Raw genomic sequence first — 72,089 nt, 5'->3', positions numbered from 1 at the left:
CGGAGCCGATGGCCTCGGCAAATGGCAAATTATTTTATATGCGTGACAAATTATTTTGTGAAAAGCCATGTGAACATAGCACATCTATACTCACCTCTATACTTTCCATTCACCTCTATACTCATTTCCGTTCACTCTATACTTTCCATTAATCCCTTATGAATGCTGCTTATATTCCAGCTTCTCAGAAGCTCCAGATATTATCCACGCACAAATATGACTATTTACAATAAAAATTCTTCTGTGTTTACTCCAAATATGGATATTATTTATCTGAATGAAGTTTTTTATTGACTCAGGAGAAGCAGTGTTTTGTTCTGAGATGATAAAGAACTTTGAATACATCCCTGATCTAGAAAGACACTGTCTTATGAGTTCTATGCTTGATACCTATCCATAATATCAAGTATGCATATTTATGATATTTATTACATTTATTTTGAATTTTGCTTATGTAATCATAACCTGAGCTGTCAGCCTCATGCGGTATTCTTCTCTTTGTGTCTGTCACTGTGTTAATAAGGATTTGCATGCCACATTAGTCCCATGGATACAGATGAAATTCTATCACTTTCAAATTGTGTACTCAGAGATAACTTCACAATTTCATAACCTTTGTTTTGGTGTTACACCTGTAACTAAATGGACGTTAAAACTGATATACAAAGGAAATTGAAAACAAGGAGTGTCTTTATACTGACTTCAATAAGCTTTAAGTAAAGCTTTTTAAAACAATTTTGTTAATGAAGTGCAAGAACAATTAATAACCATCTCATTCTCTTAGCTATGTTGGCTAGAAACGATAAAAAAAATTAGATTCTATTTTTAAGAAGGCAAATTTTAATCAGATGTCTGAATGCATACATGAAAATAAATGCACTGTTTTTGAATAATCATAGCATTTAGCAAAATAGTAGTTTAAGGAAAGGTTGGACTTGGTGCTTAGGGACATGGTTTAGTGGGTGACATTGGTAGTATGGTGATGATCTTGGAGGTCTTTTCCAACCTTAATGATTCTATGATTATATGAAAATTGTACTTTAGGTTCCAATAAAACTTATCTCTTCAGAAGAGGAATGGAAGTCTTTAAGAACAAAAAAATAAAATAACATTACTACATATTTTCATAAGAAAAAAAAAAGGATAATGTCAGAATGTTATCCCACCTGATAAATATGTAATGCATAGGAATCACAGAATCATAGAACAGCTTGGGTTGGAAGGGACTTTAAAGATCATTTAGTTTCAGCTTCTCTGCCCCAGGCAAGGATGCCACCCACTATGTCAGGGTGCCAAGTCTTAACACTATATGCCCATGCAAAAAGTTGCTCCTCATTTATAAGTCTCTGTGAAGTACTCAAAGACTGCAATGAGGTCAGCTCAGAGCTTTCTCTTCTCCAGGCTCAGCATCCCCAGCTATCAGCCTGTCTTCATCAGATTGGTGCTCCAGCCCTTTGTTCATCTTCATGGCCCTTCTCTGTGCTTCTTGTGCTTCTAGACCTGGATGCAGTGGGACCTCATGCTGGCAGAACAGAGAGGGACAGTCACCTTCCTTGACCTGCTGGCCATGCCTCTTTTGATGCAGCCCAGAATGAAGTTAGCTTTCTGGGCTGCAAGCACACACTGCTGGCTTATGTTGAGCTTTTTGTCCACCAGAACTCACAAGTCCTTCTCTGCAGAGTTGCTTTCAATGATTTCTTCTCCCAGTCTGTACTTCTGTCTAGGAATGCCCCAACACATGAGCAGCACCTTGCACTTGGACTTGGTGAACCTCATTGTGTTCATGTGGGCCCACTTTTTAAGCTTGTCCAAGTCCTTTTGGATGGCATCCCTTCCTTCTAGTGTATCAATTAACACACAGTTTCGTATTGTCTGCAGACTTGCTGAGGGTGCACTCAATAGCACTGTCTATGTCACTGATAAAGATATTAAACAACACCAGTCTCAAGATGGACCCATGAGGGACACCATTCATCACTGGCCTCCACCTGCACATAGAGCCGTTGACTGAAACTCTCTGGCTGTGGCCATCCAGCCAGTTCCTTATCCACCAAACAGTCCACCCTTCAAATCCAGTTTAGATATAAAGATGTCCAGAATTTAGAGATAAGGATGTTACAGAAGTCCAGGTAGATGACATTGGTCAGTCTTCCCTTGTCAGCTGATTCATTTACCATTTACTCCATCATAGAAGGTCACTAGACTCATCATATGTGATGTACCCTTAGCAAACCTTAGCTAAATACTTGAAAATAATTCTAAAATACATATTTATTATGATGCACTCAAGGGAATCTTAAATAAATAAATTGACAGATTTTAAAAATTATTTTTATTTTTTATGACCACATAAAATGCTTTGGCATAATTCAACAAATTCTTAATTTGGATTTTATCAGACTTTGGATAAACATATACACTTTCTAAAAAGAAGTTAGCAGCATTTTTTTATATTTTTTTTTAACCTTAAGGTCAGGAGGAAAAAAAAACACAACCCTCTACAAACTGCTTTTAGTCTAAAAAATATTGTTGCTATGACTACTTGAGAAGCTTTAAGGCAATGTCCTTTTTATTTAAAGTATTTTTAGAACTTTAGTTACCCTAACAACAGGATGTACTTAAAACAGCAACTTCTAATAAGTTTGCTCTTGTTTGCAAAGAAAGTCTCTTGTCTTTTGTTTTCTTTTATAGTGAAGAATTTACCATCATTAAATGATGGAAAGCATGAAAGAAACAAAGTTTCAAAAAGCTCACATATCTCCCCTCAGCAGCTTTAGTACAAGCAACAGCAGGTAGCTTATGTTGATAATTTCAACAGATATTTACTATAAGCAGATCAGATTATCAAGATGGTAGAGCATGACATATGCTCTACCATCTTGATGCATCTACCATCTTTTTGGCTATTATATTGTATTGATTTTATTGTATTTCAATAGTATTATATATAATAAAAATACTATATATATATAATATTATATATATGTTATAATATATATATATAATAGCATTATATATATGTCTTTTAATATTTTTAAATAGCCTGTATTTCCTACGTGACTTGTGTTAATCATATGAAGAAATATATTGCTTATGCTTCATACCTTTAAGAAAAAATCATTCTATCTAATGTCTTCATAATGTGAATAGTATACAGTGCTAAAACAAGCATGCATCCCGGTTACCATCTAATGGCTGCCAGTAAACATCAATGCAAGACTATAACAAATGGATTAGTCATTCTTTTCTTCTAACATTTCCATTTTGCAGTGATATGCAGTACAAGCACTCCACAAAGCAAAAATGGTAGCTTTTATTTTGATAAATTTTGACTTTCTTTTTTTAAATTCCATTGGTTTCTTGATTTTTTTTTAGCATTTTCATGAAGTGCTGTGAATATTCTCCATTCAGTCTGAGAAAAAAAAAAAATTCTTTGTTCTGAATTTGCTACCTGCTTCTTTCAACTTACAACTCCTAACTGTAACAGTGAATGGCACTCCATGCTATTCTTGATTTTAAAAACCTTTGTCATGCTCATCTTCAGTTGTCTCTTCTAGGCTGAAGCATGTTGTTTTAGAAACTATATTTATGCTGAATGTACAAGCTGTTAGACAGATTTAAGACCGTGTAGTCTATCAACTCAAAAGAGTGATAGTCAATGGTTTGATGTCCAGCTGGTGGCTGATAGTGTGTGATATATTCATGATGTGTGATAGAGAACCTATGGAGTAAACATTGACCATGTTACCACATGTTACCAAAAGGTTGTAACAGGGATTACTGAGTAGTAGCCTAGTAAAAAAAAATAAATAAGGAAGAGTAGCAGTGGGGAACAACTATTCTTTGAGAGGGATGGAACTGAGATCCAGCAGGGCCAACCTTGCTTTATTCCACAGTACCCAAGCAAGGCATGCAGGGCAGTGTGATTCATTTTGCCAAAACTGTTAAAGGAAATCAATTGATTTACAAATTGAACTACCAGTTTGCTAAAGGCCTTGTATCCTGACCTGACCTTGGCTTGCCTCTGTCCCCATGGAGGTGTGCAACATGCAAAGCTGGGACTGGATCCAGCCTGCCCTGCTCCCTGGCTGGGGTGTTGGGTTTCCCTTGCTGTCAAGACCTTGTACACCATTCCACCACTTCCCTGGGCAACCTGTTCCAATGCCCGACTACTCTTTCTGAGAAGAAATTTCTCCTAATTTTCAACCTAAACCTCCCATGGCACAACTTGAAGCCATTCCCTCTAGTCCTATTACTAGTTATCTGCGAAAAAAGGCCAAACCCCAGCTCCCCACAGCTTTCTTTCAGGTAGTTGTAGAGAGCAATAAGGTCTCCCCTGAGCCTTCTCTTCTCCAGACTAAACAACCCCGGTTCCCTCAGGTGCTTCTCATAGGACTTGTTTTCCAGGTGCTTCACCAGCTTCGTAGCCCTTCTCTGGATGCATTCCAGGGCTTTGATGTCCTCCTTGTACTGAGGGCCCCAAAACTGAACACAGTACTTGAGGTGTGGCCTCACCGGAGCAGAATACAAGGGGATGACCACTCCCCGGTCCTGCTGGCTACACTATTCCTGATACAAGCCAGGATGCTGTTGGCCTTCTTGGCCACCTGGGCACACTCATATTCAGGTGAGCAGCAATGAGCACCCCCAGCTTTTGAGCCACTTTGCCCCAAGCATGTAGCGTTGCATAGGGTTGTTGTAGCAAAAGTGCAGGACCCAGGACTTAGTCATGTTGAACCTCATCCTATTGGCCTCTGCCCATCAACTCAACCTGTCCAGGTCCCTCTGCAGAGCCTTCCTACCCTCCAGTGCAGATTGACACTTCCCCCTACTTTGTTGTCATCTGTCACTTACTGAGGGTGCACTTAATTCTCATATCCAAATTATCAGTAAAGATACTAAAGAGGATAGGACCCAGCACTGATGCTTGGGTCACCAGCTGGATTTCACTCTGTTCACCACTACGCTCTGGGCCCAACTGTTAAGCCAATTTTTAACCCAGCAAAGAGTATACATGTCCAAGCCATGGGCTGCCAGCTTCTCCAGGAGGATACTCTGGGAGACCATGTCAAAGGCCTTGCTGAAGTCTAGGTAGACTAGGCTAGGAAGTCTAGGTCAACAGGCTTTCCCTCCTCCACCAGGCCAGTCACCTGGTGACACATAGAAGGAAATGAGGTTGGTCAGGCAAGACTTGCCTTTCATGAACCCATGTTAACTGGGCCTGATCCCCCAGTTGTTCTACAAATGCTGCATGATTTCCTGTTCCATCACCTTTACTGGCACAGATGTCAGGCTGACAGGCCTGTAGGCCTGTAGCTCCCTGGGTCATCCTTATGATCCTTCTTATAGATCCCAGGTTTCTAGGCAAGGAGGCTGAGTACTTTGAGGATAAGTGGTCTGGCTAGTAAAGACAGATGTAAAGAAGGCGTTAAGAACCTCAGCCTTTTCCTTATCCTCAGTAGTCACGTTCCTCTATGTCATATTTGATAGTTTACCTATGACAACGAACTGAACGTGTACTATACACAAGTGAATAACTGCATGTAGGAATTACTGACAGGTCATTTACACAATGCTAAGCAAAAAATTTGTGAGTCTAGTAGGACCCTGGATGGTAATGTAAAGAGGCTGTGATAAGATACCTTGAAGCTTCACAATTTGTTTTCTTAAAATTAAGTAACTAGAAAACCAATTTACCACTTGATCACAACCCCCTAACTTCTTAATTTCTCATGCAATTAACCAAACCAAGAGTTTTGACACATCAATAAGCACAGTATCGGTAGAATTTCCATGATCATAGTAACATAGCTGACCACAGAATATTTGTCAAATTTAATAAAACACATCATGATGAATAACCAAGTCATTAAAAAAAAAAAAAAGAATTATAAATTACTGTGTTTCTGTTTGTGGCAGGTGGAAAAGATGGGTTTACACAAGAAGAGGACCTTAGCAAAAGTCAGCTGCATTGCAGGTAGAAACCCATACTGAAATGTGTATTTTCATGGAAGGAAAGAAAAGAAAAACTAAGAGTAAACAGAAACAAGGATAGAGTTGTAGTGATTTGTAAGAAAAGATCATTGAGACATGAGAAATTTGGATACAAATATGCTTTCAACTTCACTGAAAATACTGGTATTCATAGTTATTGCATTCTTAAAAGGCTATTAGATGAGTTAAAGCAATGTTATATTAAAAGAAATAATGATAACTTGGAAAAATTACTTTTCCAAATGTAAGTGCAAAGTAGGGTGAATAAATTGGACAGTGAACAAAGTAACAGATACTAAAAGTGAAAATGTATATGTCCATGTCAATATTTTGAACTAAATTATACTATACTGAGGCCGTGTCCTTGTTAAATTAAGTACTTTCTGGGAATATTCTCAGGCAATGATCAACTGTAGTGGTAAACTGTCAGAATGTGCACGAGTTTGTCATGTGCCAATTAGTCATTTCCTAAATAATTACTGGATGCTGTTCAACACACAGGGTGATCCAGGAATTATGCTCAGCAGGCCATTTGAATGAAGCCATTCTGTTTTGGAAATTTTGAGAGTTTATTAGCATATGGCAAGATCCTTCCTTGTCAACTGACCTCAGTGATAGAAAACATTCACAAAATGTTTAATGTAAAGATAAATGTAGATAATGTAGATTATGTAGATAAGCTATAATGTTATTGTGGGTGCCACACACTTTACACAATAAAGAAGGCCTCCTAATACTGAGTAACTGCATATGAGAACATCTAAAATTTAGAGAAAGACTTAAGAACTACTGTGAATATTACACAGATGCACAATGTGCTAAAAAAGAATTTCAGTTTCATGGGTCCCAGTCTGTTCTCCATTATCTTTTTGACATGGAAGAAGAAAGACCTTAATACTAAGTAAAATAACAGATGGTTAAAGCATTGTTTTAAAGGGAGAGGAACTCCTAGACAGAGTTTCAACTAATGGCATGATTGGAAGCATTTTGAAAGAAAAGATGCCTTTTTAATGAAAATGAAAAAGTAATGTAGCATCAAAGGAAGGACTTCCCCCCCCTTTTTTTTTTTTTTTCTTGTTCCTATCAAAAAGAAATTTGCCAGAATAGCGGAGAATAACAGGTAGTGGAGAACTAGATGACAAAATGTGTTCAGATATTTTTCAGATACTTTTGACAAATTCCTCACACATAGCTATTAAGTTAAACTATCACTATGAAAGAGGCAAGTGTTGTCATAAGCCAAGAACTGACTAAAATAAAGCAAAACAGAACGTGAATCTAGTCTTAACGTGAAAAGGATGACTGTGGCTTAGAACAAATACTAACATTATGTATTGTGATACTCACTGATCTGGGAGAGGTGTAAGCACTGGTACTGGGAAAATAAACCATTTATAATTGTAATTGAGAAGAGGACTGAGAAACTCCAAATAGAGTTATATAATATAACTAATATAACCTAATAGAGATTAGTGAATAAGAGCCATAGAAGAAAATTAAAGCTGGTAGAGGAAAAGTAATGTAAAGGGCATTGTTTGAATAGTCATGCAGAGGATTTAGTTATGTGATCTCAGGATATGCATATTGGCATTAGATTGAACATATCAGGTCAACTGGCTAAGATAGTAGGAAAAAAAAAAACAACCACAAACAACAACAACAAAAAAAGAAACCAAAGATTAATAGGGTAAAAATGTGTGCTCATGTATGTTCAGTTTTGTCCCCTTAGTAAGCAGGTTACAGCTGAATTAGAGAGCATTCAGTATTAAGCGATAAGAATTATTAAAACTGAAAAAGCTTTTCATTTCAAGAAACTGAAAAGATTGTCAGTGTAGCCACCTGATGTACTTAGAATGAATAAAGAGGATTTACAGGAAAAATATATAGGCCAGAGGCTGGAATATCTGCTCCTTTTTCAATGTCCTTCACATTATCTTACTCATTATATTGACATTAGTAATGCACTTTCGCATTTGCCAGAAAAAGAGCATTGGCGAGAATTTTCTAAACACTCATGAATAAATTTTGTATCAGGTTTCACAAAATGCCCTTTTTTGGTCTGTAAAATGTAAGGAAGATATTAACTTGATTTTGAATATATTAATTTTATTTATTTACATATATAAATGAACAATATGCAGAAGAGGATCACAGAATCACAGAACGGCTGAGGTTGGAAGGGATCTCTGAAGATCACTTAGTCCAACCCCATGTGCTGAAGAGCACATTGTGCAGGATGGCATCCAGGCAGGTTTTAAATATCTCAAGAGAAGGAGACTCCATAGCCTCTCTGGGTAGCCTGTTCCAGTGCTCTGTCACCCTCACAGTAAAGAAATGCCCTCTCATACTCAGCCGGAACTTCTTATACTTCATTTTGTGCCCATTGCCTCTCATCCTGTCACTGGGCACAACTGAAAAGAGAATGGTTCCATCTTCTTGACACCCTCCCTTCAAATATTTATATCCATTGATGAGATCTCCCCTCTTTTCCAAGCTAACCAGGCCCAGATCTCTCAGCCTGTCCTTGTAGAATAGGTGCTTCAGTCCCCTAATCATCTTCATAGCCCTCCTCTGAACTCACTCCAGTAGTTCTATGTCCCTTTTGTACTGGGAAGTCCAGAACAGGACACAGTACTCCACATATGTCCTCATCAGGGCCGAGAAGAGGGAGAGGATTACCTGCCTTGGCCTGCTGGCAATACTCTTCTGAATGCACCCCAGGTTACCATTAGTCTTCTTGTCCACAACGGCACATTGCTGACTCATGTCAGCCTGCTGCCTACCAGGACTCCCAGGTCCCTCTCTGCAGAGCTGTTCTCCAGCAGGTCAGCCTCCAGTCTGTACTGGTGCTTGGGGTTATTCCTCCCTAGGTGAAGGACCCTTCACTTGCCCTTGTTAAACACTTTGATGTTCCTTTCCACCCAGCCCTCCAGCCTGTTGAGGTCCCTCTAAAAGATGGAAATATTTTATCTGAAAATCTAATTCTACATTGTTTCCTTGTAATGAATGTTGATTAAAAAGAAAGACAATCAGCAATGAAAATGCAAAAAAGTAATAAAAAGTTAGATTCATATGCAATTATTTTATATATGTATTCTATATTGAATTCTTGTAGATGTACTGGTGTATTTAATCTAATCATCTACATCTAAATACATATATATTTATATAAATGTGCTTCTATATAGGTCTGAATTTAAAGGTGAAACTCAGAAACCCAGTTATATAATTAAATGCAGTTTTAACAAAAAATAGTTTTCCTACATTTCTGTAAACATTTCTTTAATGACATAAGATTGCTCTATTTATTGGACGTAGTTTAGGTATTAATGTTTTTAATGATACCAAATCTAATCTTGTACCAAATTGCAGATGTATTAGATCTGTTTCCTTTGAGTAAAATATATATATATTTTTTTTTGTAAAAAATGAAATGTTTCCAACAAAGTCTACTTTTTGTAAACTCACCTATATTGCATTCTAATTCACCTTCAGACATATTTTATATCTTTCGTCATCTTGAGTCTACTTAGTCTGGTATTCTTCAGTATATTCACAGCTATTTCTTTCAGCTTATTTATTTATTTTTTCCACTGAGCTTGATGACATTTATATTTGTATTTGCTAAACCTGTGCACATCTGTGGAATTTTTCACCATTAAGTTGTGGCCCATATTTTGTTTTGATTTAAGCTGAAAGTCCATGATAAAGAACAATTCTGAGAACTAACTGATGGTTTTGCCCTTATTATCACCCAGCTTTACTGATGCAAAGTATTGTGTATAGCTGTTTGTTGTCAGCAAATATTCATTTCCACTCCATTCAAGTAGACTGATAAATTTTGCCATAATCTTTCTGTCATTATGTATCTCTATTACTGAAGTATACTTTTGGTGGAGCCCTTGTGATACTGACAGCTTTTACACTTATCTACACCTCCTACTATTAGTTGCTTATCATCATCATCATCAATCATCATCATCATCATCATCATCATCATCATCATCATCATCAATCATCATCATCATCAATCATCACCTTCCTATTCTAAATCAGAATTTAATTTCTTGCTGGTAGTATTTTCCCATTTATAAGTGTCATTTCTGTATTTACCATCTCATTCCCAGTTCCTATTCTGTGGTATTACTATTTTCTCTCTGTTGAGCATGAAACCATGCATTTCACAGAACTTACATTTGTGGATTGAATATGAACATGTTCTAGTTCACAATTCCCACCTTTCTGCAGGCTATCCTCATTTTATCTTCCTAACAGGTAGGAATCTTTAATCTATCTTTGTCTACTGTTGAATTTATTACTTTGCTTTTATCCAATATAGACAATCTGCCCTTGGCTAAGTGAATTCATGTTGGCCTTTCTCTTCCATGTTATTATTCTGTTTCACAAATTTTATTTATGTGAAAGGCCCCTTCCTCCCTAAACTTAAAGTTATTTTCTTGTTTTACATGACAGCTTGACACCTATTTTGTGTACCAGCAGTTTCAGGAGAGGCGATTTATTTACTTATGTTGTGAAACTAAGTATTTAATGAATCTTAATCTTTCATGCTTTCATATTTGCTATTACCCATTGTAATAATTATTGTTATATATACATATATGTATATATATATATATATATATATTTTTTTTTTTTTTTTTTGTGAGGGACTTTCAGACAAGTAAAGAAAATTATTCTTGCCCCAAACAACTTAGGATATATTGCTGCCTCCTTTATTCTGCCTAGTAAAATCCTTACAATTTAATATAACATAATATAATATAATAATATAATAATATAACACCTGATCTTAGTGAGGTCAGATAACATGTATCTGTATACAGACAAGAGGCATTTTTATTTTTTTTTTTAAATAAAAAAATAGAAACAAACAAAAAGATTTTTAAAAATAATAAGAAGAAAAGGAGAATAAGGAGACATAGTCATATGACCAAGTAATTAGTTTTCTAGATTATGAAAGATATATATAATTTACAGTCATCAGACATGTTAAAATACATTTTAGTTGGAACATTTCTGCGTATTGTCAGCAAAAAAGGAGGAGAAAGGAAATTAATGGAACAGAGGATAAGAGAAAATGATCAGAGTATTAAGACATAAGCTCTAGAGTCTATGAAAATATGAGAATGACTGATATTTTCGAAAAGAAAGTAGATCACATGGATTAGAGAAGGCTCTCCTGAGCTCAGGATTCTGTGAAGTCTGCTGTCTTGGCCTTTGAAATGGGAGGATTCTCAGGATTTGCACGAAAACATGCAGGTGTGTTGTTATAGATTGGCTAGGGGAGGTAATATTAAAATTGTGTAAAAATTGTTGGTAGATAAAAATTATGTTATCAAGCTTGCTGTGCATATTAGATATACACACACCAAGAAGAAATATGTAGTCAGTTCATAAGTATATCCCTTAGCACATATTCCCAAGAGAAAGGAGGATCTTTGGGAGATTCCTTTGTAGGAAAAAATGTTCTTCATGTTTTATTTCCAGCTGAGGAAAAAACAACAACAATAACAACAAAACAACAGAACAACAACAAAATACATCCCATGGTCACTATTTTAATATTCTCTGCAGGTACTGAGAAATATCAATAGTCACTTCAAAGAAATATTGTATGTATCATATTTTGTTTTCCAGTAGGCAAATAAAATGTCTGATCCCAGTAAGACCACCTTCATTGCTGCTCAACACTAGGGTAGCCTTCTCAAAATATGTCAGTAAAAAGATTTACGGATGTCTTGTGGTCCAATAAGCAGGCATTACATACAGAGATTCATTGCTATCCTGCAGGGCTGCAGAGTCACTAATGCCTTTGTGCTGATCAGTCATTTAGCACATTTAGTGCTGTATCTCATCTCAGAGTTATTGCAAGAGAGCAGGAGAACAGAAAGTGATATGCAGTAGAAATGATTTTACTCATGTAATAATTAAGGAAAAGGTTTACATGAAACTATATTGTCTCAAGGGTTCCAAAAAATAGTTCCAAAAGTATTCGTTGGGTTGCCAGCAGCTGTAAGCAGTGAGACAATTTGTATGTCTAGTAAAAGATTAATATAATGGTAAAATTATGTTGTTGTATTTTTTGGTACAATTTCCTTTTGAACATTCTACTACTGCTTCCACCTGTTAGTGACAATTTCAGAACATGATCCAAACATGATCTCTCTAAGATTTGTTTCCTGACTTTTAATGACAGATTTAAGACACACCACTATGTGTGTATGGTGTTGTTTTTCTAAATATACTTTATCTTGCTTCTGTCAATACTGAATTTCCCCCACTCTTTCATTTTCCAATTGTTTTTAATGATTATCTTGAATATTTTGGTAGCGGCATTTACGTATTTCTTTTGCATGATCATATCTTCACATCAGGGGTCATAGCACACATATATGTTGCTGATCTTACATAGGAAAACTAACTGCCTATTTCAATTCTTTGTTTCTTACCTTCAAAATATTTTAATTATTAAATGACCACATTTTTTTTTCCTATCAAAGACTTTGTTGAAGGACACAAAAGCTTGTGTCCAAGCTTTTTTTTTTTTTTTTTTTTTTTTTTCTTTTTTTTTTTTTTTTAAATCCATGTGCATAATTGCAGCATGATTACCTTCACCTGAATGTTCTATGATAATTTCAAAGAACTCTGGAAATTAGCAGTACTTCAGTATGCTTTACATATGTATGGAATGCAACTACATCATTAACGTTTTAGTTCAGACCAGTACGTAATTTTCAGGTCCATCTCCTAATTATTGCTAATTAGAATTATAGAAATATTAAGACGGGAAGGAAAGTGAAAGGCCTGTAGTCCAACATCGTGCTCAAAGCAAGGTTAGCCATGAGATTGGCACTTGATCCTGTCTGATCTTGAAAACTGTCAACAGTGGAGACTGCGTTGTGTTTTTGGCCAACTTCTTCCACTTCTTAAAAGTGAAAAAGTTTCCCTTACATTCAAGTATGGCCTCACTTGTTTCCATTGATGCCTATTGTCTCTAATCCTCCTATCATGCACCGTTGTGAAAACCCTGAATCAGTCTTCAGAATTTTCACAGAATGTCCCTTAGAGATGAGGTAAATGGCAGCCCTCCATGCACAGATCTATGCATTTGATCAGAGAAGGCAATTAGATTGGTCAGGTATGTTTTTGTCCCTGGTAGATCCGTACTGTTTCCAAGCACCTTTTCTTCTTCATGAGTCTTCCCTTGTAAAATGAGGCTTGGGCTCTGTAGTGGGTTTACATGGCAAGGTTTTGGTAGCAGGGAGCCATAGGGGTGGTTTCTGTGAGAAAGATCTAGAAGCTGCCCCATGTTTAGGAAGGGCCCCATTGCTTTCCAGATCCGAGCCAATAAGTGATGTTGTTTTACGCCTCTGTGAGAGCATATTTAAGACAGGGAAAAAACGCTGCGCCACACAGCAGCCGGGAGAGTCAAGGGAGTGAGAGAACAGCCTTGCACATGTCAAGGTCAGTGTAGAGGGAGGGGGAGAGGTGCTCCAGGCGCCGGAGCAGAAGTCCCCTGCGGCCTGTGGTGAGGACCATGGTGAAGCAGGATGTCCCCCTGCAGCCCATGGAGTACCACGGTGGAGCAGGGTTCCACGCTGCAGCCCGTGGAGGAGACCACGGTGGAGCAGGTGGCCCTGCACCGACGGAGGCTGCCGCCTGTGGAAGACCCCTGCCGGAGCAGATTCCGGGCCAGACCTGTAGCCCGTAGAGAGGAGCCCACGCAGGAGCAGGTGACCCGGCAGGAGCTGCTGCCCGTAGGGGAGCCAGGTTGGAGCAGTTTTCTCCTGAGGGATGGACCCCGTGGTACGGACCCATATCTGGAGCAGTTCTGGAAGAGCTGCTGCCTGTGGGAAGCCCACGCCGGATCAGTTCATCAAGGACTGCATCCCGTGGGTGGGACCCCACAGCACAGGGGACGAGAGTGACCGAGAAGGAGCGGCAGAGAAGAAGTGCTGTAGACTGACCATAACCCCCATTCCCCCGTTCCCCTGCGCCGCTTGGGGGGAGGAGGTGGAAGAGGGTGGATGGGGGGAAGGTGCTTTTGTTTTTTTTTGTTTCCTTTGTTTTCTCAGTTCTCTCGCTTGTTAGTTGTAGGCAATAAATCTTACTATCTTCTTATGCCGAGTCTGTTTTGCCCGTTACAATAATTATTGCGTGATTTTCTCGTCCTTATCTCAATCCTTGAGCCCTTTTCACATATTTTCTCCCCATTCCTCTTTGAGGAGGGGGAGTGAGAGAGCGGCTGTGGTGGAGCTCGGCTGCCCACTCGAGCGGAACCACGACAGGCTCCTAGTGCTGTTGGGATTTTATGAAGACCTGAAGACACCACTGTTCATCTTCCCTGAAGTGGTGGTGTCTGCTCACTTCTTCCTGTAGCTTCTTCACCAGATAACTCACTGTAGCAGCTGAAGCACACCTCCCACTGTAAGGACATTGCTGCCCACAGCCCCAGAAAGAAGCACAAGGCACCAGAATTTTTGCCCAGGACAAGGTATCTGTTGCTGTAGAGACAGCTGCTCCAGCCCACGTTGGAGACCATCATGTCATCATAGATCCATGGAATTATTAAGGTTGGAAAAGACCTTCAAGATCATCTGGTCCAACCATCACCCTACTACCAATATCACCCACTAAACCATCTCCAGCACCAGGTCCAGCCTTTCCTGAAACACCCCCAGGGACAGTGACTCCAACACTTCCTAGGGCAACCTGTTCCAATGCCCGACTACTCTTTCTGAGAAGTAATTTCTCCTAATTTCCAACCTAAACCTCCCATGGCACAACTCGAGGCCATTCCCTCTAGTCCTATCACTAGTTATCTGCGAGAAAAGGCCAAACCCCAGCTCCCCACAGCTTCCTTTCAGGTAGTTGTAGAGAGCAATAAGGTCTCCCCTGAGCCTCCTCCTCATCATCATCACTGAGCACATCATTACTTCAGCAGAGATTCATGGTCCATTTGTGCTCTGCTGTGACAACTGCTGGCAATGGATTATATGCCTCTAGAAGCTGTGCTCTGGTATCTGCTTTGATTCTTGCCTTGAATTATTGAAGAACATGAACTACATTCCTTTTGGATATACTAACCCATAAATTATACTCTAGCATAATCCGAATGCATTAATGATGCTAACGTGTTCTTTTCATGGGACCAGACTAGTGCTAGTCCAAAATAAAAAAGTCCAAACTACTTAAAATACTGATTCAGGTATGCAGGATGAATTGCTTACTCTACAAACCCAACTCTGTTGTGCTGTACAGCCTGCTAAAATAAATGTAGTGTATGTGCCTAGGCAATGTATCATTCATTACAGACTCCATAATTTGCCTGGCAGAGAAATCAAACTAAAGTATATGTGGTTCTCAAGATCAGCCTTATCTATCTATCTATATATATATAATATAGATAGATAGATATATATGTTTTAAATTGCAGTTTTATTGGTCACCTTCTGTCCTCCTAATACTAAGACTAATTTAAGCAATACGGTATATATCACTGTTATTATTTCAGCAGTTCTGTGTGTGAACACCTTTAAAGTTCCTGTACAAAAACTGTCTGGTCTTTCCAAAGTATTATTATTTGATTTGTTAATCTATTTTAAAATGTCTTCTACTAACTTATTGATTTTAGAAAATTCCTTAGAGTTATGAGTTGTAAAAAGCCTCTGTTATCACTGTATCATGTCTCCTCAGTGGTGGTCACTGAGATAAAGTATTATATTTCTGCAGTGGTATGATTTTGTCTTTTCTGAGAGTTCCTTCTACATTTTATCATCTGTCAACCTCATTGACTCTCTGGAAAGCAATCCTGTTGTCAATGTGTTTGAAAAGGTTTTACTATTTTTTTTTTTTTTTTTTTTTAATGTCCTTACTAAAGTGTTCTTCAAAGTCATTTTTTTGGCTCATCTATTTGTGATTTGTCACATAAAAGAAATTATGCTCCTTTCAATTCCTTTTATTTGGGTTGTCTCAGTTTTTTGAAATACATTTTTTTTTTTTATTTTGAGTCATTAAATATTGAAATATAGTGCATTGCATTTTTTTGTGGTCTTTTTTTTTGTTTCTCTGTCATTTTAGAGAGTTCTCTAGAAAAGTAGTGCATGCTTGCTTTTCATTCTAAACATTATAACTTGAAAAAATTGCTATGCTGCACATAAATTTTCTACCCTGTTAGTGGATCTATTTTCTTTTTTAAAAAGATTTTCCATTTTTATGCATTTTTACTTTACAAAGTTCTATTACTATAATGGACTTTCTGTTGGTTTTCGCCCTTCATTTGTGTAAAGGGCCAGTGTGGACATTTTGTGAACGCTGCTGTAAATTGTTTATTCATCATTTACATCAAGTGCCAGATGAAGGTCAGTGCTGAAACAGGAACAAATTCGGTTGTTTATCAGAGTACTTCCTCCAAGTGAGATCATTTACAGAATACAAACAATTTCCTCTCTGTGTTATCTCCTGTAAATGTAATATCCAGAAATTGCATAACCTCCATGTGGGTACTACTGCCACTACCATTTTTTGGTTTTTATTTTTTGTCTTTAGGTTTTTTCTAAATCTCATGTAAAATATCTCTGCTACCGTCATCATTCTACTATAATACTATTAACAGCTGTACTAGGAATATTCTCTTCCTATAGAGGGACTAAATTTAAATCCATAAATTTGTCAACATTTTAAAGGAGTTATTTTCTGTTAGTTTCTTTTATTAGGTCTTAACAATTTTGGTTCCACGTCATCTACAGTAATTGTCTTTTCCCTGATATATTATTTATTGAGATTTTCTTAGCTTCTGTGGAAAACCTACAGTTCCATAGTTTCTGTTCATTCAAAGTCTCCCTTTAAATCTAGTTATTTTTGGTATCTTTCATATTTTTACCTTTTCTTAGAAGTATTTACATATTCAGTCTTTTATTAAAATATTTTGAATTTTTGGACATTTTACTGAAGGTTGTTTTTAGTTCTGGCACCAGGAACTATATACACCAATAGTGTACACCTTCTATACTGATTTTCACAAATACATTACATTTCTTCATGAAATAAGAACAAATGAATATTTCAAAATGCTCATGTTGAATGTAAGGAATGAATACTTGACATAAAAGAGTAAATCTTCACTAATAATTATAGTCAATGAATAGCTAAACTATGGAATGAATCACTAAAAACATGCAATGTTCTAGACGAAAGTGCAGATCACTTCATGTTAATGCAAAGAATGTCTTCCTCTTTTCATTTTTTTTCTCCTCTCACTTTTGGAAAGCAATTAATTGAAATTGATCAAAATCTCTCTCTCTCTCTCTCTCTCTTTTTTTTTTTTTTTTTTTTTTTAAACCATTTTTTTTAAACAAATCTTTTATTTCACTTTTTACTTTATTTACCTGTAGGAATGTCAAGCTATTTTCTTTCATGAAGAAAAACAAAACAAAACAAGACAAACAAAAAAAGAAAAAAATAACACCTTGCTTTTATATTACTACTGTCATAAGTTGTCAACAATTAGATTATCATTGAGTTAATGAAACCTATGAATTTTAAAGAAAAAAAATTTGAAACTGATGTTGTTAAGAAATAAATTCTTTCATGCTATTACATGATAAAGATGGCTGATTTGTTGGGAATAGACCAGCTAATGCTTTTTAACAGGTTAAAAATTTTATTATAAAATACAGATAATCATTTAAAATTGTGTCTTTGACAGTTGTTTTCTGTGTTGTTCACAGAAACAGTTGTGTTCTGTTGTTCATCATTTTAGAATGTTTATAGATCTTAGAGAAGTGATTGTAAATTTTTCTTTTAATTCAACAATTCAACAGATATTTTTCATAGCACTAGTCCTTTCAACTTTTTATATACATATATATATTTAAAGGGTATGTTCTTGAGAGACAACTGAAAAGAAGCAGGCAATCTGATGAATCTCATGAGAAAAAAATATTGTCAGTGGCCTTTGAGCAGGAACTTAAGACTGCTTAAGAGTTTAGGTTTTCAAGAAATTGGCTTGAAATGGAGAGCCAAGACATCTCTTGGCTTGAAGAGAATTTGAATATGTAAGGGAAAAGGAACAATGATCAAGAGAACAGAGAAACTTTAAAAGAAGTGATATAGAAGGAACAACTGTAGAATAACAGCACAGAAAAGTCCAGTGAGATTAACTTTGGCAGCTCTAACGTACACATACATGTAAGACATAGAATCACAAATATTTAATAATTATTATTAATTATGAATATTTATATTTAAATATTTAAATATTAATATTAATATTTTAATAAAATATTTTACCCTCAAACCACACTACTTAGTAGCTGTAATAAAGTTTATTGTAAAGGTAGACAAAACTAATTAATATAATGGAATATATAAAAATATATATGGAATGGAATATATAAAAAAAGATTGATGTGGTCCATCTAAATAACCAAAACAATGTTTTAGGGAAAAAGTAAACTCATTGTTTGCTTCCTTTAAAATTCAGTCATACAAAGACCCAAGCAATATGTCCTGTATAGACCGGTACAAATTAAGAAATAAGAACCTGTATTCAACTTAAAGGACAGAAAAGAATAATTTTTTATTATTAATTAGACTTGGAATCAGGTGACATCATATGCCAAATCATAAAAGTAACAAGAGAGAAGACATGCTTTCTTCAAACACTGAAATATCACATCAGTAAGAATATTTTCTCATCTTACTACAGGCTGAGTTTCAATGGAAGCCCATGATATGCTCAGAGCTGTAAATATTTGTTCTGCATTTAAAATATTATTTCTATCTCCATCTGTTATAAATGTCATTTAATGGGAATGAATTCTTGAGAGAGGGGGTTTTATTGAGTACAGTGTGATTCAAAGAGTATCATGTTACACTGAATAAAACACAGTCAAAAGATGTAAATACGTATTTACATTTGTACACAGCTGTCTACTTTCCAAGTACTGCTGCAGTAACTCTTTAACAGTTAAATGACTATTAGGTCATTTGTCTGCATACTCTTTTATAAAAGATCTGCCATCATTTGGAATTAAGTGTAGTTAATTAAGAATTGCTATGTATTGACAAATATTCTTTCACTTATGTACTGTCCTGGAAAATAATACAATAATACATTAATTAACTGGATTGCTTTTTATTTTTTTTTCTTTTTTTTTCTTTTTTTTTCTCTTAGCCTTAAATAAAATATTTGTTCTCAACCTTTACTCAGCAAAGCACAAATCACTTCAAAGTGAACTGTGTATGTGTGTGTCTACTCATCTCCGTTATGCAGACACTGTCATTTGCAACTTACACATCACAGCCATTAATCATATATATGTAGATGGTGCATTAATACAAGGCTTCTACACATTTGTTTTTAGGGTATTTTTTTTTTCTTTTCCTTTTTCTTTCTTTCTTTATGGGTCAAGAAGGTGAAGTTGATACAACTTTATTGTGCTCTGGATATTATTTTCAGTATACGCTTCATTTATTGAAAAGATGCATTCTCACAAATGTAGCTGTTTATTTTTGTCTCTTAAATTTCCTTCTGCCTATTTTCAGTGGAATCAACACTATTGGAGAGAATCGAAGAAATAATAGACTTTTATTTGTGTTCCCTGAAACCAAAGAGGAAAATGGTGAGAGGAGGGAAAAGGCTACACTGAACTCAAACCTTTCCTTCCCTTTGCTTCCCTTCCCTTCCTTGCCCTGCCGTTCCCTTGCCCTTGCCCTTGCCCTTGCCCACCTTGCCTTTTTCTTGCCTTTCTGGAATTATTTGCAAACAAGGAATCTTTGGCCCTTCACCTGAAATTCATGAAGTGAAAATTTCAAGCTCATAAGAATATTTTAATGGGGTTGTGTGGGAAAGGAATTCACAGGTGACTTTGTGCTGTTTCACATGTCCCTGAATTAGAGATAATGAGGGAACAAGGGGTAGAAACAAAAACTTGAGCAAGGTCAAGGTAAAGTAACTTGGCTACAGTGTTAAAGATGAGCTTTGGGCAGTGGCCAATTTCTGGCTGGCTCGAGGCACATGTCTAAGGGTCTCTAATCAATTGTATGACAGATTCAGGCACGTGGACAGTGTGTGGGGCTACAGGGAAAGTATATGTAGTAGTGAAAAAGGGCAATAAACGTCTCCTGCTCAAGAGCCTTCAGGAGTCTGTGTCTTGCATCCCTTCAGGATTGCACATAAAAATACAACAAATAATTGAGTCCCAGACAAACAGTCATTTATTTTAAGGAGATATCTAGTATCTTGGGATATTGGAGTATATATAAGAACAGGCTTGAAGAGTTGAAGAATAATGTTATTTTGATTGCATAATACTTATCCTCTAGGAATACAAGAATGACCAATGTTTAAAGCTATTGGAATGAACTTCAAAGCAAAAGCTCCAGTTCTGAAAGGAAATAACTGTTTTTAAAAGAACTACACCAAAAAGAAAGTTATACTTAATGGAGTCAACATAATGTCATAGAAAAGATGTTTGAAATCAATACATGAGTGCAAAATTTTAGAAACCTAAGAGATTTAAAATAGTTCTGAATTCTGAAAGACTTAATGATTAAAGTTAATCAATCCTCTCAGGTGGCTGGTATGTTAGGACTAATTCCAATCTTCCTGAGGTATGTTGTGGTGAAATGAATATCTCACTGCAAATGCAGGTAGGACCTCATAAAATACCAAAATATAACTTACCAAAAGAGTGAATTTCAAAGACAGAATTTATCTTTTACTGTATAGCCACTAAAAAAACCAGGTCTATTGGATGTGAAGATATTTATTGTCATGAGCCACAAGCTAACCTTTAGTCTAACCTTTCTATTCTGTGGTTATTTGCCCATAATAAAATAAATAAAAATAAATAAATAAATAATAATAAAAAGCATTTCTAGTGAATGCTAATCTAAGCAAGAAGATCAAAGATGACTATTTGGCAGTCTTGCATGTTTAAACTTGAATCATTTTGTCGGGTATTCATACGAAAAAACGTGAAAAAAATGTCCACAGGAGAATAGGAACAAATGATAGATGCAATTCAGAAATGCTGGGAAATTCTTTCACTTGTCAAAATGAAGAACCAGCAGGATGAGACAGAACATAGCAAACTTCGTACTTGTAGCTCATACTACATAAAACCTAACGAAATTACTGTGAGACAGAAATTCGCAAATAATATTTCTACTCCTATCTGTCTTCAACAGTATTTTCCATATAAATATTACCTGTGAACATCATTTAGTTAAATGTTCATAATACATTTTTGAAGGCAGTAAATGTCATTAATCCTGCTGAGGCTCAGTTTTCACAAAGAACATAGACTCCAAAACTCAATTTGAAAAGTCAGGTCTCCTAGTTCATGTCTCCCTAGCTATCCTGATTTTAAAGCAGCAGTCTCAAGCCCATCTCAAGCTGACATCAGAAGCTGAGAATATTAATGTGTGTCCTCTTATCATGTCAGACTTTACCAGATGAAGACAGAAATTATTTTTTCCTCTGATAAGGGAGACTTAGGGAGAGCTGGATACTAATTTCATTTTGATTTGTACTTTCTCTTTTCAGTGGTCTAATTCAAACTGCTTTACTTAAGTGATTTCTGATAAAATATTATTGTTGGAGAATGCTCATTCAAACTTTTCTTTAACTGAAGTGCATATAACATTCTGTTTGTTTGTTTGTTTGTTTTATCTGCTGGTTTCAAATTAGAATTAACATACAATGGATTTTTGCCATCATTTTTTTCTGACCAAGAAAAAATGAAATATTTATGTGTGAATTTATATATTTATTTATTTATACCTAAATTTCATGACAATGTAAACTTTAGTCCAGTCCCACTGAAAATATTAATTTTGGCTTGAGATAATCTTTTAACAGTCAAAGTTCTTTATATACAAAACAAAATCTATTTTCATACTGCAGCTCGAAAGTTCTCATTTAAGTGGCATACCTGCATATGACAAGGGGCAAGTTAGATGAGGTCCCTTTATGGTCCCTTCCAACCCAAGACTTTCTATGATTCTATGATACATTTTAACAAAAGTTTAATACTGTCTCTCAGTTTTTGCATCACACTAGCTTTAGAGTAATTGACAATATTTGGGAATAGATTGGGAACAACAACAAAGAATAATCTGGGGGATTACTAATAATAATTAATAATCTGGTGGGAGAAATTATAGGGAAACAAACTGGAAAGAAACACTTCTGAGAAAATCTACTTTTTTTTTTTTTTTTTTTTTTTTTCCTGAAAATAAGGAGAGTTGAGTAAGCCTTCTGACCAAGATTATGAATTTTGATATCTGCAAGGATATCAAAAGCTTAACTGTTTCTTGTCACATGACCATCCCCATTTCTTTTGGTCACTTTTAGCAAATTTGATGCAGTGGAAAATAAACTGATGCTTGCCACTATCAGTTTAAAAATAAGACAAATATTTATTGTTTTAAAATATAGAAATAAAAATCAATTTGAACACAAAAATAAAAACATAAAAAAGTTAAAACACCCCCAAGATTCAGTAACCTTTCCTTATATTTCAATTTGAACAAGCAAAATCAATTAAAGATTTTTTAATAATTCACTGGGAAGATGGTTGTGCCTGTATCAAAAATGAATGTATATATGTGAACTTTTCTTTACAGTAAATATAATATTGTGGAAGAGATTTGAAGTACCATGACAAGAATTCCCATTCTCTTTACAGATTCACACAATTCTTCTTCTTTATTCCCCTCCCCTGCCTTCTCCTCCCCTCCCCTCCCCTCCTCTTCTTCTGAATAATGAGCTATCTGAGAAACAACTTTCTTTACATATAAATTCCTCAAAGCTGATCTTATTTTGTAGTAGTCATTACACCATTAAAATAAAACAAATATGGGAACAGGAAAGAAAAGTCTTATTTCTTTGTAGAAAGTCTTGTCTTAAGTTATCAGATTTATAAAATTGAATTTGTAGGCGCACTGCAAAGTTGCCTCACTTATAACATTGTCATAGTGACTAAGCACTAAGTGCAAGCAACCGTACAGTATCACCTCTTGTTTATCAACAAGGAAATGGTCAATTAATCCAAAACCAGATCAGTTATTTTATTGTCTCAGAAATATCTGGATTCAGCAGCTATTAGGTTAATTTTAATATAATGTACTCTGGAAGATATGCATCATTTTCCTTATTAGATTTTTACAGTTTATATTTAACTTATTTTTACTTGAAATATTGTGCTGTAGCAGCTACCCAATGTACAAGGCAGTCACCCAGGAGGATAGCTGTACCTAGACAGGCTATTGGCACGTGACTGCTTTTGTGAATTTTCTGGAGCACATTGTTCTCAGCTAAAGTTAGACCATATGCCTAAATGTCAGTTTTACCAGGGCCACAAGAGGAGAAATGGTAACACTTCTGGCATAAAGTTTGAGGGGTGAGAAATACAATAAGCAATACAATACAATACAGTAACAATACAGTAAGCAATACAATACAATACAGTAACAATACAGTAAGCAATACAAGATAACAAAGGCAGATACAAAAGTAGCTTGTCAATATCTTGGTAATTGACATATGCAGAGAGAATTTATTTTATATTAATGCTTTACACCATGATGGCTTTTGATGTCAAACTATGAGCATAAAGGTCACATGTAAATATATATATATATATATGAACATCTCCAAAAGCATGTTTTAGTCTCTTAAGCAAGAGAAGATATAGATGATCATTTTGCTGTCTTAAGAGTGAACTAATAGCACTGTGTAAATGTTGGGGGCAGTAAAAATTTGTCCTTATATTTGATTTCCAAACCCAGCATCAAAAAGTTCTGATCCCTTATTGACTGACCACATGACAAGCAGAAAGTAATGTTGATATCTAAACTGTAACTTGTTCCACATAGGTAATAGAGAATTGATCATTTCAATCTGAGGATTAAGTGTTTTCTGTAATAAAATTTCAACATATAAAAATATTTTTAATGTGTCCATTTTTTTTTCTATCTGCTTTAAGTTTATATGTTGATATTCCCCAGTAACATTTGTTTTAGAAAAATAATTAATAAACTGACCTTTTATGTATTTTTAGAGCCTTTTTCTTGCATTTCAACTAACTTTCCAAACTTGTTTTCCAAGTAACGTGGTGTTCTTAAGTTGCTTTTCTGACTGGAGGTGATTCTGCATCTAAGTGTCTCTCTCATTAGCTAAACTTTGTGATCACTATATTAGTATATTATATCACTATATTAGATCACTATATTAGTATATATTAGTATGATATAATATATCTATCGCAAATTAATTCATGTGCTCCAAAGCAATACTTTTTCTTTGTTTAGAGGCCTACCTTTAACTGCCAGAGTATCCTCCTGATACATAGGTCCTGAGTTTAAATCCAGAGATCATTGCCCTGATGAATATTCATGTATGAATATTCTGACACTACCCATTCTTGTCTTTAGATAACTACTTAGGCATAAATTAAAATGTTTAAATTCTTGAATACAACAGTTTAGCTGAAGAAATAAATTATTAGCACTCTGCTTCTGGGAAGAGCGGACACATTTCTGTAGAGTGTCGTAAAACCTCCATTTTAAAGGTATCGACAAAATTGAGATGCAATTCTGAAATAGCTTGCTTAACAGATAATTTTTTTTTTTTTTTAATTGAAATAACTCTCAACACCCAGAAAAAAAAAAAAAAAAGTTCTTATGTCCTTATAAATCTACTCTTTGTTTTATTCCTACAAGTTTTAAACTTGCTGACCAACACACATATTAGAAAAAAAAGTGATACTTGGAGGTTTTACTGTTTCTGCTTCATGAAAAAAAATAAATAGAAAAATGCTTCTGTCAAAACAGTAAAACAAATTTTGAGAGGAAATATTTTAAAATAACTATTTCTCAAATGTAGATGGGCTTGATTTTCTAAACAAAAGTGTTGATCCTGTCTAAAAATTACACAAGCATACCTTGCCCCTTCTCCCTCCCCCCAACAATACTTGCACGCATGTACACAAAAATGGTAGAGGGAAAAAAAGTTTTACTACATTAAATTAATAATGTATGCCTTTCACTTTCAAATAGTTTCTTCTTCCTGGTGCTTGTCTTCTTTAAATATTATTTAAAATGATAAACAAATATCAGTATGATCCACATGCACACTGATTAGAGGGATTTCAACTACTAACTCGTCATCTTAGTAATATTGTCATATACTTTGCCTACAAAATATATTGCTGTTAATTCGATATTTCTACTACTTTCAAACTTTAAATATCAGGTGCTAAATGCATCATTATAGCTAGTTATGGTGCTTTTAACTGGATGTCAAATGATCGAAAACAGCCTAGTGAGAAATGAATTCAAAGACATGCTTTATTGCCAAAGTAGAAGTGAATCATAAACTGTAAAGAAAAGGTATTTTAAAAATTTTCTTAGTGATGGTTTTTAGTGGCTTTTGCTGAATCCTAGTGCGTGTTTACTCATGTAGTCACTTGAGAACCTGGAGTGAACTGAAGAAAAGTGTTCAGAATTGATATATCTCCTGCAAACTCTGCTCCTGGGTAGAACAAATTCACCAGAGATGAGAAACCTCAGAGTTGATCATTGAGGGCAATTAAATGAATTACTGTGGAAGAACAGGAGATAACTCACGAGTGACATCTAATCTATTCTAATTTAATTGCACAAAAACTTAACATGGGTAATTTCAGAGTCTGTAGTGTATTGTGTGATGAGAGTATCACCCTTTTAAAAAAGATTTTCTGGGAACCTGCAGTCAGTTTAGTGTATTGTTATGGACATATAATATATTCTCCATTAGAAAAAAGTTTTTAGAGAAGCCCAACAGAGATAATTGTCATTGTGTCATCTCTGTATTTTGCATAAGGAGACAAAGGGTCCTTCTGACCCGTGGGCATAAATTGTAATTTATTTTCAAGAGTGCTCTTTGCCACAGATAAATCTGTTAACTTATGTCACTTTAAGAGGTTATGTCAGTAGCAGAGGGGAACATGATTTGTATTTTAATTCTTTTTCACTGAAGTATTATGTAGCAAGCCAAGGCTTGAAGAAAATAAAGTGGCAACAGTGTAAGATGGCATACAAGATGGACAGAATGAATGTCTCGACAGCTTTTTTACCTTGTAAGCCACCATATGGTTTGGTTTGTATATGTCTGCTTAGTTAAGTGATACATAAGGTACTAGTTAGTGTTTACAAGCCAGGTGCTTGGCCCAGATAGTGAATAACAGCAGGGAAAGAACATTTGTTGTCATATGCTTCTTTATTTTGCCTGCACTATTGGAAGTGGGTAAGTAGTCTATGACTTCTCTACTACTTATGTCCTTACATTATAAAAAGTCAGCATTTGTTTTGTTGTAGAGGAAGGAAAATATAATGCAGCTGTCACAGAAAGATTTTGTTCTCTCTTATGCTGCCCTTGTTCAGCATAAAACTACCTTTTTTCCTACCTTCATTCAATCTACTTCATTTTATATTATGCTTAAACACACTTTAATCCTGACTGACAAGAAATCTATAATTAATCTGTCTCAGGTGAATGTTATCACTGAGGGCTTGGTCACTTTCTTCTTTATGAATAAACCACTTAAGATGTTTGCCTTAATATCTTTTAAAATGTTATTCAGGATCATCTTATGTCTCCTCCAAATTGTTACATCCAGATAACATGTTCATCTCTCTGGATTATGAGTATGTTTTTCTGTGATCCTAACTAGAGAGCAAGAAATAGATTAACACACAAACACAGAGGACTTAAAATGAAGTGTTTTCCCTCACCCTGCACAAAATCTTGGTAACATTTTGTTGTGGTTTAACCCGGCCAGCAGCTAACACCACATAACTGTTCGCTCACCCTCCCCCCTCCCTCTCTGGAATGGGGGAGAGAAATGGGAAAGTGAAGCCCATGAGTTGAGATAAAGACAGTTTATTAAGACAGGAAAATAATAATGACAATAATAATAATAGCAATAATAATGATAACCAAAACGATGATAATAGTACTACTACTAATAATGTGTACAAACAAGTGATGCACAATGCAATTGCTCACCACCTGCTGACTGATGCCCAGTCTAACCCCGAGCCATCCGGCCTCCCTCCCCCGGCTAGCCACTCCTATATATTGCTTAGCATGACGTCAGATGGTATGGAATACCCCTTTGGCTAGTTTGGGTCACCTGTTCTAGGTCTGTCCCCTCCCAGCTCTTGCTGCACCCCCAGCCTGCCTGTTGGCAGGAGAGAGAAAGAAGCTGAGACATCCTTGGCGTAGTATAAGCACTGCTCTGTAACAATTAAAACATCGGGGTGTTATCACCACTCTTCTCATCCTAAACCAAAACATAGCATTCTACCAGCTACTAGGAAGAAAATTAACTCTGTCCTAACTGAAACCAGGACATCTATCCACTCCTTATTCCATACCATTTATGTCGTGATCAGGTTACACTCTTTCCCATACATTCTAATTAATCACCATTTTCATCTAGGGTATATAGTAGTCATGGTAGTGATGACATACAGTATTATATAGTAATTAACATGATACAATTCAATTCATGGGCTATTCTCACCCAGTATTAAATCCCCTTGAGGTACACATCAGACCTCTCCGTTCTTTTGCATTACCCACCAAGTGTATCCAGGTCCCCGAGCAAAAGCAATTCCACGAATGGGTTTGCCTTTTCCTGAGGCAGGAGTAGCCCAGACTGCTTTACCCAACATATTTCTTATGTGCACTACAGGAACTTTATCCCCTTCTACAGTACGTAACAGGTTTGATTGGGCAAGTCCAGCTCGGTTGGCAGATCCCCTAGTATTGACTAACCAGGTGGCCTTTGCCAAATGCGTATCCCAGTTTTTGAATGTCCCAGCGCCCATTGCTTTCAGTGTAGTCTTTAACAGTCCATTGTATCGTTCAACTTTCCTGGAGGCTAGTGCATGATAGGGGATGTGATACACTCACTCAATACCATGCTCTTTGGCCCAAGTGTCTATAAGGTTGTTTTGGAAATGAGTCCCGTTGTCTGACTCTATTCTTTCTGGGGTGCCATGTCGCCATAGGACTTGTTTTCAAGGCCCAGGATAGTGTTCCGGGCGGTGGCATGAGGCACAGAATATGTTTCCAGCCATCTGGTGGTTGCTTCCACCACTGTAAGTACATGGCACTTGCCGTTGTGAGTTTAAGGGAGTGTGATGTAATCAATCTGCCAGGCCTCTCCATATTTATATTTCAGCCATTGTCCTCCATACCAAAGAGGCTTTGACCATTTGGCTTGCTTGATTGCAGCACATGTTTCACAGTCATGAATAACCTGTGCTATAGTGTCCATGGTCAGGTCCACCACCCCTTGATCACGAGCCCATCTGTATGTTGCGTCTCTACCTTGATGGCCTGAGGTGTCATGGGTCCATCGGGCTATAAATAATTCACCTTTATGCTGCCAATCCAGGTCCACCTGAGCTACTTCAATCTTAGCAGCCTGATCCACCTGCTGGTTGTTTTGATGTTCTTCAGTAGCCCGATTCTTGGGCACATGAGCATCTACGTGGCATACCTTTACAGCCAGGTTCTCTACCCGAGCAGCAATATCTTGCCACAGTGCAGCAGCCCAGATGGGTTTGCCCCTGCACTGCCAGTTGTTTTGCTTCCATTGCTGTAACCATCCCCACAGGGCATTTGCTACCATCCATGAATCGGTGTAGAGATAGAGAACTGGCCACTTTTCTCTTTCAGCAATATCTAAAGCCAGCTGAATGGCCTTCACTTCTGCAAACTGACTCGATTCACCTTCTCCCTCAGCAGCTTCTGCAACTCGTCATGTAGGACTCCATACAGCAGCCTTCCATCTCTGATGCTTCCCCACAATACAACAGGACCCATCAGTGAACAGGGCATATTTCTTCTCATTCTCTGGTAAGTGGTTGTACAGTGGGGTTTCTTCAGCATGACCCACCTCCTCTGATGATGATATCCCAAAGTATTTGCCTTCTGGCCAGTCCATAATCACTTCCAAGATTCCTGGGTGACTGGGGTTTCCTATTCGAGCCCACTGAGTAATCAGTGCAACCCACTTGGTCCATGTAGCATCAGTTGCATGATGTGTAGAGGAGACCCTTCCTTTGAACTTCCAGCCTAGTACCGGCAGTCGGGGTGCTAGGAGGAGCTGTGCTTCAGTACCGACCACCTCCAAAGCAGATCGAACTCCTTCATATGCTGCCAATATCCCCTTTTCAGTTGGAGTGTAGCGGGCCTCAGATCCTCTGTATCCCTGACTCCAAAACCCCAGGGGTTGACCTCGAGTTTCCCCAGGTTCTTTCTGCCAGAGGCTCCAGGTGGGGCCTTTCTCCCCGGCTGCAGTGTAGAGCACCTTCTTTACATCTGGTCCTGTTCGAACTGGCCCAAGGGCTATTGCATGAACTATTTCCTGCTTGATTTGTTCAAAGGCTTGTCGTTGCTCAGGGCCCCATTCAAACTCATTCTTCTTACGGGTTACTTGGTAGAGCGGGTTTATAATCTGACTGTAATTTGGAATGTGCATTCTCCAAAACCCAACAACACCTAGGAAAGTTTGTGTTTCTTTTTTGCTAGTTGGTGGAGACATAGCTGTTATTTTGTTGATCACATCCATTGGGATTTGATGATGTCCATCTTGCCATTTTATTCCTAAAAACTGGATCTCTCATGCAGGTCCTTTGACTTTATTTTGTTTTATGGCAAAACCGGCTTTCAGAAGGATTTGGACTATTTTCTTCCCTTTCTCAAAAACTTCCTCTGCTGTGTCACCCCACACAATCATGTCATTGATGTACTGCAGGTGTTCAGGAGCTTCCCCCTGCTCCAGCGCAGACTGGATCAGTCCATGGCAAATGGTAGGGCTGTGTTTCCACCCGTGGGGCAGCTGATTCCAAGTATATTGGACTCCCCTCCAAGTGAAAGCAAACTGTGGCCTGCACTCTGCTGCTAGAGGAATGGAGAAAAATGCATTAGCGATATCAATTGTGGCGTACCACTTGGCTGCCTTTGATTCCAGTTCGTACTGGAGTTCCAGCATGTCCGGCACTGCAGCACTCAGTGGTGGCGTGACTTCGTTCAGGCCACGATAGTCCACTGTTAGTCTCCACTCACCATTAGACTTTCGCACTGGTCATATGGGACCATTGAAAGGTGAATGAGTCTGGCTGATCACTCCTTGGCTCTCCAATTGACAAATTAGCTTATGGATGGGAATCAGGGAGTCTCGGTTAGTGAGATATTGCCGCCGGTGCACAGTTGTGGTAGCGATTGGCACTTGCTGTTCTTCGACCCTCAGCAACCCCACAACAGAGGGGTCCTCTGAAAGACCAGGCAAGGTAGACAATTGTTTAATGCCCTCTGTCTCTAAGGCAGCTACACCAAAAGCCCACCAGAAGCCTTTTGGGTCCTTGAAATATCCTCCTCTAAGATAGTCTATGCCAAGGATACATGGAGCATCCGGGCCAGTCACAATGCGGTGCTTTTGCCACTCATTCCCAGTCAGACTCACTTCAGCCTCCAATACAGGTAACTGCTGAGATCCCCCTGTCACTCCATAAATACAGATGGGCTCTGGCCCTTTATAGCTCAATGGCATTACAGTACATTGTGCACCAGTGTCTACTAAAGCCTTATACTTCTGTGCGTCTGACGTGCCAGGCCATCAAATCCACACAGTCCAATAAACTTGATTGTCCCTTTCCTTCCCCTGGCTGGAGGCAGGGCCCCCCTAATTCTGGTCAGAATCTTCTTCATTTCTGTGTTTGAAGGACTGTCTGCTGGAAGTTGGAGCAGCAAACTTTTCAGAGAATCCCTTTTTCCCGATTGTTTTATTTTGCAACTCATGTGCTCGTGCCTCTAGGGTTGTGGTAGATTTTCCATCCCATTTTCTCATGTCCTCTCCATGGTCTTGTAAATAAAACCACAGGGTGGCATGGGGTGAGTACCCACCATATCGTCTTCCTTGTGCAGATGAACGCTTACCCCTGATAGCTGAGACACTGCTTTGTATAGGTGGGGAGGAAAATAATCTCTCTTCAAGTTGGTGAACCTTTTCAGAAAGTTTCTCCCAAGTGTTCTCTTTTAGTTGGTGGACACTGGTTTGTTCAGGTGAGGAGAAAGATAGATTCTCTTTGAGTTGGTGGAACTCTTCAGAAAGTTTCTCCACAGCTGAGACGCTGGCCTGTAAGGAAGATGAGAGACTTTCTTCGTACTGCCGAAGTTGTTTAGCCACTTCATCCACTGTGGGTTCCTCATCATCTTTCCAGGCCATTATTGCCAATGAACTGGCATATGATGACGGTGCACTCCATACAAACTTCTGCCACATGGGTCGTGTACACCTGACTTCATCTGGACCTGTGGATGTTTGTCTGAGGTCTGGGTCCTCATAAATCACTTCCCGTACAGCTAATTCCCTCAGGTACTGGATTCCCTTCTCCATAGTGATCCATTATGCCTGGTTGACAGGCAAGTTCTTCCTTGAAGGGATACCTTTCCCTCACAGCTGAGAGGAGATGCCTCCAGAGGCTGTGAGATTGTGCTCCATCTGCAATTGCGTTGTCAATGCCTGCGTTTCTAGCAAGGGATCCCAGCCGTCTGGCTTCCCTGCCCTCTAATTCCACACAATTGGCTCTGGTGTCCCAGCACCGGAGCAGCCAGGTGACAAGCTGCTCACCTATACAATGACCAAAATCTTTTCGCACATCTCATAACTCATGCTGGTATAGGTTTCGGGTAGTTACTGTTGATTTTTTGGCATCCTCATCTTCCTCCTCCTGGATCCCCGATGGCCCAGCACACTTGACTGTGAACTGTTAAAGGTATTCGCCACTCAGTATGGATATTCAATAAAGTAACTAATTTCATCACAAAACAAACATACAAGCAAAATCCTGACTAACCTGGTTAGTTTCTTCAGACAGAGAATCACCTCTTAGTGTTTGATCATGATGCACTGTCTGGAGTTAGTTGAGAAAATAATATGTTTTGCTTTACATTGTATCTGAGGATCTGGGAACTGGTGATTATCTTACCATGTTTGCTCATAGAGACCAGTATTATGGAGATCTGGAATATATAGATAGAATTAGGACCATGAGAACCTATTGACAATCTTACTTCAGCTATGCATAACGATTACTCATGCTACAAAACAGAGCTACCGAAGAATTGAACTGCATAGAATTTGATGCAAGATCAAGGCTGAAAGCCAAAAAAGTGACAAAGATAAACTATTAGTATTTTACCCAAATGATATGTGCACACTATTATTATTATTATTATTATTATCATTATCATCGTTATCATTATCATTATTAAATTATTATTTTGCCAATACATAGTCTGTTCTGAAAGTAGTATGACTCTTTTTTTTTTTTTTTTTTAAATTTATTCATGAGAATAGAACAAATGATTTGAATTTTTCAAAGTAGCACCCTTCTGCATCTACACACTGCTGCCAACAAGTTTCCAGTTTTCATACGCCTCTGGGAACACCTGGAGTGGAATGCTGTTTAGCTCCCTTGTCACGGCCTCTTGAAGCGCCTCTACCGATGCGTGATGCTTCCCCTTGAGCATTGATTTTATTCTTGGGAATAGAAAAAAGTCTGGTGGGGCCAAGTCGGGGCTGTAAGGGGGCTGAGGCAGTGTTGCCACCTTGTGCTGGGCAAGATACTCCACTACGCGGAATGCTGTGTGGCTTGGCACGTTGTCATGGTGCAGCCGCCAATTGTTGATGATGGCTGGGCAGACAAGAGCAATGTGTTTTCGCAGTCTTGTGAGGACTTCCACGTAAAAAACTGCATTAACTGTTTGTCCGGGTGGTACAAACTCTTTGTGGATGAATCCATGTCGATCAAAAAAGCAAATGAGCATGGACTTTTGCTTGGATTTGCTCATTCATGCTTTCTTGGGGCGTGGGAAAGCAGGGGTGTGCCATTCTGTGCTCTGCCTCTTACTCTCCGGGTCGTATTCAAACACCCACGTCTCGTCACTGGTCACTACATTGTCCAAAAAGTCGGGCTCCTCATTCACATGATGAAGAAGATCCTGGCAGATCGCTTTCCGGTTGGCCTTTTGCTCCTCTGACAACACTTGCGGCACAAACTTCGCGCACACTTTGCTCATGGCTAAATTTTCTTTCACCATCTCAAAAACTTGGGTTTGAGGAATGCTCAGGTCATCAGCAATCATTCTGATACTCATCCTGCGATCACACGGTTCAGTAAATTTTTCACTTGCGACACATTTTCGTTGGTCTTGCTGTTCGAAGGGCGTCCAGAGTGGTTGTCGTCTTCCACTCTTTCCCTACCTTCTTGGAACAGCTTGTGCCACTCAAAAACACCTGATCTACCCATGGCAGCATCACTGTAGGCCTCCTTAATCATGTCGTGATTCTCTTTGCCTGTTTTACCAAGCTTTACACAAAATTTGATCGCTTATTGCTGCTCCAGTAAACGCTCCATGATTCTCTGTGATGAGGTGTTTCGACAGGTGTTCACAGTAGAAGCGATCTGCTCTCTTCAACAGCCAACAGCTGACTGCTGATTTTTCCCAGCGTTCCCAATATCCCCCTCCACCGATCCTGTGCATGCAGACCGCCTCTCGCCCGCCCGTTCTCCCAGGATAAAGCCAGTCCTACTACTTTCAGAACAGACCATGTATGTAAGCAAAGTTTTAGTTGTCTTTTTCACAGCTTCAGAAACAATGAAAATCATGTATTAGTTATGGTAATATTAGAGGTATTGATACCTGACATTCTGAAAGAATCTGTTCCACTTGAGAATTTCAGAGTCACCTAGCCAAAAGTCACCTAGTGTCTAGTCACCTAGACAAAAGAGACAGCAGCAGAGAGAACCTGTTTTGATACTATCAGTCTCACTAGAACAGCACGGCCTCTGCTTAAGCTAGATAGATTAACCTCCCCATCAGATGCTGAGAAGCCTGTACCAGCTGCTGGACTGACAATGTGAAAACTGCAGCAAAGATTTTGACTAACCACCTTCTTACCTTTTAAATATTTAGTTTTAGGAAATAATAATAATAAAAAAGGATATTAAATAAGAATTCACAAATATTCTAAACTTTCTGTGAGCATGGTATTTCATCTTAAAAAGTGTAGCAGAACTTTTTTGTTTGTTTAAGTTGCTGAACTGAAAGATTTTCTATTTCGTTAGGTACTGAGGGAAATAATGATGTCTAAATCAAACTTATTTTAAAGGCATAATTAACAATAATTTTTTTTTCTTTTTTGTTAAAATTATTTTCCACCCAAAATAATTTTACAACTATGTGAAAGTGTTTTTTATTAATATTTTTATATATTTATGTTCTTTATTAAAGAAACCTATTTGCAAACTAACTAAAAAGTCACACAATGATTTCAAAATTACATCTGTATCTTTTTTTATTTTTTTTTTCTTTTTGAAATGTTACTATTACAGAATAGCTAAAATCACTTTGAGATTTTTTGTTTGTTGTTGCTGCTTTATTTCTATTTTTGTTTCCTGACAGAGAACTTCTCATAACTGAAAGCTGAATGTTTCAGGTATAACCTCAGCATGTCCAGAATATTTTTGTAACAGAAAAAAAAAATATATATATTTTTATTATAATCTGTACAGTAAATAATGAAATTTTCATCCTAAAATATTGTCACCCTCCTGTAAATGTTTTAAGTAAAAAGGAGCATTGCCTTTGTACTCACACAAAGAGGAATAAATAATTTTTTTTTTTACATTTTTTTAACTTCTAGATTATGTCTATGAGGTCCACAGAAAATATATATATATATACATACGCACACACACACACATATGAAAAAAAATAATAGCATTGAACAGGAAATAAAATCTCTGCAAATAAAAATGGGACATACACTGCAAAATAATTTTGTCAATTTATCTTCCAGTTCACTGAGACATGTATGAAATCAAGAATTTGATATATAAAGAAAGAAATAACTCAGACTTTCAGAATAGATTTTTATTATTTTGCTCAGTTAAGAGATTAACATTAAGAGATTCATGGTTAGCAAGGAAGTCCACATTATTGATTAGATTGGCCATCTATTGATTAGATTCACCTAATCCAAGTTCAGATTTTTGCTGTGTGATGGGTTTTAAAAGCAATATCTTCCTAAAAATACAGATAGGACATGAGTGGGATTTTTGAAAGCATCAATGTATTTAAGTGCCATTGAAATCAATAAATAATAGTAGTAAGATCCAAAAATGCACTTAGGCATCTTAGGCACTTAGTACAAGATAGTCATCTGAGACCCAGAGGGTGATTTAAAATAACAAGACATTTAGGTACTATGAGTCAGAAGGCATTTTAAGTTTGTACCTGTCTCATAGCAATGGAGGCTCAGATGATAGTTTAGTAGCTAGTGTATGCTCTTGGAGAATTTACCTCCTCCAAAAAAAATAAAGCCAGAGTCTGCTTTTTTTTTTTTTTTTTTTTTTTTTTTTTTCAGTTGATTCCTGCAATTGTAGAAAATGTGTATAAAAGCAATCTCCACCTCTTCTTCTTCCTGTCTTCTTAAACCAAAACAAACCAAACCAAAAGAAACCAAGACAAACCAAACCACCACCAATGAACAGACAGAAACTCAGTTCTCTCTGACCAAACAGGTTCTTCAGGCTTAGGCATCCTCAGACCTCAGTATTTGTTTCTATATGTGTATGGCTTTGCTCCACTGGATAGAGTTCCACTAGACCATTGCCAGCATTCAAAATCTTGCCACATATGATATCATGCTCTAGTAAATTTATTTGTCTTATTTAACATTTTTGTACACCAAAACATTTCTCAGAGGTTTATTTTTTCTGTATCTGGTCTCTTTTATGTGTTTATTGTGTTTATGGAACACAAAACAGTAATAATATTTCCTGATCTCTGTTGAGAGATTTCCTGATCTCTTTTTGAGGATGATAACATTAATGATTGTGAGATGATTTTATTTTTCTTTAAAATGAACAATATAAATATACATATAAACAATATAAATACTACATATAGATTTCCTAGAGTTGCATTTCAAGAAAGACAGTCTCTTTCCAAATAATTGCAGCACAGATAATCTCAGTCACTACAAGTATAACTGCTGAAGTGAGCAGTATTTTATAATTTTGTCATGAAACTTTCTGGACCATATCCACAATTGGGTTTACAATGCCCTTTCATGTATCGAGGGCAGACGAATAGCTGTTGGACTACAGACAATACTTTTCAAAGTGCAGACAAGGTCAAAACGAACAAATTGAAACAGAAGTATGTTCCTAACAAATGTCTCCTTCCAGAATAAATAAGGAAGGCCTAGTACCTCAGCATGGAAAAGCAAACTGGCAAAATTTCAACTTTTAGAAAAAAAAGAAAAATTCAGCCATTAAAACTAATTCCCATGGATACAATAAGAAGACTGTCCAAAAAACAATGTATGAAATATTTGAATTGGGAGAAAAATGCCACATTTTTAATAGCGTTTTAATATATAGCATATTTTTAACATTAGCTAAAATTCTAAAAAAAAAATAATAAAAAAAATCAAAGTTTGTTGATTACTTTGTAGCATTACGTAAAGTTCTGGTCACTCCATCTCTGGAAGTATATATATGTATATATATATTCAGTATATATTCTGGTAGAAGTGAAAATGATGATAAGATTTACAGAATATCTTCTAGAAAGTATGTCAGTTAGGATGGAGAAGAAAAAAATGAGGATGAATAGAATAGGGGATAAAGGATAGCATTATTTGTTGAGCAATAGCTAGTGGTAGCCTAAAGTATAAAGATTAAAATAAAAAATAAAAATAAAAACAAAACAAAACAAAAAGACATAATGCATTCTCATACACAGAACACATAGCCTATCTGTAAACTTTCCCCTGACTTCCTTTTTCTGTTTTCCTATTCTTTTACTTTTTCTATTCTTTTCACTATCCCTGTGATTTTCATAACTGCACGACTGACAAATAGGAAGCTTACTCCATGTCTCCTCCTTAAAAGATCCCTTATATCTTTGTCTTTGCAAGCAAATAAAGAATTGACAGGATTGGCTTTCCTTCAAAACAGTACAAATGAACTAGTTAGATATGTAAAATATACATTCTTATATAGTATTCCATTAAATTATTGTTGATAATTGTTTGTGTATATAAGTATGCTATACATGTACACTGCTTTATATGTATATGTATTAAAAATGTATAACACACATGGAATTGGTTTAAAAAGGTTGTGACAAAATACTCAAACATTGATGGCAACTAAAAGAAAAGGCTTGGTACTATTTCTGGCTTTGGAAAATGGTAACCTGATGATTACCAAAGGCTAGGACAGTATACTAGGGGAAATATCCTATACTGTCCTTATTCCTCCTTCTTTTTCTAAAAGTCATGGCTGCCGTCAAAACAGGAATATGGAATCTCAGATTCGTAGTTTGAAATAATACTGACCACATAATTTTATGACATTAAATTATATATTTTTAGGCATAATATCAGGCTGAGATGCAAACCCAAAAAAGTCTATTTTCTCTGGAACTTTTTCATTGTTTATCTAGTATGTCAGCAATGGTGTATATATATATATATTTATACATAGATGGATCTCCAGATCTCATTGAACATAACAGCTTCTGATGTCTCTGACTTAAATAGTATTTCTATAGTGGGTTTTAAGGTAATAACCTTTTTGTTTGTTTAAGAAACTAAAAAAACCCTAAGTTTTTCTAGTATATGGAAATCAAGAAAAAAATCAAAAGAACATAGACTTCTAGGTTACAATTTCAAAGGACAAGAGGAAAACAAACAAATAAAATGTATTGTGACTTGAGTTGTTCACTCTCTTTGAATGAAACCAGCCAAAGACTAAGTTATTGTACTTATATTTTAATGAAATTGAAGGAATAATAATGGATTCTGCTAAAATTCTCTGAGGAAACCAGGATTTAATTTGTTGAAAAAAATGAAATCTCAAATATAATATTCTGGTGTGCATAAAAAAGGAAAGAACACATTTATTATAAAATGAAAAAGATTTTAAGTCACTGCTTTTAAAGTAAAGTTGGAAACATCTGCTTCAGTTTAAAGCTATAATTTTCCATTAAAAAATGTGTGTGTGTATCTTTAATAAACCCTAGTTTCCTGTCTTTGAAATTCTCAACATGATGATTATAGAACCATAGAATATCCCAAGTTGGAAGGGACCCATAAGGATCATCAAGTTCAATTCCTGGCACCACACATGTCTACCCAAAAGTTTAGACCATATTTATTTATTAATTTATCAGAATAAATATATTTATTATCAGAAAAAAAAATATATATTTATCAGAAAAAAAAAATATCTGTGTTTCTTAACAAATACTCAATTCCCTGAAAGAGACGTAGGGATACCAAAACAAGTTCACATAAATAAGCAAATTTGCATAACTAAAATCACAAATATTTGTTCAGAAACTCCACAGAAAGAAATAACAGCTCACATTTGCTTAGCAAAGGAACATCATTCTGCATTATGCATAATTGTAGTTGGTCTGAAACATAGTGAAGAACTGATCTAAAAGCCAAGCATACGATTGATTGTTCAATGACAAAACAATCTTTCTCATCACAACAAATTTTCTCTTGATGTAGGCTGTGCTAATGGTGCAGAAAAAAAATAATCATGTCATGGGCAAGCCAAGGATTTGCTGATTTCTCATAAGCTCACTTATATCGTAAGACATAATTTGACATTAGATCTCAAGTCAATACTATATAGAAAAAAAAAAAAAAAGAGTATTTGAAACACATCTTCCTGTAGTGTATGGAGCATTAGAGCAACTACAAGCAAAATCAGAGTCAGCATAGCTCATCTTACTTTCTTCACTATGGGCAACCAGCTCACTTAAGTTTTAAGTCAGAGAACAACATCCTCCAAATTTAATTGTCACAAAGGTCTTTTGTTGGTATGCAGTAACTACTAGGTTATTCCAATTTTACCATATATATCCCATGGATACACAGCAGTTATTAGTTTAATTGAAAATGTAGGTATTATATTTATTGTCCTGTAAATGTAATTCGTGTATTTACAGACATGACATTGAGTGTGATACGCTAAAGTTTTAAGTAAGCCATTTTCATTTCAAAGCCAGCTGTTATGGTGCAAGTAAAGAACCCCATAAAAACTGCTAAAGCATTCTCAGAAGAGGAAGAAGGAATGAAAAGAGGTTTTGCAGAACATGGTTTTCCTTTCCAAAGGAAGTTCTGTTTCAGGAGCTAGTCTTCATAGCATCTCATTTCAGAGATAATATGTATTTCTCTGAGCTTTGAATTTGCATTTTGAATTTGGTCATAGCCTCAGTTTTATTGTCAAAGGTTAACAAACAAAACACTATGCCTTATAAATACTGCACACCCTTCATCTTCTAACATCTCTCTGTTTTTCTTCCTGAATTATAACACTATTTGTTTAAAAGAAATAAAATTCAGGACTGTAATATTGTCAAACTGACTCTACCTCACAGAGTATTTATACATTTTTTTCAAAATTTTATGACCATAGATTAATAAGAATTTGATTTTATTTAAGCTAAAAAATATAGTATTTCTCCATTGTTATATAAGTAAAAGTCACCTGTTAATTCTTCTCAAACTATAACTCTTTTTATTCTAAATACATTTATGGCTTTTATGTTCATGATATTAAATTTTTCAGTGTCAGATTACAAGTGGACATGATACAGTTGACAGATTTCATTCCAAAAACAAACCAAACTAAACCAAAACCAAACCAAACCAAAAAACATAAATAAACAAGAAACAAAGATGAATGATGGGGAAAGAAGTAAGGTAAATGAAAAGCTTGAGATTTTATTTTTAGTGAGCATTGCTCAAAAATTGTCATTACAAATTATTGATTTGTGGATAAAGTTGCAAATAATAGAGAACAATTAATTAATTATGCACTGATAGCCTCTTCTGAGTTGTGCTCAGCATCCCACTCTGATATGACTTCAGTGATTGTCAGTGTTTGTTACCCAGGTTTGCAGTTATACTGTAAACTGCAGTTATACTGCAGTTATACTGTTTGTTATACTGTAGTTTGTTACCCAGGTTTGCAGCCCCCTTAGTAGGTGGTCATTGCCAGAAGTACTGTATATATTATGTATGATTACATCTTTCAAGATCCACTGTGAAGTAGTTTCTAAGTCGCCAACATACATGAATAACACATGAATACTGTGTCTGTTTTTTTGTTTTATTTTTGTTTTTTTTTTTTTTGCATATTTTTTTAAGCAAAACTTCTTAGATTTTCTTATAAGAAGCCAATAGGATTTTGAGAAACCAATAGGGTTTTGAGAAAACAATCAAAATCTATTATTAGTCTTTTATAGTCTTAGTCTTTTTATTAGTCTATTACCAAGTCTTACTTATGATTTTTTTTCTGTTCTAGAATGTTGATTTCTCCTCCCACTCTCAAATAAATTACTCTTTGATCTGATAAATCTTCATCAAAACAGATGTCTGTTCTTGTGAAGACCTGTTTATCTTGATGAATTCTGATCACCTGTAATCACAGGACTAAAGTTTTTATTTTTATTTTTTTGAAAAAAGATCCCACCTCTCAGATCAAAGCAAGATGATGCTTCATTCCTTACTTGATAATATGATTTCGTCATTACTATTAAGAAGGTATGGGTTTTATACTGATCTGGCACTGCAAGGTCTCAGGATCAGTATTGGCTTCCCTTGCCTCCAGCTGAGTTAGCTTGTTTGCAATTGGCAAGTGGCTGGGTGACTAGTGCCTCACCTCTTTCAGCAGCAGGTCTCCACCTCCAAGAAAAAAAATTATGATGCTGATAACTTTGCTACAACCTTCCACTATTTCTCTGTGTGAGGAAAACTGGTGTTATCTACCTCAGGACCCAGAGACACAATGGAGAGGTAAACATAAAAGGGAAAGAGCAAATATTATCATGTCTTCTTATGGAACAATTTTAAGGATACTGTCATAATGATACTGAGGTTTTTCTGTACTAGTTTTGACTGCTAGTGCCGGCATTGTTGATTGTATTTTGATAAGACATTGTAGATTTTAGTTAGATTAGTAACATTTTTTTTTCCTCCTATTGTGCTTGGTGTGTTGCCAGAATTGTGAGTGTAAATGTATGCCTGTAGAGTGATCATTCTGAGAAATTAAGTAGTTGGCTTTCATGTCATAAAGATAATGTTAAATAAAGAAAAACTGTTTGTATTAGCTTTTAAAGAACTTGTATTTTGTTTAACTTATCATTTAAGACAGAAATATAGTTTGGATATAAAACACAGACCTTTTGGCTTTGCATCTCTGTTGGGATACTCACATTATCAACTTTAGATATGTTATTTTTTGTTTGTAAGTAAATAGCCTATTTTCCACAAATACTGAATGTGATTAATAAGAAAGGATAAATTCACTTCTCCTGAAAGAGTTAAACCAATTCCTTTCCTTTTTTTTTTTTTTTTTTCCCCTCATTGTGGTAGTGCTTCTTGCCTTGGTTAACCAGGATTACTATGCAGGAAGAATAAGCATCTAATTTAGGCAAAGAATTAAAAGAGCAGTTGTGAATAACCCCACCACTTTCTATTATGTCTGCCAGTGTATTAAAGGAAAAGCTAGACAGTCTTGTATAATAAGTAATGATTTTAAGTTTGTTCTTTTAGATGTGTAAGATTCTGAATTCTAAAATACAAGAATAAATTTGTTTCTTTAAGCAAAAGTGGTATTTACCAAATGTTACTTTTTGGTATCATTTCCTTCCTCCTCCCCCCCCCCCCCCCCCCCTTTTTTTCATTAAGGATTTGAATTTCAAAGGGCTACTCAAATGGGGCAAAAACTGAGTCACAATACTCCATGTTTTTCTTGTTTTCAGAAAGAAATTAAACTTTCAAAAGGAGATTTATATATCACTACTGTTTTGATGAAATGGTTAGCTATGCACCCATGTGTATGACTGCTGATCTCCTGAGATCTGTGACATCATATTGGATCAATGAGAAATGGAAAAAAAAATAATAAAATGATTTAAAATAATTTAATGCCATATAGCCTTATTTATTTTTTTTTCCCTGCAGATGAATCCCCTCAGAATGGCTTCTGACTAATTTATTTTCACCTTGGTCTCTCACACTTTCTCTGGCTAAAAAGGAAATGTAGCTATTGTCCAAAAAATATATCTATTCATTTATAATGATGCCAGAAATAAACCTGAGTAAATAATTCCGAAAATACAAGGAGGCAAGTCTACTTAATCTTGTATCATTTGGAATTGCAAACATAATCTTGGTATTCGTTAAACCATTCAAGATACTTTTCATGAATCTGTATGCTTGTGTTCCAAGATATATTTGCTCCTAATAAATAATTCAATAAAAGTAGTAGGAAAGAAAGAGGGAGCAATTAGAAATTTTGTTTATTTTTTTATACAAAAAAAAGTTGGAGGTCTTCCTGCAGAGTTTGATTTTAATTGATACCTTATTAATTTGCAGAAAATTAAACTACTGTCTTGTGGTATGTTTTCCTTTTGAGCAAACAAAGTCTGATACAAATCATGGATGTAACAAATGCAGCGCCTTTTTTCCCCAATTGTCTAGTTTTTCAAATGTGAATATAAATACAGATGTTGAAAACAACACGAGTAACTATGAGGAAGATTAAAAATGTTATGGCGGAAATGTAACTTAAAAATCCAATGGAAGAAATGAAGCTTCTGTAAACTGGACTGTCTTCATGACACAATTTATATTATTTACGAAAAGAAAACAAGAAAAAATGTTATGGACTCAGGAATTTAGTAGAAATTCAATTCAATTAAATACATGCAGCATATTTTCCTTTTAATCACTTCTACAGAATGTTGCAATGAGCTCACTTCCTGGACAGTTGCCATAGAAGAACTTTAGTTAGGGCTTCTCCTTTTTCTTTGCTCTGGTAGACGACTGTTCTCAGATTAATTTTTTTTTGTATGTTTAGTGTACTATTGTAAAAGGATAAAGCAACTCTGGAGTCAAATGAAACCACTGTGGAAATAAAAAGGGTCAGACTGCAATCCTAAAGCTTATATGAGGTTCTACTTCATGAAGAAAGAATTGCATTTAATGTTGAGTTTACTGAAACCTACCTTATTTGGGACACTTTGGAGCATCAAAACAAACTTTGCTATTAAGAAAAATAAATATGCCATATTTTCATTATGATGTAGTGAAGAAAAAATAGAAGATCTAGAGCCATTCACATAATCCTTTAATAAATCAGTCAAAGTTTTTTAACAGTCAGTCAAAGGATTTTTTTTTTTTTTTTTTTTTTTTGTAGCCTAAATGGTTTGTGACATAGTGTAGTGGGTTTACGTGGCAAGGTTTTGGTAGCAGGGGGCCATAGGGGTGGTTTCTGTGAGAAAGATCTAGAAGCTGCCCCATGTTTGGGAAGGGCCCCATTGTTTTCCAGAGCTGAGCCAATAAGCGATGTTGTTTTGCACCTCTGTGAGAGCATATTTAAGACAGGGAAAAAAACGCTGCGCCACACAGCAGCTGGGAGAGTGAGAAACAGCCTTGCAGGTGCCAAGGTCAGTGTAGAAGGAGGGGGAGAGGTGCTCCAGGCGCCGGAGCAGAAGTCCCCTGCGGCCTGTGGTGAGGACCATGGTGAAGCAGGATGTCCCCCTGCAGCCCATGGAGTGCCATGGTGGAGCAGGGTTCCACGCTGCAGCCCGTGGAGGAGACCACGGTGGAGCAGGTGGTCCTGCACCGACGGAGGCTGCCGCCTGTGGAAGACCCCTGCCGGAGCAGATTCCGGGCCAGACCTGTAGCCCGTGGAGAGGAGACCACGCAGGAGCAGGTGACCTGGCAGGAGCTGCTGCCCGTAGGGGAGCCAGGTTGGAGCAGTTTTCTCCTGAGGGATGGACCCCGTGGTACGGACCCATATCTGGAGCAGTTCTGGAAGAGCTGCTGCCTGTGGGAAGCCCACGCCGGATCAGTTCATCAAGGACTGCATCCCGTGGGTGGGACCCCACAGCACAGGGGACGAGAGTGACCGAGAAGGAGCGGCAGAGAAGAAGTGCTGTAGACTGACCATAACCCCCATTCCCCCGTTCCCCTGCGCCGCTTGGGGGGAGGAGGTGGAAGAGGGTGGATGGGGGGTAGGTGCTTTTGGTTTCTTTCCTTTGTTTCTCACTTCTCTAGCTTGTTAGTAATGAGCAATAATTACTATCTTCTTATGCCGAGTCTGTTTTGCCCATTACAATAATTATTGTGTGATTTTCTTGTCCTTATCTCAACCCTTGAGCTCTTTTCACATATTTTCTCCCCATTCCTCTTTGAGGAGGGGGAGTGAGAGAGCGGCTGTGGTGGAGCTTGGCTGCCCACTCGAGCGGAACCACGACACATAGGATTCTGTGCAAAGAGTTTTAATCTTAGTTTTATCTTCTAGAAATTACTGGTCTATCATATCTCGATTTCCATTTGAATAAAGAGATTCATAGAACAGACACGACAGGCTGAGAAAGTTTTTATTTTTTAATAAAGTTAGAAATTTTGTAAAATTTCTACAGCTACATGAATACCTCAGCTACATGAATAGAATGGATTCTGCATTAATCAAGATTGCATGCAAATGAATGATGATAATGATTTACAACAGGGCTAGTGGGACCTTTATTATTTGGAATTACAGTTAAATACTTATGTTTTTAGGAAGGAAAAAAAATGTTAACAGTATAGTTCTAGATAATAACAATTTTTACTGCTGGTGAATAGTTTCAGAGTTCCAGTATTATTGTCTGACTCAGCACAGGAAGAGGATAAATTATGTCATACACATATGAAGGACAGTGATGTCTTTCCATGAAAGGACAAAATGACATCAGTGTACAGATTTTAGTCAGTATCTAATTTCCTCTAATCAATTTGAGTTGGGGGATGAAATTATTGCAGAAGAAGGAATGTAACATTCCTAACTGACAAAGGGAAAGGGATATTAATGCAGCTTTATAGCTGCATTAATTTATATGTGTGAATAATTTCACTGGATGTTTTTGTCAGTCTTCCTTACAGAAATAAGTCTTCTGGCAACACATTCATAGGAGATGTTATCTGTGCAGAGAAGGAAATCAAAGTGTTACATAGGAAGAATGTGATTATCCTAAATACCTGAATAGAAAGAAATATATTAGTAACAAGTGTAGTGCTAAGTATATATGGAGTAATCATAAGCATTAACAGTCACAAACATTCAGAAACTATGAATCATGCCTTGGAAAAAGTCTTATGGAACTGACTTAAATGTATTATTTACAATAATAATAATAAAAAAGATCTTTATTGAGTATTTGAGTGTTGAATTTCATCGTCCAGTGTAGTTCTACAACCTTAATGGGTGACACAGTACTCTAAAAGGGAGAGAAAATGAGTTTGCCACCATATGTCAAGTTATTGGATTCCTGCTCTGTGTGTGTGTGGATGGCAGTATTATTGCTTTGTGACTTATGGCTGATAAAAAGAAAAACAAGTCAAGGCAGCAAATTGTAGGACTTAAATATAGATGAAAGTTTCAGATTCCCATTTAATCATTTACAAGAAAACATTACTTTTTGTTTTGTTCCTTTTCTTGAGTTTATTATAGTATTTGTTTTGGTAGGAGAGAGGTTATCTTACCCTCCTGTTATTTCATGTGGAACACAAGTTTTAAATGTTTTCCTTTCCCTTGGTCATGATGATTTGGATGGCCTTACATCTCTGTGGAATCTAGCCAAAGACAAATGATGAAGCTGTCCTTATTTATTTATTTATTTATTTATTTATTTATTTATTTATTTATTTATTTATTCTGTTTCTTTTGATTCTTATGATTTTAGTTTGTTTCACCTGCACTAGATCTAGAGAAATACCAACACTCTAGGAGCAAACTTGTTAGTGTTAGGTCAGAGGTTGGACTCGATGATCTAGAGGTCTCTTCCAACCTAGAAATTCTGTGATTCTGTGATCACAAATTCACTGAAAAAGCATTAAAACCTCTATAAAAGGCTGCTTCATCTGAATTCCTGCCAATATAGTCCACTCACAGAATCATAAACCCACAGAATCATGAACAAATATATAAATCTAGACTTTATTATTATTATTATTTTAATACAGGATTCAATTTAGCCATTTTGTCTTTAACAATGTTTCATCTGTATGACTGTGTATTGTTTACTTATGCTCCCTGATTCACTAATAACATAGCAGCATCAGATTCTAGTTTGCTATGCTTCCTAGTCATCCCAGTACCCTTCCTGTGTGTGTCCCCCCCCCCCCAAATCATTGAGGAGACTGTTATGTATCTGATGTATCCTGATGTATCTTCCCCAACTGTTTTATTTATTTATTTATTGCTGTCATGACACAGTGAATTCTCTCTAAGTTGGTTGAACAGAAAGTTTCTCTAAAGTATTCTCTTTCAGTTGGTGAAACTCTTGAGAAAGTTTTTCCACAGCCAAGATGCAGGCCTCTAGGGAAGACGAGAGACTTTCTTCGTACTGTTGTTTAGCCAGTTCATCCACCATGGGTTCCTCATGGTCATTCCAGGTTGTTATTGGCAATTAGTTGGCATATAATGATGGTGCACTCCATACAAACTTCTGCCACATGGGTCGTGTACACTTGACTTCATCTGGATCTTTGAATAGCTGGTCATGGTCTAGGTCCTCATGAATCACCTTTCATACAGCTAATTCCTTCAGGTACTGGATTCCCTTCTCCATGGTGATCCATTATGCCTGGTTGACATACAAGATCTTCCTTGAAGATACCTTTCCTTCACACCTGACAGGAGATGCCTCCAGAGGGTGAAGATTTGTGCTCTATTTCCAATTGCTTTGTCAATGCCTGCATTCCTAGTAAGGGAACCCATCCACTTGGCTTCCCTGCCCTCTAATTCTAGACTGTTGGATCCGGTGTCCCTGCACTGGAGCAGCCAGGTGACAAGGTGCTCGCTTGGACAATGACTGAAATCCTTTTGCATATTTTGTAGCTCAGGCTGGGATAGGCCTCGGGTAGTTATTGATGCTTTTATGATATCTTCCTCTTCATCTTCCCATTTGTGTGATAGCCCAGCCACTGTGGAGTAGCCTGTCTTGTCATCTTCTTCCTCCCTAGTCTGAGTAGGAGTTCTTCTCTGTTCTAAACAACTTGACATCCATTGCTTCATATTGGTTACAGGAGCAACTTGCACTGCTACAGTCTGTTTCCCTGACGCAGCCGCAGTGCCCGTCACAGGGATTGGAACAGCCACAGTGCTAGTCATAGGGGTTGGAGTGGCAGCTGGGGTTGCAGTGGCTGCTGGGCCTGTTGTAGGGTTTGGAGTAGCTGCAGGGTTTGTCACTAGGATTATAGTGGCATCAATTGCAGCTTGATAGGCATAGGGCAAACCCCAGCACATTGCAGTGGTTTGTGTATCTGTTTGGAATTGCCAGAGTGATTACACCCCTTTTTCAAGCATTCTACCAGTTTTTTAGGATTTTGCAATTGTTCAGGGGTGAATTTCCAAAGCACTGGAGGTGCCCCCTGCTCTAGATGCCTGCCCATATCCTCCCACACTCCCTGCTACTCACAACTATCCTGCCTCAGGACAGATTTCTGGATGGCATTCCCAAGTAGTTTTTTAACCTTAAACAAAATTTGGAGTGCATTCAGAAGACATAACAATAACATGCTGGTCTGAACATCCCAAGGATATTCAAAATCATAAATAGCTATCCTAACTAGCCTGGAGGAAAAGATTGGGGTGAAGGAAAAAGGGAGAGTGAACAAATAGGAAAAAATATCTCCCCCTGTCCTCTCCATAGGTTGGTCCCTGAAGAAAAAAGGTAATAAGTGTAATTGTTAATAGTTTCTGAGATATGGTTTCCAAAGTATAGAGTTGATGGCAGTGCTGAGTACATATACCAGGTTAGTCTCATGACTAGCAATTTTGTCATATCATAATCCAGTGTTACACAGTAAAAAAAAATAATAATCTTAAACCAGATCCTGGAAAGGATAAACAGCATGACAGGGAACACATACATGTACAGTAAGTAACGCTATATAACTCAATTTGGAAAACAGGCACAGCAGACCTGAGATCCAAGCAGTCAGCATTGTGAGTAGCAACATTTAAGCAGGTCTAATACCAATTTTGTTTTAACACTCTGTGGTCAGATCTGTCATTATCTCAACCCTTTGAGCTGCATGTTGGGCTTCAGAAAGACTGTTGTGATTTAATACATCTGGCAGCTAAACACCACACAGCTGTTCACTCACCCTCTCCCCTCCCTTTCTGGGATGGGGGAGAGAATTAGAAAGAAATGAAAGATTGTGGGGTGAGATAAAAACAGTTTATTAGGACAGAAAAGAATGGAAGATAGTAATAATAATAATGATAATGGTATTACTAATAATGATGAGTATAAACAAGTGATGCACAATGCAATTGCTCACCACCCACTGAACAATGATGCCCAGCCTATCCCTGTGCAGCCACTCCCCCCACCCCAGACAGCCCTCCCATATTAATTGTTCAGCAGGACGTCAGATGGTATAGAATACCTCTTTGGTCAGTTTGGGTCAACTGTCCTGGGTCTGTCCCCTCCCAGCTCCTGCTGCACCCCCAGCCTGCCTGCTTGCAGGACAGTGTGAGAAAATGAAAAGTCCTTGGCTTAGTGTAAGCACTTCTCTGCAACAATAAAACTTCAGCATATTATCAACATTATTCTCATCCTAAATCCCAAACACAATACCACACCAGCTACTAGGAGGAAAATTAACTCTATCCTATCTGAAACCAGGACACACAGTCATCCAAGAGTTAGGGAATGTTTAGAGCCCTTCATATGTGTGTACATATATGTGTCTTTGCCAATGTCTCTGAATCCTTCACATTGTCTGCATATTGGTCTAGGATCTTAATTGAACTAACTGGCTTTCCAGAAAGGGAAATTTAGGCTTGTGTTGTTTCCCACTTGGCACCTGCAGCTGTTTGAGGCGTGGACACAAAGGACTTGAAATAAGGAACTCTGAATTTAAAGGCAGTGCAATAAGTGTTTACTCAGTTCCTACAATAGAGTTATTCCTGCAACATTTATTTATTTATTAATTTATTAATTTATTTTAACTTCTGTCTTTTAAGAGTTTTTTTCTAAGGAAAAGGAGACAAACTTATTTTCTTTGTATTAATGCACCTTTCATTTCACTTATAGAATAAGTGGTTTGTCTAGGTGTAAACACAGGATTTATAGGTATGCCATAAGATTACATAAGACTGTGTCTGTGCAGATTCTATATTTATTACATGCTACAACTCTCTCTACAGAGGAATCAACGTTTACTTTGTGATCTTAATTACTTCAGTCTTCCATATATTTATATATATTTAAAATCAGTCTTCTGATTACATGATTGAATTTCAAAGTCTATAGCTACGATAAACAGTAGCACGTTGTAAGAATGTGTGATTATTATTTTTTCATTAACTTATATTTACAAAGCTAAATATTTCTGATCTCCAAAATAATTTTATCAGAGCTTTCTTATACAACTTTAGTTCTTTGTTATAGAACATGAAAAAAAAAAACACACAACCTTTAAAGCAGTGAAGTGATATGGAAGCCCATTGTTGATTACTTTAGAGTTCTGTATGTGTCTTTTATAAACTTTTGATAGAGAACAACATTCCATGCTGTTCTCTAAATAATTACATTTGGTCTTACAGGTGTTTTTTTTTTTTTTTTTTTTTTTTTTTCCCCTTCACACAGCTAATTTCATAGCAATAAAAGTCACTGTTTTGAGCTCTGATAGTAAAATGATGGTAGTTATGCTGGAATTTTATTTATTTGTTCAATATTTCTGAGGGTATCTAATAATATGATTTTTTTTTTTTTTTTTTGGCATATGCATCTTTATCCACATATACTGATATCTTAATGTCATTATGTCATACAGATTTTTAAAATAATTATCTTTTTAAGAACATTCTTGGCACAATATATTTTATGAAATAATTTTCTAAAAGTGAAACCAAAACGACAGTCATAATGGTCTAGATCACAAATTGCTGTGTTAAGATTTTCCACTTAAGTAAATTACCTAACTGCATATAATTTTATATGTAATTGTCATTGTTAAAACACAGAATTGCGTTGGTTCCAACAATACATAAGTTCAACGTACCCACCTACCTCATAGTTTTGTTTGCTGTAATTAGAATGGATTCCACATTTAGGATTATGTCAAAACTGGGAGATTTGAACTGTGGTGAAGCACTGTGACAGCAATAGCAGCTCAACATTTTACTATAATGTTTCCCAATAAAGAAATAAGCAAAGAAAACTCATAGGGAAGTTACTATTTTAGCCATGCTTCACAAGTCTAACACAGATACAGAAAAAATGCTTGGAGTCCATGAAAGCTCTTTTGATTGATCAAATCAGTTATTTAATGCTGACTTTCTGATGAGTATTAACCATAGAAATTTTGAATGTATGAATATTGTACCTTACAGACATTTTAAAACTGGCTATTTAGCTTTTTTTTTTCCCTCCCAATCATTTTATTCATAAACAGGCCTTTGTGTAGTGTTCAAAAGCATATGTGAGTTGTTTGAATTTTTCTATATAATTTCACATGAAATTAAAAAGAGGAAAAAAATTGTGTTGGAAAAAAACACAACTGTTATATTCATGCACTCAAAAAGACAATAAAAAGCACCTAAACATAGATTTGTAGTATAAATTGTAAAAGTTAACTCTAGTTTTATATCCTGTCAGCTTAAAAAATATGGAAGTAAATGGCCCATCCCAAAGCTAGTACCAGGTGGTTAAGATTCACATGTTGACAGAGTAGCACCAGGAAGAATGTAAAATATATACTTTTAAGTTAGGCTGGGCAAAGAAGCGAACAAGACAGTCCCATGGGAGGTGAAACAGATACTGCAACCAGCTCCATCAAGCAGCTCTAAGAAGTCAAGAGATAAACAGGTGGTCAGAAGTCACAGCAGATTTACCTTTTTCACCAGGTTAGTTCATGACAAACATCCTTATAATAGATTTTTTTTTTTGGTGGTTTGCAAAATGGTTAGGTTTCTCAGATAGGATTTTTATTTCATTTTATTTTATTCTGTATCCAAATGATTTGGACCCACATGTTTTACTTGTTAGGTGAGACGTGGTATGCTTGTAATATCGGATTTCGTCTGTTTTTTTCTCATTTTATACTGTTCATCCTATTATGTTTTGTGCAACACATTCAAATATGCTTTAAGCATGGAATTAGAATCAAGGCATTCCCCCCTCAACACACCCAAATGAAAATAATTTAATTACCAAGAGATAGACTGATACTAATCCCTTCCACCTCCCCCCTCCCCCCCCCCCTTTTTTCTTCCATGGTCTGGTTTAATGAAGTGCCTTTGGATAAAAGCCCATCTGAAAGAAATTCTTCCTCTCTAGATATATCATGTTGCTTTTCATTTCCTTTGCTTCTGTGAATGGACTTCAAAAAAAAGTTTTACAATTAGGTAAAAAGTAAATGTCTTGCTTGGTCACTGTTTTACCTTTCCAAAAAATTTTATTAGAGAAATAAAAGAAGTTATGAGATTATTTTCTCTGAAATATTCATCAGTTAAATCATGATACCTGTTACCGAGACAATCTTCCGGATAATGCATGAGCCTCTTTAAAGAGTAATATACACAGTCAGTGTAGTATAAAAAATATAAGTTCTTGCGTTTTAGCATTGTTTTGTTTAGAGGAATTTGGAAATATTCTACTGATGGGCAAAAAATTAAACAAAATCTCCATCATTACTTTAACCCATGCCTAGGAAATTGCAATATTTCACAGGATAAGATAAAGTTAAAAGCTCTGCTGCAAGATCACTTTCACATTTTCTTTACTTAACTGAATATCTATATATTTATTTTTAAATCTTGATATTTAGAAGCATACTGAAAATAATCCTCTGTGTTACATCTTAGGGAAAGAGCTGTAACTTGCTAAAGGTCTGACCTGTGTGCCAAACTCTTCATGACCTCTTTAAATTTACTTTGACTATTTTTAGGAAAAAGGAATAAGGAAAAAATCTGTTTCAGTTTCTTTCAACCTCCAGTAATGAGGACTAATATTGCTCTTAAGGTGTCATAAACAGTCTATATTGTTTTAAACATAAATATTGTCTTAAGGTATCACCACATAAGCTTAGTGATTTGTGGACAGGTAGCTGGACAGTTTTGTGAACTTTTAAATTTCTTTGCTTTACATTGATGTTGTTCTTTGTGTTCAAAATGTATCAGTCTTGTGTTAACTCACAGACTGGTGCTAAAAAGTTAGCAAGTATATTATTGTTGATATGGAATGTTGTATTTCAGTGCATATTTTCAGGGCTTAGGAAGAATGAGGATCACTGGCATTCCCAGAGATGAGAAAAAGGGGGAGGAATGGAACTATCCTATTCTTCTGGAAGTTTTTCTACTACTAATATCACTAGCTAATATCACTAGAGTTTAAGAAACTGATAAAGATGGTGGATTGGGACAAGGATTTTGAGTTATTTGTATTTGGAGCAAAGCTGGCCTGGAGCATGTGTGAATAAGGGGCCAAAGGCAGTCCCAAATAAAAGAATTAGATCCACAATCCAAATCAAGCCAGTTACATGGGCTGTGCTGCATAAACGGCATGTTAGAGCTTGCTGTGCTGGGACTATTTAGAAGTTGAGGGTGTGTTAAGGACAGTTTTAAACTGTAAAACTGAACAAATTCATCAATAAATTCATCAATAGCAATACACCTCTTGGTGTTTCCATCTTTCTTGTTCATGTTTGATATATTTATGCTCTTTGTTCCCCTCTCAAAAACAGGGCCTTATTATCAGCTTCTGATACTGTTTTTCTTGATTTTGTTTTTGCCAGTCATCTTCATTTATTAGTCAGAACATACTTTTGCAGTACCTTGCATTTCTCCCATTCTTTGTTTTCTAGCTTTCTGCTACTTGGATGCCTTCTGTGTGAAAAACTTGTCCTTTTGGTAATGATATTGCTCTCGTTCCTCTGTAAAATGCTAATTTATGTGTGTAACAGCACTTTGCATTGTATACAAAAGAATAAAATATTTTAGCTATATCCATGTATCAGTGTATCTGTTTTGTCTTGGTTTTGAGTTCAGAAACATAGTTGCTCCTGTTTAATAAAATTACATACCTGCATAGTTAATTATAAATTACATTTAAAAAAAGAGGTGAGATACTGAGGTAGTATTCTTGAATTAGAAATACAAATTACAACAGATATAGCTTAGTTAGAAATTATGGCACATTTATATTTGCCAAATGTTAGTTACTGGTTAGCTAGTATGATAGGTAATATTTGGAGTAATGGAGTAAACAGAGATAAACAATGATCACTTGCTGCAGTTAAAGTGTCACTATTTGCTGTAGTGGTAATTTGTCTTGTGACATCAGAGAGCTGGCTACATGTAAATGTTTAGTTTTGTTTTTCTAAATATTTTATAAAACTTATACTTGAAGGAATTTTATTCCTTCTTTTATTTGCTGTTGCATTTTTTTATTCATAAAAATATGTTTTAACAGATTTGTTTACACTTATTTGATGAGACCCTATCCATTTGAAAAGATTTAAACTAAGCAAGGGCATTTCAACAAAATATTAAAAAATATTTCTTTGTCTTTTCAGTGGTTATTGTGAAGTTACTTCCGTAGTTTGCAGCTTTAAATGGTGATATCTGCATTCCTTAACTCACATAATTCATAATGAAAATGGATGGATGAATTAGTGATAAGTTGCCTAACAATGTAATACATGTACAGTAACTAGTCAGAAAAAAAAAATAAATCTATTGTTCACTTGCATTTAAGACTACGAGACCTTTATAAAAAAACAAAAACAAAAACAAAAACTGAGCTTCATTTACTTTGAAGTCATATTGAATGGGCTGAGAATACACTGCCTAGCTTGATTAATGCCCTGTGTCATGAAATATGATGAGAAAACATCTATAGTATGTAGAACCTATATGACCTTGACAGTCCTCACTGCAAATAGTTATTAAAAATTGTGTTAAAAATCACACTGAATGCTCCTCAGTGGAATACACTGGTATTATCTTAATTCATTGCCAAAACTAATTTATAAGTAATAGAATATTACAAACAATTTCCAGATGATGGTTAAGTGTATTCTTCTGTGTGTGTTTTAATGAATATTTGGGGAAAAAAAATGCAATACATTGGATTCTGAAAAGTGTTATTAAAATTATTATTAAAAATAGTTAAAAAATTATTATTAACTAAACAATTTAACTAAAGGGGAAAAAAAGGAAAAAACCAACCAAACAAAACAAATAAAGGCTATGTGGAACTGCAGAGGAAAGAAATTACTCTCTACTTCCCACAAATGAGCGATGCTTGACCACGTCTTTGAAGCAGGGCCTCAACTCATGTAGCCGGTGTTTGGGAGGAGGACCAACATTTTCACAAGAGCCCACCCCTCTCCTCTTCTTCCTGTTTCCACCTTTTATTGCTGAGTGTGACATCATATGGTATGGAATATCCCTTTGGTTGGTTTAGGTCAGCTGCCCTGGTGATGTTTCTTTTCTCACTTTTTTGCTCACCCCCTAGGAGGGTTAGAGTCCCGATGCTGTGCCAGCACTGCTCAGCAGCAGATCCAACACTGGTGTGATACCACTGCTGTTCTAGCTACAACTGCAGAGCACAGCACTGTATGGGCTGCTGCAGGGAAAGTTAACATCCCAGCCAGACCCAGTACGATTACCTTTTGCAGGACTGGGTCCTACTACAAGTAATTATGCACATAGAAATGAGTACAGAAGAAAAAATTAAATTCATGAACTTTCTAAGCACCTCTGCTTAGAAATATTATGGCTTGTGTGTAAAAACTACTGAACCAATCAGATTTAAAGAAGGAATGCTAGTACTTTTAATATATTTATAGCAAAATACCCGATATACTATGAGAACAAGTAACTGTAGAACATATTTGCAGTAGATGCCCAATGTTAAAATTTTAGGTTTCACTGGTAACAGATTCAAGATTTACCTGTTAGAAATATTTCAAAATATAAATACCAAAAGCAAGTACAGCAGCTGGAAAATAAAATATATGCATTTCAAGCATTTACCTTAGTTTCAGAACACCAAATGTTTCAAAAAGATAATTTATTTCTTTCCTTTTTTTTTTTTTTTTTTTTTTTTTTTTTTTTTTTTTTTTAATCTTTAATTTGTATTAATGACATACTTGGAAAAAAATAGTCAGTGTTACAATAATATAGGAAGTTTATATTGACAGGATTTTGTGTAGCCAAATATAAGCTCCAGAATAATTTGTATTGCTTAAAAGAGATCTTTTTAATAATGTGCTGGTTCAAAACAAAAATATACTTGTTGTGGCTTAATCCAAGAGGCAGCTAAACACCATACAGCTGTTCACTCACACCCCCAAGATAGTTTGGAGGAGAAACTTGAAAAGAAAAGGCAAGAACTTGAAGGTTGAGAAAAGGATAAAAGGACTTTTTTTTTTTTTTTTTTTTTTAATAAGAAGGGGGTAAAGTGGGGGGGAAGGAGGAGCGAGGAACAGATGGATGACAGCAACAACAAAAAGATCACTACTAACTGACTGATGCCCTGCCAGTTCCAGAGCTATGTTTCCTCTGCCACCCCCCCAGTTTTATTGTTCAGCATGATGTCATACAGTTAAGAATACCTCTTTGGCCATTTTGTGTCAGCTGTCCTGGCTGTGTCCCCTCCCAGCTCTTTGTGCAGCATGAGAAGCTGAGAAGTCCTTGTCTCCATGTAAGCACTGCTCTGCAACAAGTGGTTGGTATGTTATCAGCAGTATTCTTTTTCTAAGTCCAAAACACAGCACCATACCTGCTGCTAAGAAGAAAATCAGCACCATCCCAGCTGAAAACAGGACACTGAATCACATAGCCTGATACAAATTTTGGCAAAGGTTTAAATGACAGAGTCTATGGAAGTCCTGTATGATTTTGTATGTATCATCTTTCTATGGGCAGAATGCAAAGTGAGGACAAGAAGTTTATGAATGTTTTTATATGAGTCAAGTCAACCAATTTTTTTCATTGCAGAAGCAAAGATACTTGTGAAAGACAGAACACTAGCATAGTAACATAAAACCTACACACACACACCTTTCTTCTTTTACTTGCTGCATATAAACTGATGATCCTAAATATTCAGATATTTCAATGATGTAAACCACAGAAGAAAAGGATTACATTTAAAATAGTTTCCTGTTTTTCAGCTGAAAGAATAGATAAGATAGTTCTGGTGTTTCTCTCATGCTTATCATAACAAAACTCAATCAGTGTTATCAATCAGTGCTGGAAAACATTGGCATTGTGAATGACCAGAAGAAATGTGATACGCTTTTTAATGGTTCTGTTGCAAGTATTTTGCATCCATATTTTCAAATTGCTTAGTATCAAAGTATTAAGAACTTAGTTTTACAAAGGCTAATTCAGAGTTATTTTCTTATTCTTTATGAAAATAGGTATAATATATAGTACTGCAGTCCTTCAGAGTCCTTCAACATAATCCTGTGTGGTTTGAGAAACCGTTGTTGCTAAGGACAAAAGCAAAGAAAACGGAGTAGCTCACCCTTTTCTGGGTCTCTTGTTGCTAGTTCTCCCATCTCTTTTTGCATCAGGATCTCATTTTCCTCAGGTTTATCATTCATCTGTATCTGTAGAAGCCTTCTTTTGGCCTTTCATCTCTCTTCCTCATTTCCAAGTCCTGCTGAGCTTTGGCTTTCTTTATTGTATTCCTGAATACTTGGGTAATGTTTCTATATTCACTGCACTCACTGAACACTTTCTCTAAAAGTACTGATGCCTCTGCCTGTTCCTCCTGTTCCTCACTTAATCATCAATTAGCATTAATCTTTTCTTTTTGCATGCTATTACCTTGGTTAAAAATAAAAACCAAGAAGATTATGGTAACATGTAAAATATCTTAAATCCATGCTGTATTTGCAGTTTTATACTTCTCAAAACAAAAAGAAGTATCTCTTTGCCACTTTTTTTTTTTTTTTTTCCCCAGAATATGACTTTCTTCATGCTTAGTTCTATACTGAAAATTAGATTTAATTGATGACAATGTTGTTTAATACTCCTCTGTGAGAGTTTGATTTATTTTTTTCTTCTTTTTAATTTGATAAGCAATATAAATATAAATAAATTTCTTAAAATAAAGAATGGGTAATAATTTTCAGGGATGATTCAAAACAAGTGAGAACTAGTTATTTGAAAGAAACAGTAGGTATGCTCTCTGACAACCAAATTTATCCCAAATCCTTTTACAGAATTATGTCTATCTTCCTTTCTAGCTCTACATCTATTTGTTTCTCCTTGATACAGCTGTTCTTTTTTTCATATCCATTAGTTTTGGCTGTGTTTTCTGTCAGTTCCCTAGCTCCTAACATTCTTTTTCTTTCACTTACAGGTGCAATTCTGCAGTCTTACACATACCTGTAGTATATGTGTATCTATCACCAGATGAATAGCTTCTGTAAAGATGAAGAATCCCTTTCACAGAAAGAATCACTGTTTTCTATCACAAGAACATGAGAGGAGCCAAGAATTTGGATCAGAAATTTCTTCTTGCATCATCTTTCATTGCAATGACTATTGGGGTAACAGGATTCAGAAAAGAATGTTTTGCTAGAGTGCTGATCAAAGTATTTGCACATTACTGTCTCTGAGAGAATGCGGACCGGGCTTTTGAAACAGTATTAAGTGTTGGAAAAGTTGGTTACACTAGCACAAATAAAGTTTAATAATACTGCAATTGAATTTGTGCAAGCACAATTTAAAAGGTTAGCTTTCTTTCATACATAGAACTGAATTCTGAATGCATTTATATATTATTTTTTAAACAAAACACCTTGACCTTGAAACTCAGCCATTTACTTACCTTCAGGATAAAAAACAAACAAACAACAAGAACAAAATGTTATTTTTGTTCCTAGTATAACAGACTTTGACTCAGTTGTCTTTTGCATTAACTTTCAAGTGTAATCAGTCATTTCAACCCAACACATCGGCTTTAGTTATAATAATTTATTCTCCTAACAGTAAACACTGATCTTTGTGCCCATATCCATGTTGAAAAGATATTGTAACTGAAATAAAAATTGTGGGTGATAATACTCCTCTTATAAAAGCAATTTTTGAATAAGCAGCATGTTTTAAAAGTACTATCATCTATTTCAGGTCTCTCTTTAATCTTTATAAATCACTCATCTGGATTAAAAATATGTTCTACCTAAGCACATCTGACTGTAAGTCTTCTTTTTTCTCACTTAAAATTCTTCCAGACTAAATTTTCGATGTAGCTAGTCAACTTTAAAAATCTTCTGCCTTAATTTCAGTCATTCATTTCCCTTATTCATGTTCTTTTTCTCTTCCATCTGAAAATATGCATAATAGATTAAGGCAAGATACGCAGATTCAAGGATTAAGCCTTCTGCAGAAAGGGAACCTTGGTCTAAGTATTAAAAAAGTATTACAAAAAAAATATTTCCCTTCAGAGATCTTTGATATTCAATTGCAATGTATGAGGATAGCAAAAGTTTTTCAAGAGAACATGAAGTTGAGAGGACCTTTAAGCATTTGTTCTCTAGATTGCCTTTCAAAAATGTTTGTCTAGAGCTTCACTATTAGATGTTGCAGTCCTCTGGAAAGAGGAGAGAGCTAGTTTCTTTTCTTAGACAGTATTTTCCTGTCACTACATTTGGCTATTTATGTCAGTAGCAATGGATTGAGGCTAAGTGTGTAATGGTCACTTAGAAGTGTTCTTATATTTTATCTTTCTTTTTTCCTTGTATCTGAACAATCTGAGTCAAAAATACATGTATTAGCTAGTTGATAAACAGGAATCTGCTGAATCTATTGGCTATTATCTTCAGTTCTTTGTTTAGATATTTCCACATAATTGGAACTAATGTGACATTAATCTGATGGCACCAGCTGTGTTTTATATTTCATTAACATTCACAATTTAGAAATCTGTTAAGTCTTTTGTTATGCTTTCTCTCCTTTGAGACATTGAAGGAAAACAAGATTCTTTTAATGATTTCAAGTAAAGCCATTTCCATGTCCTAGCATTTTCAGGTCACTGAAAGGAATACTTTCTCTTTTTAATCTGGTCTAGCCAATTTTTATCTCATTCTTACCTGATTTTACCATATGGCAATGTATCATTACCCATTCTAAAGTTTATATCTTCTACACTTTCCTCAAGAAGTTTATTATCATTATTATTTTCTTTTTAGTGCTATGTAGAATTGTATTTATCTGAAAGATTTTGTTCTTTTTGTTCTTTTATTCTTTTTTTTTTTTTTTTGATTATTTGTTTTGGAAACACAAATATATTATGTGACTTTTTATTTAAGATAGATTGAAAAATGCTACTGAAATATTTAATATAAACCTTTATTAAAAAAAGAAAAACAAAACAATAACAAAACAGAAAATGATTTTAGAAAGAAAAAGATCTTTTTCGGAAACTATAAATTCTATTTGAGGAAGATGAACTGCAAGAACATTCTGAGTAATACTCTTCCCAATATATCAGAAAGCATTCAAAAATTGTTGCTGTCTCTAACCAAGCCATCTGGTAAAATTCTCTGATGATGATTACAGTTTCTAACTATGGGGAAAATACAGTCATATTATTAATTTTGCTGATGATTTTTAATGAAAGGTTTAGGGATGTAAAACTCTTTTAGCTCTGTAAAACATTTGTGCTACCAAGAATGTAAGAATACCACATAAATTTTTATTTCATATAGCAAAGATAAGTTAAATAGTAAGAAAATACATTATGTTTTTCTGCACTTCAGGAATTAGGAATTCAAAGCTTTCAAAGCTGCTCAATGTGTTTTTCTTACTTTTTTTTTTTTTTTTTTTTTTTTTAATGTTAGTGATATTGTCAATATCTGCAGGATTATTATTATTATTATTTTTTTAAGTAAATAACCATATTCTTTCACTTGTTCTTTTTCCAGTGCATGCTGGGATGCCAAAATGTGTGAAATCAAGACATGATGTATCCGTTTATTGTCACATTGTCCCAGATGAAATGAAGGCCAGGCACTTCTAATAACTTCTGAAGAGAAAATATATTTTTGTATAAGTGAGTAAATGACAATATTATTGTTATTATTTAATTTGAAAGCTTTCCACTGAACATCTGTAATGTTTCCTCCTTGTGAAGCCACAATTTAATTGGCAGTGTGTGTGTGTTGGGGGGGGGGCGGGGAAGGGGAGTCTGGGACAGAGATGGGTAAAGCCTATTTAGGGGCAAACCTACAAAATATCTGCTTTGTTATTTTCTTTGAATTCAGAATTCTTATTACTTTATTACAATTTTAGTATTTCTTTTTATCAGCAGCCATTTATGCCCTATTTGTTACGGCAAGAACTGCCAGTAAGCCCAAGAATGTTGAAGGAGGAGAACAGGACTGGAGTTCAACTGTCTGGACTTATGTTTTAAAATATATCCAGGATGTCTTTTTAGAACCAACTACAAATAGAATGTACAAAAATAATAAAAATAAATAAATAAATAAGAGAGATCTTTTTGATTTCTTTTAGCCCTCATAGAATCTGTAGGAATATGCTGATTTTTTAAATTAGCCTTATTGATAGTAAGTCAGAAAAGCACTGATTGCTGTATTACTTCTTAAGCATCTCAATGCTTACTGCTAAATATAGGTTTTAAATATAAAAATATATCCTTTCATCATGTTTTAATCCACAGGGTGTACAAGACCCACTAAAAATATTCATGAGATATCCTTGATAGGAAATACTTGTATGTATTTCAATGCTGATTAAGAAATTATTATAGTATTTACTAAGTATCTTAATACAAACAGTTATTAAAAATCCAAGAAAATAAACAGAGATGGACATTTTTGTAATTTAATCACAAAGAACATGAAACATGGTGGTTAAGAGTAGCTTTTGCTCTTTAGGTATGTTTCCTCCAATCTTCTGCCATTCAAGGTTCCTTTCACTGGGTAAAGTTGAATTTACGGTTATAAAATTTTGTTCCCAGACTGTGACATATCGAGGCTTCCTTGGATACAAATATGCTAGCAGCACATGTATTTGTAGAATAGTATTCTTATAATATATTGACCTAATAAATGAATAAATAAGTTTAAAACTTAAAAGCATACAGAATGTATTCTAGTCACAAATACAAATTAATTCTGATGTCGTGCATGTTATAATACACACAGTCATTCAGGATTATAGGGACCAATAGACCAACTACATTCTGAGGGTGTGAACTGTGAGAAATCAATCAATTTACAGAGCTTTGGCAAACGTTGAACAGCTGGTGCTGAAATTCTTTGTTGGAGAAATGACCAACCCACCGGAGATTATAGATTTAAGCCAAGATTGATGGTTAAAACTTGCAAATAAAATCCTCTTAAAATGTGTTCTGACTGATTATGAAGCCAGTTTCAAGGCATCAGTCCACAATACTTTCTTAGAACAAGATAGTCATTAAACTTCTGTTGTTAAACACATTCTCTCCAAGGCCTGGTGCTAGTAGCAAATGCATTAGTGTTTTTATTTGCAGGGTATTTTTCAAAGGTCTCTGTGGACCAGTTTATTTTAATTTAAACATTCACTAGGGTGAATTTTGATTATCAATAATTACTTTCACATACTTAACACAACAGAGGATAAGATTTTTTGCCCATTCTGTAGTCAGCAACAACTATCTGTTGCCTCAGCAAGTTTTTAAAGGTGCTCGAGAAAGATTTGGTTATGTAATACAGTAGTTGTTTTGTCTAATAGAAGAGGACGTGATCTTTTTTCAGCTGAACCTAGGTTTGGTTTTACAGCTGACAGTCAGGGAAGCAAATAAGCAAGGGACAAGAAAATTTGATTAAAATAGAGAAATAAAAGAATCTGACTAAAAAGTATCTGAAATAATGGGGTAGTGCACAGGTTTTTTTATTATTATTATTATTATTATTTATTAAGGCTATAAGAAAAGTAGGAAAGGAGAACATTTGGGGTGAAAAAGCATGTAGGAATGAGAATAACAGGAGAAAATGAGGGTTATATGAAAAGAAAGAGAAAAATCTTAATCATGTTGTGTTGTTTGGCAATCCAGAAAAAGATAGGAGTGAACTTCTTCAAAAAATATGTAAAATTTTGAACAAATTGAAGAAGGAACTGTTATCTTTCTGAACCAGGTGTCTTGTGAGGTTCTAGATGTGCTGGTGTCTGTACACAGAAATATTGTCTCATATAACTCATCAATAAGAGAGCATTATATCACCTCCTTGACATAGAAAAGAAAATTAAATTCATTAGCTTTTTATCATCTCCTTCTCTGTTTTTGTTTTCTGTGAATATGAGTCTGGAAAGAATATTTGCTGTTTTACTGATAGTAAGGCTGCTTGGACATATTGTTCTTCTTAGGCAAAAAGAAGGTGAAGGAATTAAGAAAGAAATGTAGAAAGAAGATTGAAGATTAGAGAGGACTGGAAATTTCCCAGTGAGATTAGTAAATATCTGAAACATTGAGGTGTAAAATCAGTTTTATTTTTTTATTTTTTTATTTTTTTTATTTTTTATTTTTTATTTTTTTATTTTTTTATTTTTTTATTTTTTTATTTTTTATTTTTTATTTTTTATTTTTTTATTTTTTATTTTTATTTTTGTAAACTAAACTTGGTGGAAGCAGTACTTTTTTCTGGATAAAACTGAAAGCATACTCATAAGAAACTGTTTTGTTCCTTTTTCTCAACAAACAAAAAAGTAATAGGGATCCATTTATACACTTAGGCCTCCTCTAAGCTCTAAGGCATATTTCCTGTAGAATCAGATCATATCAGAACCAAAAAATAGAGTATTTTATCTGAGTGCTTCACCACAATGTACTTTATGAATGAACCCTGACAGACCATAAATATTATGAGATTATCCTTGATCCAATATGCTGCATTTAACACACAAAATGGGTTTACAGGAAATAGATGGATGAAACCAAGTAGCTAAACACCTGAACAAATTGTTACAGAGAAAATGTTATTTTTTTCTTTTCAGTTCAAACTGGATTTGTAATGTGTTACCTGTTTTCCTTCTCACTTCAAGATTAAAATATATTAATCATAGCCATCATTTTTTTTGTTACTTTATATGCATGGTTTTCATGTGTTTCCTACATTACACAGGTTCAGAGATGAAACATGGAGGACTTCAGAGAGCATTCCCAAAAGACTCATTTATGTTCATCTTGATGTGTAAGAAAGTGATGAAAGCTACTGCAAAGATGACAATATGTTTAGGCATATGCTTAAGACTATTCTTCAATTTAGTGGAGAAATTGTAACACCAGACAAAATATTTAAATACATTTCTCTGTACTGCCGAAGAAAAGGGGAGCAGGTGTTTATGAAGTCTTATGAGACATCTATGTCTACTGGAATGTGTTGCAAAAATTGGACTAATTTCTGATCAATAAATCTACAGAAACTCAATTTCAGGAATCATATCAGTCAGGAACTCTACTGTACCAGCATAGACATATATTTTTGTGGCCAAAGTTCAACTTTGGGCCAAAACAGAGATTTATCAGAATAAAAGATGAAAAATTTAGCTTTTTATCCCTGTCTTTAGCAAAATTAACACTGTATCCAGACAAGTAAAGCATGAAACCTGCTGTTGCAAAATGTAATCACTGAGAAATTGAAAATTACCTCTGAAGAAATATCCAGACTTCCATGAGATAATACAAGACTCTGGCTTTTGATACTGGTGTTTAATATGTACTTCTGTACATAAAGACATGTATGAAAGATACTTAAGAATGGTTATGTTATTTAGAAAGTAAGCTTATAATATGCTATAGAATTAAATTTTTCAATGTCTTTTAAAATAAATTATATGCTGCACTGAAATAAACAAAATTAGAACTGAAGATTAATGATGAGTTTTCAAGGATCTTAAAACCTGCAACTTCTCCTGATCACACAGCTATATTAAAATACTCCTGTTCTTGGAAATAGTTTAAGATGCGTGATGTTGGTTTCTAGCGCTACAAGGATAAAGCCAGACAAAAATAATATAAATTAAATGAAATAAAATAATAAATTCTGCACTATTTCCCCTATCATCCGAAATATTTGAGAATTGTATCTAGTACTTAGTATCTAAACAAAATTTAGATAAAATATGCCTTAACTGAAGACGTATCTAAAAAATGAACAAATAGAATTACTTTGAAAAAAAGAAAAAATTTATTCTGATTTATAGTGATGTACAAAAATTGATATATTCAAAAAAAAAAGCAGATTTTTTTCAATGTTAATTCTCTAGAAAGCTACTTTCTCCACTCTTTCCCACAAACGACATACAACATGAATAATACACTAAATGTGTATACTCAATATTATATATATACACACATTTATACACAGGTATATGTTCTATGGCCTATAGAATCTGAATCATCATTTTTAGAGGAGTGGAAAAAGAATCATTTGTTATACTTAAAAAGGATGTACACTTTAACTTGAGTAAGTATACTCCATCTGCCAACCATTTCTGTTGATCGGTGTACAAATTAATAGAGCCATGTCTTTTACTGATTGTGATATGTAGTAGTACCCTTACCTCACTTGAATGTTTTGGCTTTACATACATTTTTCCTGAATAAGTCATCTTATGGGAAATCTATATTTCTCAGAAATCCAGTCTACCAAGATGATCTGTGAGTGGACGTGGACTCCAGGAATTCCAAACACAGAACTAATACCATATTTCCTGTAGAATGTGATGTGGAGGATTTCTAGGAAGATCCAAAATTTGTGATCCAGACTCTAGTGTACAGAGACTGTCTGGAATGGAGTTACATTTTTCATAGGAACCTGAATGTTCCTGTGTTTTTGGTTTGTGGGTATATCAGTGTTGGTAACATATTAGGATTTTGGCTGCTGCTGCTAAGTGCATGCACAGCATCAAGGTTTTCTCTTTTTTTCCAACCCTGCTCCCCATTATTCTGCCACAGCCCCAGCAAGGAGGCTGGAGATGCACAGGAAAATGGGAGGAGACACAGGTGGGACAGCTGACCTGAATTGACCAAAAGTATATTCCATATATTTTAGAATCATAGAACTATAGAATAAGATTGGAAGAGACCTCCAAGATCATCTGGTCCAACCATCACCCTACTACCAATATCACCCACTAAACCATCTCCTTAAGCACCAGGTCCAGCCTTTCCTGAAACACTCCCAAGGACAGTGACTCCAACACTTCCCCGGGCAACCTGTTCCAATGCTTGACTACTCTTTCTAAGAAGAAATTTCTCCTAATTTCCAACCTAAACCTCCCATGGCACAACTTGAAGCCATTCCCTCTAGTCCTATCACTAGTTATCTGCGAGAAAAGGCCAAACCCCAGCTCCCCACAGCTTCCTTTCAGGTAGTTGTAGAGAGCAATAAGGTCTCCCCTGAGCCTCCTCCTCATCATCATCACTGAGCACATAATCACTTCAGCAGAGATTCATGGTCCATTTGTGCTCTGCTGTGACAACTGCTGGCAATGGATTATATGCCTCTAGAAGCTGTGCTCTGGTATCTGCTTTGATTCTTGCCTTGAATTATTGAAGAACATGAACTGCATTCCTTTTGGATAAATTTCACTTCTCCAGGCTAAACTATCCTAGTTCCCTCATCCACTCCTCACAGGACTTGTGCTCCAGGCACTTCACCAGCTTCGTAGCCCTTCTCTGGACACATTCCAGGGCCTCAATGACCTTCATGTACTGAAAGGCACAAAGCTGAACACAGTACTCGAGGTGTGGCCTCACCAGAACCAAATACAAGGGGACGCTCACCTCCCTGGTCCTGCTGGCTGCACTATTCCTGATACAAGCCAGGATGCTGTTGGCCTTCTTGGCCACCTGGGCACACTGCCAGCTCATGTTCAGGTGAGCATCAATCAGCACCCCCAGATCCTTTTCCTCTGCACAGCTTCTGAGCCACTTTTTCCCAAGCATGTAGCGTTGCACAGGGTTGTTTTGGCCAAAGTGCAGGACCCAGGACTTAGTCATGTTGAACCTCATCCTGTTGGCCTCTGACTATCAATCCTACCTGCCCAGGTCCCTCTGCAGGGTCTTCCTACCCTCCAGCAGATCAACACTTCTCCCCAACTTACTATTGTCTGCATGATGTCATGCTCAGCAATTGAAGCTCAGGGAAAGGAGGAAGAAGCAGGGACATTCATGGGTATTGTATTTCAATTTCCAGGTGATCATTGCACAGACAGGGATCCTGCTTTCCAGGAAGTAGCTGGAGGTCTGCCTGCTGATGAGAAACCAGGTAAGGATTTCTTATTCTGCCTTGCTTGTGCATGCAGTTTTGCTTATTAAACTGGCTTTGTCTCAAGTGAAGACATCCCTCTATGGGAAAATGAGTGAGCAGATGGGTGGGTACATAGTTGCTAGTACAGTTGCAACCCACTGCAGCAAGGTAAATCAAATATATCGAAGTAGGCTGTGACCATCTACATTTCTGGAAAGTACTTTCCTGAGAATGCTCTAAAACACACACACACACACAAGTGCTCACATTCATTTTTTCCTTGAGCATAGAAACTGATCCATTCTAAACTCCACCTTTAGTAAATTTCTGTGATGAAACAGTGCATGTTCTACAGATATGATATTGAACCTAACATTGGGACTCAAAATGCAGAGGTAGTCTCAGAACGTCATTTTATGTAGCTACAAAAGAATTGGATATATTAACTTACTCTAACTTCCTTTCATGTCATACACAATCTAATTTAAACATTCTTCATGCAAGTTGTTTATAAGTGATATACAATTTGACCTGGTAAGATCTTCTGCAACCTGGATTGTTAAATTGCTTTTCAGTCATCCTGTTGTTAATAAAGTGATAAAAATAACAGCAAAAATAGTATTCAGATGACTATATAATTCTTTTATCTGTAGATATCTCTGCTCTTTGTATATGTGATTGTGTTGCACTTCAATATCCTCTTTATGAAATTGAAAGTATTTAATGTTCATCATCTACATTCTTTCTCAAGCTTATTATTTCTGCTTTGTGGGGTTTTATAGTATGTTACATTTTGTTGAAGTAATGAGACACATATACTATGCTCATGATTGTATCAGTAGGCACAATAAACCTCTTTGTAACAAAGTTTACTATATTTTGTTATTCTAAATGTTGATTCATATACGCAGTTAAATATCTTTTATGTACTGTGACCATAAGAATAACCTCAGTGTTAAAATATAGTAATTAATTCAAGTTACCTGGAAATTACTTTTATTTATTCACATCAAATCCTATTTTTACAAAACCTACTTGTTCTCACTTCAGCTACACTCTGGGCTCTCAATCAAAGTATTAATACAGAATTATATATATATATTTTTTTTTTCAGGGTTAAAGCTTAACTTTTAGAGACAGTAGTAAGTGAGTGATTTTTAATGGTATGTGTAAAATAAATTGAAATAAAATGTTCATTTTCAGACTGATATCCATTTTATTATGTGGATTTGTGTTTGTACAATAGTTTGCAAAACAGCTGTAACTAAGACTTTTGGACACTCAGGCCTACCATTCAAATTAATTCATACACATTGATATATGAGTGTGTGCCTCTCTCTCTATATTTGTATGTATGTATATACCTTATATGCATGCATGTGTGCATATATATCTGTAATTATATTCATCATTAATTTCAGTTCATTCTATAGCTATGTGTATTTTAGTTTCTAAATCCAAGAAAATTCTTATTTAAATGCTAAACTCTACTGCAAGTTAAGACCACGCTTAATTATATACTTAGCTTTGAGGCAGTTACATACTCACTGAATTCAAACAGATATTTTGCTAACTTATAAAGAAAATGAGAAAATGTGATGTTCTGAAAGAAATTGTCAATTTTGTTTAAGAGACACAGCAAAGGTTACCAATTAACTTTTTTTTTTATTTTATTTTTTTTATTTTCAATGTAAAAGATTACTACTTTTTATTGATAAATCATGTCATGAAAATAAAACAAGAGCATATACCCTATAGTTATAAATAGAAAAAATCCACAGTAAACATGTTTTCAACCTTCAGCCTTAATCCAGATATGCTGTTCTTAGGTGCTGAACATTATATATTTCTATATGGATGATGAATTATTGTTATCATTTTCTGGATCTAAAAAGTTTTCTTGGAAAGCGCTGTACAGAGCTCAAAAAAAAAACCAATTTGATAGGATAATCCTAAGTGATTTAAAAATGATGGATATAAAAGGGAAAACTACTAACCTTAGATAAAATGATGGATGGCAGTAGTGATATAACACTATTTGTTTGTTTGTTTTTTAGGCTGCAGAAAACTTTTACCTGTACTGAACATATAATATGCTAAATGTACAAAACCAAAACCAAAACAAAAAAAAAACCTACTTGTATTAAAAAAATGGCATGTATACTAGGACTGACTGCAAATGTAGTCCAAACAGTCATTTCTTTCTCCCGGCAATTCAATGACCACTGTGTGTACAAAGACAAACTAGTGCAAACAGCAGGCTATTTCTTGTAAGCAGTACTTGGCAAGTTGGAAACTTGTTTTATGACTCTGTTGCCCTTTACATATGATTTGCAAGTCTTCAGGCAGTGGTGTACTTTCAGCTTTTATATTGTGTAAGTGTATAGAGTGAAGCGTTCAAAGGTAGAGTATGTTTTTCCAGAAAAGTGAATGCCAAGATTTATCTTAATATTTTACTTTATAATTGCATACAATCCACAATCCACTGAAAGTCTGGTCATGATACCAAAGAAACACAGGTAAGCATAATAAATAATTAAAATGTTTTGAAATTATATTAGTAAAACTGTTCATATATTAAATCCTGAGAACTATAAGGGTTGCAAATCAAAATAACTTTTTTTTTTTTTTTTTTTTTTTTTTTTTTAGCCAGATAAAGAAAAGAACTAAAGCTGTGAGATTCCTCTGTATTTTGTCTTATGTCTAAGGTCACACTGAAGATCTCTGGAAAAGTTAAGAAATAACTCTCCTGTGACCTAATCCAGTGTTGTTCAAATATTAACATTATCCATCCTCCCAAATTATACTTGCAGATAAATCCCACAATTAAGACAAAATCTTTGAAAAAAAGAAAACACACCACACAAACCACTCTTAAACTATTATTATAATTTTCTAAAATCCAACACAGTACTATTGTAAATCTCTTTAATATTAATATTTCACAATGTCACAGAATTGTAGAAGACATATACAATAAAGTTATCCAATAATTCATAGTTTCATTATTTTTAGTTTGTAAATTATTTGCTAAATAAACATGGTATAGATCTATATTTTACATGAATATTCCTTTCAAAAACATTTTGAAAACACATATAAATCATTTAATTAGCCAGTTTTAGTTTCCTTGAGGTCTTTCTATCACGTTTTTTTTTTTTTTTTTTTTCTTACCTGACTTTGCAAGGTGGGTATCTATGCTTAAAAATCCCATCTCCTTCTCTTTAGCTGCTAAAGCTGAAAAATGATTTGCAGTCACTACTAAAAAATATTTTCTGTGCATAATTGTCCTTAACTCCACAGAACAATCCAAGGACTCATGAGCAGATCAGTTATTATATAAAAAACAATTTTATATAATTATGTGAATTATAACAGTTGCTGGCATCAGGCACAGAGGCCTGGGACATGCAGTCTCACACCAGTTGCTGGCACAGATGCATCAACCCTGTCACCCCCCATCTGCCTCCAGTTACTGGCCCTGAATTCATTCACTAAATTTCTTCAATACTGGACATTTATCAGTTTTCAGTTTTGCACAGTCCCACAGGCCCCTCTGAAATTTCCGTAGTATTTATGCTCATTTTGTGTTCCCCTTCCTAGGGGAGGCTGACCCTCCCCAAAATTATGCCTGGATTTTCTTAACAGTGAAGCCAGCTAGTTGCTGCAGAGTTCTTGTCTCTATTGCTTCTTTTGTCACTTCTCTATCAGTCTGATGTCTTGGTGTGTATGGTTTATCATGTTCCCTATACTTATGACTCCCTTTGTACTGAAAAGGTCATCGACCTGATAATATTAATGAACCATGTGTTCCCATTGTCCACTTTCCCTTATTGTTTCCACAGCAGAAAAAGAGTCTTGGACACATGCAAGTAGACAGAAGAGTGCAAGGCAGACTGATGCAAAAAGCCTTTTTTCCTTCACTAATTGAAAGTACTATCATGGTGCAAGACTCATCTGAAAACAAGGCTCTTCTGGGCAGCCTTCTGTTCTCCTTTTTCACTTTTCTACTTTCCCTACAAAAACTGCTTACGGTAAGACTGCATGGAAGAAAATATAGAGTGATTTTTTTTTTTTTTTCTCTCACACTTTTCCAGATTACAGCAACTGGAGCCAAAGTCAGATCATCATTTTTAGTAGCTGCTTTTTCATAGCATTCAAGCTGTCAATGCTTGCCAATGCTTTGAGGACAGTATTTGCTGGTCAAATGCTTTCCCAAGAAATCCATTGTCTTATGGATTTCTTAGCACCTTAATTATAACTAGATGTCAAATAATTGCGTACTTATTTGCCCATGTAAACAGAGTACCTGCATGTTTAATTTTGCCCCTTTTTTTTGTTCACTTTTTCTGTTTTCAGAACAATGTATGTTATAGCTGTCACAAGAATTCAACAAACTCTAAAACATCCTTTACTGTTTAAATTTTGTTTTAGTGTCACTATCTTCCCTTTCCATTCTACACTTCCTACAAAATCTATTGATTTTCCATTAATAAATCTTGGATTAACATGAGTTTGTTTACATTCTATTTTCATCACCTTCTTCAATAAGTCACTGCATATATTTATTGCTGTGCGAAGTAGAAAGTAAATTAATCTTGATCTCTGATTTTAATATTAGGTTTCCTGTTTTTAGAATCTCTTACTACATTTTGGTTTAATAAATACTATAGTTTGCTGACTGATGGAATCAAAAATATACTGTTTTACACTTATTCACCTGCATTGCTCTCAGTACAGCTTCACTGGCATGATACTAAAGTAATGAAGAAAGATGAGAATCATGTCCTGGATTTTTAAAAGAACTTTATTGAATGAACCATTTTCCATATATTTTGGTAAATTGTCAGTTTATGTATTGCATATTTTCCAATACTTATGCAATCTTTCTGCACAACAATCAGAATTATATTTTCCTTACAAAGTGAAACTGACATTACCTAATTACCCAACAAACTTTTCAAAACTGAAATCTTTTTCATATTTAATACAACCATGATCTCTTGTCTCACAAACTCCACCTTAAATGGTTTCCTAGGATACACACGCACAAATAGAAAGCAGCACAGCAAAACAACGTCTGCTACACTTCCAGTTTTTGAATCTTTTCAAACTCTTTGCATTCTCACAAATGTATTAGTGTTAAGAGCATGATAAACTTTAAACAAAACACTTGGTGATGAGTTTAAACACTAACTCATATCTGTGCCTTTTGTAAAGTGATACAAAGTCTCCCTGAGAATTCTGAAGAGAACAATGGGAACAAAGAATAAGAGTTTTTGCATCTTGACTTTGGAAGAAAAAAGAAGTAATAGTTTATAAAAATTAATTTCACAGACCTGTTTTAATAACTATTGAAATAAATAGATCAGTATTAACAGACTTGAGCTTCTAAACTGGTAACCAACACATATGAGGCAATTACAGAATGCATTATAAATTCCTGACAGGACATTTTCAAATAAAATACATTTTCAGTGAAAATAAATTTAAAATTAATCTCTTATCCCACAAATATCCCAAGACACACATGCTTATAAGCACACACGCACAAACAAATTTAGACAATAGATACTTCATTTTGAAAGAAGTGGAACTTCAGAAAAAATATTAAGAAGGCAGATCAGA

The 72,089-nt window shown here is 35.6% G+C and overlaps 1 long non-coding RNA gene across 1 annotated transcript; it reads left to right on the top strand.

Moving 5' to 3' along the window:
• The first annotated feature begins 13,256 nt into the window (after positions 1 to 13,256).
• LOC311435869 lies at positions 13,257 to 64,160 on the top strand. Its single transcript, XR_014692464.1, has 2 exons — positions 13,257 to 13,785; positions 63,330 to 64,160. It is a non-coding gene; the product is annotated as an uncharacterized lncRNA (long non-coding RNA).
• Positions 64,161 to 72,089: the final 7,929 nt, after the last annotated feature.

Source organism: Aythya ferina (assembly GCF_964211825.1).
Source record: "Aythya ferina genome assembly, chromosome: 4".
Classification (NCBI taxonomy): Eukaryota; Metazoa; Chordata; class Aves; order Anseriformes; family Anatidae; genus Aythya; species Aythya ferina.
The sequence above is the reverse complement of the archived record's forward strand: the minus strand, read 5'-3'. Positions and strand labels throughout refer to the sequence as shown.